This window comes from Neoarius graeffei, chromosome 7 (assembly GCF_027579695.1).
Source record: "Neoarius graeffei isolate fNeoGra1 chromosome 7, fNeoGra1.pri, whole genome shotgun sequence".
In the NCBI taxonomy this organism is placed as follows: domain Eukaryota; kingdom Metazoa; phylum Chordata; class Actinopteri; order Siluriformes; family Ariidae; genus Neoarius; species Neoarius graeffei.
Window position 1 is genome coordinate 83950756 of NC_083575.1, and position 60948 is coordinate 84011703.

At 42.4% G+C, this 60948-nt stretch overlaps 1 protein-coding gene across 1 annotated transcript; it reads right to left on the bottom strand.

Moving 5' to 3' along the window:
* Positions 1-33335: 33335 nt before the first annotated feature.
* On the bottom strand, positions 33336-51738 carry LOC132888784 (von Willebrand factor A domain-containing protein 7-like). The gene is made up of 16 exons (XM_060924876.1): positions 51684-51738; positions 51373-51578; positions 51004-51273; positions 50677-50770; positions 48310-48423; positions 47981-48161; positions 47499-47668; positions 44196-44308; positions 42297-42413; positions 41908-42123; positions 39291-39423; positions 39018-39170; positions 38794-38886; positions 38430-38698; positions 34580-34873; positions 33336-33915 (listed from the first exon to the last, which is right to left on the bottom strand). The coding sequence occupies exons 2-16, from the start codon at positions 51571-51573 to the stop codon at positions 33436-33438; spliced, it is 2898 nt and encodes a 965-aa protein (XP_060780859.1). The 5' UTR covers positions 51574-51578; positions 51684-51738; the 3' UTR covers positions 33336-33435.
* Positions 51739-60948: the final 9210 nt, after the last annotated feature.

The following is a 60948-nucleotide window of genomic DNA, read 5'->3' on the forward strand; positions in this document are numbered from 1 at the left end:
AATCAGTTTGGAATAAGGTTGTCTGTTTCCTGGTTCAGTCCAGTTACTGTAAGCAAAGAAATCCTTCAGGTCAGACTTGTAATCCAATTACTGCAAATTACATTAGGCAGAATTCTAAGTTATTTATTAAGCCCAAAATATTAAGCCTTTTGTTCTGTACTTTTCCCATTTTGCATGAAGAAGAATAAGAAGCACCTTTATTTGTCATGTGTATTGAGGAATGCTCAATTAACTGGGTGTGGGTATACTTTCGTTTCTCTGCTGGTTTGTTTGTTCTGCTCCATAACAAAGATGAACTTTCAGTTTTCATTATATGTGCTATCACAGTGAAGTTCTTTTCTTCTTCCAGCCTTTTATAAATTTGGAGTTACCGTGCAGGGTCAGCCATGATACGACACCCCTGGAGCAGAGAAGGTTAAGGGCTCAACATGGGTACTGGGCCTTGAACATAGCATTTTAAAATATGGTATTTTACCCCCAAAACAAAAAGGTAGAAATTAAAGCAACTAAAATGTATTGATTTAATCTGAATTTGATTTTAGTGTGCAAGAAATACTACATTAAAATTATAATAAGGACCTGCTAATAATAAAACCTACAGCCCCAATTCCAAAAAAATGTTGGGATACTGTGGAAAACATAAATAAAAACACAATACAATGAAATGCAAATCATGGAAACCCTATATTTTATTAAAAATAGTACAAAGACAACATATCAAATGTTGAAACTGAACTTTTTTTTGTTTGAAAAATATATGCTCATTTTGAATTTGATGCTAGCAACACATTTCAAAAAAGTTGGGACAGGGGCAACATCAGACTGGAAAAAGTTGTTAAGTTGTTATAAAAAATGAATTGGGCAAATTGGTAACAGGTACAGTTAAAATGAAAAGTTTCTCCAGGACCATGGTGCTGCATTAAACATCACAGGACTGCAAATCTACATAACATAAAGTGCAAGAGTGCAACACTGCAGACAATTAATGACAAAATAGACCAACAGTAAACGACACAAAGAACATAAGGTGCAGAGTTGAGTGTGCATATTGATGTAGTATATAAAAAGGGAATAAATAAATAAATAAATATAAACCTTGTTTGAGTGACAGTGTAAACATTGTAAGGCAATAGTGCATTATTGTCCACTGTACAAAGATTGTAGTGTGAGTGATGTGTTCAACAGTCCATGAGAATCAGTCCAGTCCCTCAGAGTTGAGGAGTCTGATGGCATGTGGGAAGAAACTGTTACAAAGCCTGTCTTTGAAGGCCTGAATGCTTTGGTACCTTTTTCCAGATGGCAGGGGGGTGAAGAGATTGTGTGAGGGGTGTGTGGGGTTGTCCACGATGCTGGTGGTTTCCAGATGCAGCATGTGATGTAAATGTCCGTGATGGAAGGAAGATAGACTCCGATGAGCTTCTGAGCTGTCCTCACTATCAGTGCAGTTCCCAAATCAGACTGAACAGAGAACAGGAGAACAGGAAAAACAGGTAAACACACCAGCAAACAAAACACCCGCATACCCCACACCCAGGTAATTTACCTGCAATATTGTTCAGTTGGATGTCTAGTTTAAATCAAATTGGAATAAAATTCTTTATTTTCAGTTCAATGTCCTTACTATGACTGTAAACTTCTTAAAGGTCAGAATAATTACAGGATAATTACTGCAGTCTAAAGGTCAGAATTCCAATATAGTTACTGCAAAAAGTTGGCCTTGTTAGTTATTTGCTGAACCCTAAACTTTAAATCTTGTGTTTTGCACCTTTCCCATCTCATACACAGGAATCAAAGATACAATATCTCTAAAACTGATCAAAACAGGTAGACTGTATTTGGTGTTAACTCACAACTGCTTATGATTTCATTTTGTTGGAGATTATGTCACCAATAATGTCATCCTGCCCCAGAAGTGAGGCCTGCATGCAAAGCTAAAGGCTTGGGCTACCTGACTGCCTCTGCCCAGCTTGTTGCTGGCTAATGTGAAGTTGGTAGTGTTGTGGAAACTCTCAAAACTTAAACTCTCCCAAGCAAAAATGAGTCAAAGTCCACGAGGTTGCAGAAAAGTTTAGACTTTTATTAAATCAATTAATAAAAGCTGAATTCAGTCTGCAGAGTGAACTGTCTCAAAATCACAAAGTTCTCACTTTATACTGTCCCAAAAAAAACCAGTGCATACAAATAATTTCACTGGTTAACATGTCACATCATACCGCTTCAACATTTTCTATTGGGCAGTACATCTCACGCTTCTCATATTTTGTATCAACCGAGGCAAATTTTCCAGTATGAATGGTCAATTCAGGAAGAATTAAAACATATGATAAAAAGTGATATGTCATGAACAACACAGCATTCAGAGCGTACAATACAGGAATCAAAATGACTGGAGACTGATACAGGCTACAGGTGCAAACGAACACAACACTCATGGCCTTGGCCAGTCTACCACACCATAGGATTAAAAAAAAGAAAATGCACATTGCAGCTTGTAACAATACCTGATTCAGAATAACTTGATAAAATGTATTACATTAGGATGCAAAACATTCCAGAATGAACAACTGCTTAATTCAACATGATCTTGGCTAACTCATTACAACATCTGATAACACTGCAGGTGCTAGTGTTAGAATAGGCCTGTGATTTAACAGAAAACAACCTTCAGTATAAACAATCTCAATGTCTTTACTGTATTTTACTGTAATTATGATCACTCATAAAGCAATTTATTATTACCTTTAATCGAATCAACTTCATTTAGTCTTTACTGAAAATCAACATGCTTGACTTTGAATTAATATATAATCATTATAAACCACATTATTGCTTATGTGATTACATCAAGGTGTGTGTGGTTACATATGAATCAAAATCCAATCATCATTAAAGCCGCTAGCGGCCTTGACGGGCCCTTGCACTTGTGGTTCTACAACCCAGGACATTCCGGCACCCAACAAAACAGTCACGTCATATATTCATCAAATGTTCAAAGGTGATGTGCATGTTGCAAATGCCATGACTGCTTGACGGATGAGAGATAGACAGACAAAGACTAAGTGTGTGTGTGTGTGTGTGTGTGTGTGTGTGTGTTTCTGTGAAAATGTACATTTATATACGTACAAAACTATTCTTGTGTCTCCTCCTTATCTCTATCTCATGCTGTAATCTTAAGTCATCTTAGCTTTCCTGTGTCTGCAGTGTGTGTGTGTGTACGTACATGCAGAGTTTTCATATGTCTGCAACAAAATGCACAATGATGGCAGGTCACTATTATTGTGTGTGTGTGTGTGTGTGTGTGTGTGTGTGTGTGTGTGTGTGTCAGAGAGAGAGAGAGAGATAAGGAGGAGACACATGTATAGTTTTGTACATATGTAGTTTGAAAGGTTTTGAATATTTTGCTTGACAGGCATCTCCTCTAGTAAGATATTATGAGGTTGCTAGGACAACTATCATGATTCATGTCATTTTTGTACTATATCTAAGGGTTCTGAGTAAGGTTCTAGCCATATGTTCTGAAGAGTTTTGTTTCAATTAGGGGGCGCTATGAAGTCCCTGGGCCATGCCCGGGGCCAAACGTCTGTGGCTGAGAAGCAGTTACAATGACTGATGTGTGTATCAAATTTCATGAGTTTTTGTGCATGGGAAATGCCTCAAAAACAGCCAAGCGTTGACAGAAAAATAATAAGAATAATAATAATCCTTCGAAAAACAATAGGGTCTTCGCACCGAACGGTGCTTGGGCCCTAATAAACCAAATTATTGTTTATATGATGACATCAAGACATGTGTGCAAGGTTACATATGTGTGTGGTTACATTCAGGGCATAAAATCACCACAATAGTAAACAAAATTGATGACCTACAGATCACCATTGCGACTCAAAGGGAATATAACGACTGCTGTTCCTTAAATTTTACAGAAACCTGGCTAACCGAGGATAAACCGGACTCAGTTATTCATCTACGAACTCATTCTGTGCACCACAGCAATTGAACATCTGAATCCGGGAAGAGAAGAGGTGGTGCTGTTTGAAAAGTTTATATTTACAAAGCTTATATTGAAAGACGTTGGATCCGACTACCAGTTTACAAACCATAAGAAAAAAAAACATTCACAATTTCGTAAATAAATAAACAAATAAATATGTTCAACACTGTATTAGGTATTGTAATAGATTTGTCCTTTAGGACTGAACCTTAGTTTGGTCTGCACCTTACTGTCCATAACCACATTTTCTGAAATTTGATTAAAATATTTCCCAGAATTTCATGCATTAGTGTAAGGTTAAGTTTCATAACCTAGGAGTATAAATGAAAACCAATTAGGGCCTATGTAGAAGGTGTGAGACTGGAGATTTTGTGTGATTTAGGTTGGAGAGATTTTTGATTGACTTTTTGATTTTTTAATGCTTTTTGTGTATGAGCTTGGACTGTTTTGAGAATCTTATTGTGTATGAACTTTGGACTGCAATATTACCACTGAGATTTGGAATCTATATTTAAACTGGAAATGGCTGAGAAATCTGAAATTTCTGGGAAGACCTCAATAAAGTATTATTTTGGTGAACCAATTCCTACAACTTCAAGTATCCACAGTGCAGTCTATAAGAATTAAGGGATATGATACCATTTGTGGATCCAACCGTGGAACTTCAAACTTAAAACGACATCTTCAGGTGAATACTTGTTGAGGACCAAGCCATTTTAAAAACAGATTTGAATTATTTACATATGAACTACACTTCTAACTTCCAACAGAAGTTAAGGATTTCATATCCATTTCAAATAATATTGATGTTTGAATAGTTCCTGTCACTGTTGAATTCCAATTCTTGTTCCATTTCCTTGTTTGAATTGGCCTCAGTTTTTATCTCCCCAGGCATTTTTACTGAAAAGTCAGATAAAGCACTCCAGGAAATATTTCTGTTCTCTCAACCGACTACGAAGCAGCTGGAAACTCCTTTGACTGACGATGACATTGTCATGAAACTCCACCTCCCCACAACACCATTACTGCACTCCTTCAGAACCAATGCCATTAACTTAAGAGTGATTGGAAATGGCACCATTATTCTCTGAACCATACCTCTCCTGCTTCATGTCAATGCCTTACACCAGAAATCCATCTCCTTCCTTGTCACAGTCACCAGTAAGCACCCAGTAATCCTTGGACTCCCCTAGAGACATCTCCATGACCCTGAAATTTGTTGGCAAAGCAAGGAAATCACAAAATTGTCTCCACTTCCCACAACTCATTGTTGCATCCACTACCATAGAGATCCCCAGTGTTGCTTTTGTGACCCAGATCTCCAAAGTGTATCATGATCTTCTGGAGGTTTTCAGCAAAACCAAGGCCAGAGGCCTATTTCCCCACAGCTCATATGACTGCACCGTCAACCTTCATCCTGGTACCCCATGCAATCCAATCTATCCCCTGTCTCTCACTGAAAAACAAGCCATGGAAGACTATGTCTGGGAAGCACTCCAGCAGGGGTATATCTGCCCATCAACCTCTCCTGCTTCAGCAGGCTTCTTTTTGTGTGGAGAAAAAAGGAGGAGGGCTCTGCCCCTACATATTCTATGGAGAATTTAACCAAATCACAACAAAGTATCCTTATTGTCTCCCAATAATTCCCTCAGCACTGGAACTGCTCCACTCACCCAAAGTAATCACAAACCTAGACCTATGCAGTGCCTCCAATTTTGTACGCATCAGGCAGGGCAATGAATGGAAGAAGGCCTTTAGTACAACCTCTGGCCACTAAGAGTACTGCATCATGCCGTGGAGGCTCTCTTGCACCCCCTCGGAATTTCAGTGTCTCATTAATGATCTGCTGAAGGAGATCTCATCTCATCTCATTATCTCTAGCCGCTTTATCCTTCTACAGGGTCGCAGGCAAGCTGGAGCCTATCCCAGCTGACTACGGGTGAAAGGCGGGGTACACCCTGGACAAGTCACCAGGTCATCACAGGGCTGACACATAGACACAGACAACCATTCACACTCACATTCACACCTACGGTCAATTTAGAGTCACCAGTTAACCTAACCTGCATGTCTTTGGACTGTGGGGGAAACCGGAGCACCCGGAGGAAACCCACGCGGACACGGGGAGAACATGCAAACTCCGCACAGAAAGGCCCTCGCCGGCCCCGGGGCTCGAACCCAGGACCTTCTTGCTGTGAGGCGACAGCGCTAACCACTACACCACCGTGCCGCCCCTGCTGAAGGAGATGTCCAACAAATTCATCATTGCCTATATTGCTGATATCCTGATCTCCTCACTTTACCTTGACAGCTATGTTACTCATGTCAGACAAGATTTGTCCTGACTCCTTCACTGCAAAAAATGGCCTTTCAAAAATAAGAAATAAAAGATTAAAACAAAGCATATTTGCTTGAATCAGGTGAAAAAAATCTGCCAATGGAACTAGTCAAATTTGACTTGGTAAGATTTCTTAAAGTAAGATGAAAAATCTAACCTGTTTTTAGATGAAATAATTCCAAAATAAGATTGGGGAACTTATTATGCAAGATCTGATTAACTCAAAATAATCAAAATAGTTCTTATAACAAGATAATACTTCTTACATTTAGCCATTCAAGTCATTTTTATTTATTTCATTTTAAGGGTATTTCACTTAAATTCATGACAAAGTCTTAGCAGTAAAAACTGAATTTAAGATAAATATACTAATATTAGGATTGTTAAATTCTACAACTAAGCATTGCTAGCTTAAAAGATTCTCCTTTTTATGACCTGTAATTAGTAAAATACTCTAGATATGAGACCAGAGACTATCTTGAATCAAGTTGACGACACGTGTAGCATTGCAACAAGTTTATTTTTTTTCCCATTTCAACATTCAAACATTAAAACATCTCTTAAGATTCCACTTCCCCAGGACCTCAGGCACCAAAAAAAAAAAAAACCCACAACGCCAAAGCTACAGTGCATTTTGGGGGCACTGACTATTCATGTGTACGAGGGGTTTACAAGATCAGGCACAAAAAAAAAAAACAACCAACCAACCAACCAACCAACCAACCAAACAAACAAAAAAACAACAACACTGAACTTAACTCACAGCATTCCAAAAAGACCTCACTAAAACGCCCTCCACTCACTCATAGCCTTTTTGAAGGCACTTGTCTGGTCTAGAGTATGTACAGCATCTAGAAGGACCTCACTCTGAATGACTGAGAAAACAGTCGCAGTAAACTTAGGATATGTAAGGTGGAGTTAAATTGTAATGAAAGATTCAAAGATTTCAGTAAAGTTCATTTATTCCCAAAACAAGCATACTTTGTTTTTTTTTTTTCTTGAAACAAGATTGTAGAGCTCTCGTAGGTGTGGGTGGAGCACAGAGGATGGCAGGACAAAGCTTCAGGGAACAACAGGCTTTTATTGCCAGACTTTTCAGTATAACAATTGTTCCTATTTGGTAAATATGCACACACACACACACACACACACACACGCTGTGTTCTTGTCCCGGGAAGAGCTCTCCTCTGCTCTCCCTCTGCCTCCTTAAATAGGGCGCGGTTAATGGGAAGACACACAAACACAGGTTAATTACCGTCAGGTGTAGTGATTCTGCCACTCACCTTCCCTGGCTCAGCTCTCCTGTCACAGACCGGCGCTTGACCACGCCCCCGCTGCCACATACCCCCACCACCCAACTCACGCCAGGCGCCCGTCCGGCCCGCAGCCGACTCCCCCCCCCTTTGACGGGAGAAGAAGTCTGCCACGACCATCTGCGCCCCCGGCCTGTGGACCACCTTGAAATTGAAGGGTTGGAGTGCCAGATACCAACGGGTGATCCACGCGTTGGCATCTTTCATGCGGTGGAGCCACTGGAGGGGTGTGTGGTCCGAACAGAGGGTGAAAGGGCGCCCCAGCAGGTAGTAACGGAGGGCGAGGACCGCCCACTTGATCGCCAGGCATTCCTTCTCAATAGTGCTGTAGCGCCCCTCACGCACCGATAGCTTCCTGCTGATGTACAGGATGGGGCGGTCCTCCCCCTCCACCTCCTGGGACAACACCGCCCCCAGCCCTCTGTCCAATGCGTCGGTCTGCAACACAAAAGGGAGAGAAAAGTCAGGGGAGTGTAATAGTGGCCCCCCACACAGTGCAGCCTTTACCTCAGGGAATGCCCGCTGGCACTGCTCCGTCCACTGGACCGGATCTGGTGCCCCCTTTTTAGTGAGGTCAGTCAGCGGGCTGGTGACGTCCAAATAATTAGGTATAAACCTACGATAGTAGCCAGCCAGCCCCAGGAACTGTCTCACCCCCTTTTTGGTCTTGGGCCTCGGGCAGGCCGCAGTCGCTGCTGTCTTATTAATTTGTGGACGCACCTGCCCGTTGCCCAAGTGGAAGCCCAGATACCGTACTTCCACCTGCCCAATCGCACACTTCTTCGGGTTGGCAGTGAGACCCGCCCGCCTCAGCGACCTAAGGACGGCCCTCAGGTGTTGCAGGTGCCGCTGCCAGTCGTTACTATAAATGATAATATCATCAAGATATGTGGCCGCATAGGTGGCGTGGGGCCGGAGGACCCTGTCCATCAGCTGCTGAAACGCAGCGGGCGCCCCAAACAGCCCAAAAGGAAGTGTGACAAATTGGTGTAAGCCAAACGGTGTGGAAAAGGCCATTTTCTCCTGGGATAATGGAGTCAAGGGGATCTGCCAATATCCCTTCGTCAAATCCAGTGTCGAGTAAAAGCGAGCCGTGCCTAGTCGATCGAGCAGCTCGTCAATACGAGGCATTGGGTACGCGTCGAATTTAGACACCGCGTTGACTTTTCTATAGTCCACACAGAACCGGACCGACCCGTCAGCCTTGGGTACCAAGACCACCGGGCTGCTCCAGTCACTGTGGGACTCCTCGACGATGCCCATTTCGAGCATGGTCTGAAGTTCTTCCCGAACCACCTTTTTTTTGTGTTCGGGTAGCCTGTAAGGGCAGCTACGCACTACCACCCCCGGGGGCGTCTCTATGTGGTGTTCTATGAGGTTAGCGCGACCGGGCAGGGGCGAGAACACATCCGAAAACTCGGCCTGCAACTGGGCGACCTCCGTGAGTTGGGTCGGGGAGAGGTGGTCTCCACAGGGGACCGGAGAGGTACGTGATGCCAATGTCCCTTTTTGAACCTCCGGCCCCAGCTCCGCCTTCTCCGGAACTACCGACACCAACGCCACGGGGACCTCCTCGTTCCAGAGTTTAAACAGATTGAGGTGGTAGATCTGTAGCGCCCCCCCGTCTGTTCGCCTCACCTCATCGTTGACGTCCCCGACTCGCCGTGTGACCTCAAAGGGTCCTTGCCACTTGGCGATTAATTTGGAGCTCGACGTGGGCAACAGTACGAGTACCTTATCTCCCGGAGTGAACTCTCTCAGGTGCGTGCCCTTGTTGTACAGGCGGGCTTGCCATTCCTGGGCCTGCCGCAAATTCTCCTGAGTTAGGTGGGTGAGCGTGTGGAGTTTTGCGCGCAGGTCCATAACGTACTGAATTTCGTTTTTACTCTGTGAAGGTCCCTCCTCCCAATTTTCTCGCAGCACATCTAAAATGCCGCGCGGCTTATGCCCATATAACAATTCAAACGGGGAGAACCCCGTGGAGGCTTGGGGGATCTCTCGCACTGCAAATAACAAGGGTTCGAGCCATTTATCCCAGTTACATGCGTCCTCACTTACGAATTTTTTAATTATATTCTTGAGGGTGCGATTGAACCGTTCAACTAAACCGTCCGTTTGTGGGTGATAAACGCTGGTGCGGATCGGCTTAATACCTAATAGCCCATACAGTTCGCTCAGTGTTCGTGACGTAAACGAGGTGCCTTGGTCAGTCAGAATCTCTTTCGGGATTCCAACTCGGGAGATGATGTGGAAGAGGGCCTCCGCAATACTGCATGCTGAGATATTGTGAAGAGGCACCGCTTCCGGGTATCGCGTTGCATAGTCCACCAGAACTAATATAAAGCGGTACCCTCGTGTTGACCGATCTAATGGCCCGACAAGATCCATCCCAATTCTTTTGAATGGGGTCTCGATTAATGGTAGGGGGCGCAAAGGCGCTTTTGGAATGGCCGCTGGATTTACTAATTGGCATTCACGGCACGCCGTACACCACCTACGAACGTCGCCGTGAATCCCCGGCCAATAGAATCGGGCCATTATTCGGGCTAGTGTCTTATCCTGCCCTAGGTGTCCAGCCATGGGATTAAAGTGAGCCGCCTGAAATACCAATTCCCGGCGGCTCTTTGGAATTAACAGCTGTGTGACTCGCTCTTTCGTCTGAGTGTCCTGCGTCACTCGGTATAATCTATCCTTCATAATAGAAAAATAGGGGAAAGATGGGGTGGCGTTCGGCTGGAGCGTTTGACCATCGATTACTCTCACTTGGTCAAACGCATGTCGCAGAGTCTCGTCTCACGATTGTTCTAATGGGAAATCCGTGAGGGATTCCCCAACAGAAAGAGGAGGAGCCAGCGGCTCCTCACTCTGTCGTGGAGATGACGTAGAAGGCTCTGCGACAGCAGCTCCAGCCAAAGCGACACCGGGACCTCCCCCTGTCAAATGGCAGGACCCACTCTTTACTAGGCGCATCATTAAACCCCCAAATCCCGGCCAATCAGTCCCCAAAATTAAAGAGTGGGTAAGGTGAGGATTAACCGCCGCCTTCACTATAGATTTTTCCCCTCTGAAAAATATGTGGACCGACACCAAAGGGTAGCTGTGAACATCCCCATTCACACACAACACCTTCACCCCCTGTGCTCCCCCCAATGCCTCGTCTTGCACCAGGCTTTGGCGGATCGAGGTCTGATTGCAACCAGAATCCACCAACACCTGATATGTAGCCCCTTGGACACTCACTGGTATGCGATACGCTCCGGCCTGATCAAGGGCAGCCTCTGGCGCATCAGGGATCCATACCACCGCGCCCACGTCCATTGCTGCGCACTGTTGTTGCAGGTGGCCCGGCTCCCCGCAGCGCCAGCAAACCGGCCCGGGCTTTCCCTCTGCACCGGTGCTCTGGGGCTCACTCACCTGAGGGGGGGGAGAGACAGACACAGAAGGGAGAAACGAGAGGGCACCACAGGTGCGGCGGGCCGGCTGGGGTGGAGCCGGCCCCCGTCTCCGTGGTGGGGGAATGGGGCGAGGATGGGACACAGAAGGGAGGGGAGAAAGAGAGAGAGAAGAGGAGAGAAGAGAAGACGTTGTCGGCTGTCCTGCCGCCGGAACAGCCACCAAATGATCCTCCGCCAGTCCTACTGCCTGATCCAGCGACGCCGGGCGGTGGCACTGGACCCATTCCGCGGTTCCGGCTGGTAAGCAGGCGATGAACTGCTCCAGCACCACCTGGTCGATGATTCCCTCGGCATCGCGATCGTCGTCCCTCAGCCACCGCCAGCAGGCGTCCCGGAACTGCTGGCCGAACGCGAACGGCCGGCCGACTTCCTCCAACCACAGCGCGCGGAAGCGCTGGCGCTGTTGTTCTGGTGTGCGCCCCACGCGCTGGACGACGGCCCGGCGAAGGTCCGCGTAGGCCAGCCGGCGGTCGGCGGGGAGCTGTAGCGCGGCCAGCTGCGCCTCTCCCGTCAGGAGGGGGAGGAGGCGCGCCGCGCGCTGCTCCATCGGCCACCCCGAGGCTTCGGCGACCTGGTCGAACAATGCGAGGAACGCCTCGGGGTCGTCCTGCGGGCCCATCTTGGTCACGGTGAGGGGAGACGGGCCCGCGGCCGGGATGTTGGTGGACCCCGCCGACGCGAGGAGATGCCGGAACGCCTCGTGATCTTCCTGCTGGGCCAGCACCAGGGCTTCGAAGCGCCACTCTTGTTCCTTTCGGAGCGTGATGAGTGCCTGGTCCTGGCTTTGCTGAGCCGTGGCGAGGGCGTGGACCAGGTCCGCGAACGGGGAGGATTCCATGGGGCTGCTGTGTTGGTGCTCCACCTTTTTCCCGGGTTTCGGCACCACTGTAGAGCTCTCTTAGGTGTGGGTGGAGCACAGAGGACGGCAGGACAAAGCTTCAGGGAACAACAGGCTTTTATTGACAGACTTTTCAGTATAACAATCGTTCCTATTTGGTAAATACACACACACACACACGCTTTGTTCTTGTCCCGGGAAGAGCTCTCCTCTGCTCTCCCTCTGCCTCCTTAAATAGGGCGTGGTTACTGGGAAGACACACAAACACAGGTTAATTACCGTCAGGTGTAGTGATTCTGCCACTCACCTTCCCTGGCTCCGCCCTCCTGTCACAGACCGGCGCTTGACCACACCCCCGCTGCCACAAAGATGAACAGCATTTGACAAATGTCCAAAATGTACGTACTTGTTTTAAAAAAAAAACCTTGTTTTATTTTCAAAGGTGCTCCAAATAAGACTTTTTCAAGACATTTTGTCTATACAAGATTGTCAAGATGGACTGTCTAAAAACTAGCCTTTCTAGCTAAATGAGGTTTTGCTTGTTGGGCAATTATGTCTTATAATAAGGGTGGCTAGATGTTTTGACTTGAAAATAGACAAATAAACTTCCTAAGATTTTTATTTTTTGCAGTGTTGAAAACCAACTTTTTGTGACAGGTGAGAAGTGTGAGTTTCATGTTTCTTTTGTCTCATTTCTGGGTTATATAATCAGTCAGGAGCGTGTAGCTATGGATGAGGCCAAGGTTGCTGCCATAACTGAGTGGCAAACTCCAAGAACATTTAAGGAACTTCAGCGCTTCCTCAGCTTCATTAACTTTTACAGGAGGTCTATTTGTGGATTCGGCTCCATTGCTGCCCCTCTCACAACCTTCCTAAAATGGGTCCCCAAATGACCATTTTGGAACTTGAGCAGCCTTCACCAAGCTCAAGACAGCATTCACCACAGCTCCTATTCTTAAGCACCCAGACCCATCCAAGTGCTTCATAATGGAGGTTGACACTACAGAGTCAGGTGTGGGAGCTCTATTGTCACAATGCTTCAGAGAGAGGCCCAAATTCCACCTGGTAGTGTTCTTCTCCAAGAAACTTTCACATGCAGAGCAGAATTGCAGTGCGGTTTTAATTCATTTTGGGTTTTCTGAAATCAACACAGGGCCAAAATTACAAATACAGGGTCAAACACTGCACACATACCCACTTTAATTTAGTGATACTGAAAGTTCCAAAATGGTTTTTAACTTGCCAAGGTCTCTTAACTTTTTTCATGATCAAGATTGTCTACAGCTGGTAGCTTCTCTGTGCCAAAATAAAAATGGTTTGTTTGACAAGTACAAATTATTGGGAGGTATAGTCACGTTGCCAAGGTCTGGAAGAAGATCCAAACTGTTACCTTCAGCTAAGAGGAAATTGGTTCAGATAGTCAGGAACAACCCAGGAACCACCAAGACACAGGCCTAACATGAACTGGAAGCTGCTGGAATGCCAGTGTCACTGTTTATAGTCAAGTGAGTTTTACATCGCCATGGACTGAGAAGCTGTTGTCTTAGAAAGAAGCCCCTGCTCCAAAATCGACACCTTCAAGCTTGACTAAAGTTTTCAGTTGACCACATGGACAAAGAAAAAGCCTTCTGGATGAATGTTTTATGATGAAATAACACAACACCAGTTCCATAAAAGTTGGCAAACTGTGTAAAACATAAGTAAAAACAGAATGCAATGATTTGCAAATACTTATCAACCTAAATTCAATTTAATACAACACAAAGTCAAGATATTTAATGTTCAAACTGATAAACTTTATTGTTTTTTGTAAATATACACTCATTCTGAATTTGATGCCTGCCTGCCCCCCCCCCCAAAATAAAATGTTGGGGGCATGTTTACTACTGTGTTACATTGTCTTGGTTTGTTTGTTTATTTATTTATTTTTTGAACAACACTCATTTGGGAACTGAGGACACTAATTGTTGAAGTTTTGAAAGTGAAATTCTTTCCCATTCTTGCTTGATATGTGTAGTGGTTTAGCACTGTCACCTCACAGCAAGAAGGTTCTAGGTTCGAGCCCAGTGGCCAATGGTGGCCTTTCTTTGTAGAGTTTGCATGTTCTCCCTGTGTCTGTGTGGGTTTCCTCTGGGTGCTCCAGTTTCCCCCACAGTCCAAAGACACGCAGTTAGGTTAACATGGGGCAATCTGAGGCTGAGGTGCCCTTGAGCAAGGCACCTAACACCCAACTGCTCCCCGGGTGCTGTAGCATAGCTGCCGACTGCTCTGGGTATGTGTGTGTGCTCATTGCTCACATGTGTGCGCATGTGTCTGTTCACTGCTTCAGATGGGTTAAATGCAGAGAGGAACCTCAGTGTGTTTAAGAGTACATGTGATGAATAATGTTTGTTGTTGTTGTTCTCTACTTTTTTCTTCTTCTTCAGTTCCTCAATAATCTGTGGTCCCCATTGTCATATTTTACACTACACAATGCGCCACACATTTTCAGTGGGAGGCTGGCAGACTGGTTTTGCACCTGCATTCTTTTACTACAAAGCTATGTTGTTGTAACACATGCAGAATGTGGCTTGGCATTGTCTTGCTGGAATAAGCAGGGATGTCCTTGAAAAGGTGTTGTCTAGATGGCAGCATATGTTGCTCCACCACCTGTACTGTATGTACCTTTCAGCAATAATGGTGCCTTCACAGATGTGCAAGTTACTCATTCCATGGGCACTAACACACCCTCATACCATCACAAATGCTGGCTTTTGAACTTTGTGCTGGTAACAATCCAGTTGATCATTTTGCTCTTTAGTCCGGAGGACACAATGTCCATGAATTCCAAAAACAGCTTGACATGTGAACTTGTCAGCCCATAGTATGCTTTTCTACTTTGCATTAGTCGATCTCAGATGAACTCAGGCCCTGAGAATCTGGTGGCATTCCTGGATGTTGTTGATATTTGGCTTTCATTTAGCATGGTAGATGCAACAACGAACTGTGTTTACCAACAACATATTTTCCTGAGCCCATGCATTAATATACTTCACATACTCGTGTTGGTTTTTAACGTTATGCCACTTGAGGGATTGAAGGTCACAGTTGTTCAGTGTTGATTTTCAGCTTTGCCCCTTATGTGCAGAGATTTCTCTGGATTCTTTGAACCTTTTGATAATGATATGTATTGTTGATGGGGAAAACTATACAGCTGCAGCTAAAAAAATAGAATATCATGAAAAAAGTAATTTTTTTGGTAATTTAATTCAAAAAGGTAAACTTTCATATCTTCCATATTCATGACACACAAAGTGAAATATTTCAAGCCTTTTTTGTTTTAATTTTGATGAGTATGGCTTATAGCTCATGAAAATCAGAAATCCAGTATCTCAAATTATTAGAATATTTCCTAAGATCAATCAAAAAGGAATTAAAATACAGAAATGTCCAACTTCTGAAAAGTATGTTCATTTATACACTCAATGCTTGGTTGGGGCTCCTTTACCATGAATTACTGCATAAATAAGGCATGGCATGGAGGTGATCAGCCTGTGGCACTGCTGAGGTGTTACTGATGCCTAGGTTGCTTTGATAGCAGCCTTCAGCTTGTCTGTATTTTTGGGTTAGGTGTTTGTCATCTTCATCTTGACAATACCCCATCGATTCTCTCCGGGGTTCAGGTCAGGCGAGTTGGCTGGCCAATCAAGCACAGTAATATCAGTCAGCAAATCATTTGGCAGTAGTTTTGGCACTGTGGGCAGGTGCTAAATCCTGCTGGGAAAGGAAATCAGCATCTCCATAAAGCTTGTTAGCAGATGGAAGCATGAAGTTGTAAGTACAACCACAGTCCGTCTAGAAACTACAAATCCCATCAACCCACTTCCGCGTTGACCTACGTCACGCCTGGGCGGGATCATCTACGTCACTTCCTCCACGACTCCATAAGGGACCCGGAAATCCGCCATACTTTCTCTTCTGTAACTACGCGGGAACAGACATAAAGAGGTACTCTCTCATCGGATTGTCTGAAATTACGACTTCTGCCTTGCAAGAAGAAAATTTAGCATGCTCTCTTTTGTTTGCCATTGCCCACGGTAGAACTACTTGAGCTGCACTCTCTTTTCTTGGCTGAATTATAAACAGTTTTATTTGTATTAGAAGTGACGTCACGACTGCCGCCCAAAGCAGTTCATTTAAAGTTAGAAGCGACCGGATTCCTTCTAACTAAAGCGCTGTGCACATTGTTTGATTAGAGACTTTTTCTTCACGAACTACGAAGCGTTCGGACCAAGAAATCCTCTGCTTTCACGGAAGCGACTCACGTGCTCCGGTGGACTCAGAAGTTTTGGAACGTCTCTATAATTTTGCATATCGGCAAAATCCTGAAGTAAGACTGGCATTTTTGGGCATAAAGACTAGTCTTAGGAATTAGTTTATTAAGGAGTGTGAATTTAAACTCAGGAATGGTTTAATTGTGTACACTGTAGACACTCGGTGTTGAATTGATTGTTCTATTTTGTTTTGATCTCTCAGTTGTTAACAGATAGGCTTTTGCATGCTCTTGCTAACCTTCCTAACACTTTAATTTCATTATTACACATATTTTGACCTCATCAAGATTTCAGTGGATTTAGTAGTGTTATAAGCTAGCTTAGATAGCAACACACGGCTAATTCTTTTGTCTCGTTAGCAAGCTAGGCTAACCTTTTGTTTAGGCCACAAGGCCTCCACCACGTGGACACACACACACACACACACACACACACACACACACATATCTTAGCTAGCAACCAAAGCTAACTCTTTTGTTCTACTTAGAAACATGTGGTCACCTCCCCCTACACTCTCACACACACACACACGCATGCACACACACACACACACACACACACACACACACACACACACACACATGCTCATCAAGTATATATCATATTTGTATATATTTCAACTGCTATTATTCAATTTTTATCATTGTTATAATAAATTCAATTATTCTATCAAACTGTGTGTTTATTTGTTGTGCCTAATATTCTTTGAAGTCATCCAATCTCAAAAGAATTCCAAGGTGCATATGAGTTATGTAATACGGTGAGTGATCATAATAATTTGGAATATACCATAATTTAGCTGTTTGGTAATTTATTATTAAACACCAAAATTAATGGTATTATTTAATGAGACTGATTCAATGAGACTGATTTAATGAGATATTTAATGAGACTGATTTAATTAGATTGATCACTTAAGACCAATTGCACCTACAAAGTGCTCTAAAATCTCCTGGTAGATGGCTGCATTGACTTTGGACTTGATGGACCAACAGTGGACCAACACCAACAGATGACATGGCTCCCCAAATCATAACAGACTGCGGAAACTTCACACTGGACTTCAAACACCTTGGATTCTGTGCCTCTCCACTATTCCCCCAGACTTTTGGACATTGATTTCTAAATAAAATGCAAAATTTACTTTCATCTCAAAAGAGGACTTTGGACCACTGGGCAATAGTCCAGTTCTTTCTCTCTTTAGCCCAGGTAAGACGCTTCTGATGTTGTCTCTGGTTCAGTAGTGGCTTAATATTAGGAATGTGACATTTATAGCACCTTTCCTGAAGGCGTCTGTGCATGGTGGCTCTTGATGTGCTGACACCAGCCTCAGTCCACTTCTTGTGAAGCTTGCCCAAGTTCTTGAATCGATTTTTCTTGACAGTTCTCTCAAGGCTGCGGTCATCCCTGTTGCTTGTGCACCTTTTCCAGCCAGCCTTTTCAGCAATGATCTTCTGTGACTTATCGTCCTTGTGTTGATGATCGTCTTCTGGACAACTGTCATGTCAGCAGTCCTCCCCATGATTGTGGTTGTGTATACTGAACTAGACAGAGAGATACAGTGTATTTCTACTCGTTGAATGGTAATTTACTCAAAATGAATATTTTGAGATTTTTAAAAAATGTTTTGTACTGTAGGTCATAACCATCAAAATTAAAATTGAAAAATGCTTGAAATGTTTTAGTTTACATGTAATGAGTCTAGAATATATTAAATTTTGGCTTTCTTAAATAATTGATGGAAAATATTGAACTTTTTCATGATATTCTAATTTTTTGAGATGCACCTATAAATGCCTTGCAGTTGTAAGTTGAGAGATATTATTCTTAAACTGTTGGACTATTTGCCCATGCAGTTTTTCACAAAGCACTGAACCTCACCCCTTCCTTGCTTGTGAACGACTGAGCCTTTCCAATTACCAGTTAACCTGTTTACCTGTAGAACTTTCTTGTTTTTTTTTCTATGAAAGATGAATGTCCTCCTTCCCCAGAAAAAGAACAGTTCTAATAAATCGATGAAAGCCCAATATTGCCATGACATTCATGTCAATGATGCGCGTACGAAAACTTCTCATCACAACTGTATATGATTAATAAATAGTTGAAAATAAATAACTAAATAACTAAATAAATAAATTCATGAACTAATTTAAAGTTAAATAAACTATACAGTGTCTTGAAAAGTATTCATTCCCCTTGGTGTTTGCCTGTTTTGTCGCATTACAAGCTTGAATTAAAAGGGATTTTTGGAGGGTTAGCACCATTTGATTTACACAACATGCCTCCCACTTTAAAGGTACAAATTGTTGTTTTATTGTGGCGCAAACAATAATTAAGATGTAAAAACAGAAATCTGGAGTGTGCATAGGTATTCACTCCCTTTCGTATGAAACCCCTAAATAAGAGCTGGTCCAACCAATTCACTTCATAAGTCACATAATTAGTTGATTAAGATCCACCTGTGTGCAATCAAAGTGTCACATGATCAGTCACATGATATCTGTATAAATCAACCTGTTCTGGAAGGACCCTGACTCTGCAACATGACTAAGCAAGCAACAGGATAACCAAGGAGCACTCCACACAGGTCAGAGACAAAGTTGTGAAGAAGTATAGATCACAGTTGGGTTTTAAAAAATATCCCAAACTTTGTATATCCCACGGAGCACCATTAAATCCATCTGTGGCAGTTCCTGATGTGGGTGGACCACAGAAGCACGGCACGCTAGTTGGTCACACACAAACTCTTTATTCCACTTTACTACTAGCTTTTCAGCTTTCATTCATTCATTCATTCATTCATTCACTCACTCTACTCACACACGTGTTGTGGTCGGGAGGGACCCCTTTTCACTGCTCTCTCCCTCCTTTTATGCTCCGTCCCTGTAACAAACACCCCCACACACACACATTAATTGACAGCAGGTGAAATGACTTAACCACTTACCTTCGTCGACCCCACCCTCCATTCACAGACTGCTGCTTGGCCACACCCCCGCTGCCACATACCCCCACCGCCCAACTCAGGCCGAGGAGCCATCCGGCCTGAAGCTGACTCCCCCCCCCCCCCGACGGGACAGGAAGTCCGCCACCACCATCTGTGCCCCCAGCCTGTGGATCACCTCAAACTTAAATGGCTGGAGGGCGAGATACCAATGGGTGATCCGTGCATTGGAATCCTTAATGCGGTGGAGCCACTGGAGGGGCATGTGGTCCAAACAGAGAGAGAAAGGGCGCCCCAGCAGATAGTATCGAAGGGCGAGGACAACCCACTTGATGGCGAGACACTCCTTCTCAATTGTGCTGTACTTGTTTTCAGGCATCGACAGTTTCTGGCTGATGTACAGCACGGGGCGCTCCTCGCCCTCCACCTCCTGGGTTTAAAACAGCCCCCAGCCCTTTGTCCAATGCATCAGTCTGCAAAATAAAGGGGAGAGAGAAGTCAGGGGAGTGTAAAAGTGGCCCCCCGCACAGTGCAGCTTTTACCTCAGAGAAGGCCTGTTGGCACTGCTCCGTCCACTGGACCAGATCTGGAGCCCCGTTTTTAGTGAGATTGGTTAGCAGGCTGGTGACGTCTGAATAATTAGATATAAACCTACTATAATAGCCAGCCAGCCCCAGGAACCGTCTCACCTCCTTTTTGGTCTTGGGCCTTGGGCAGGCCGCAATCGCTGCAGTCTTGTTAATTTGGGGACGCACCTGCCCATGACCCAAGTGGAACCCTAGATACCGTACATCCACCTGCCCAATTGCACACTTTTTTGGGTTAGCTGTGTGGCCTGCTCACCTCAGCGACTTTAGAACGGCCCTCAGGTGTTCCAAGTGCCGCAGCCAATCATGGCTGTAGATTATTATATCATCCAGATAGGCGGCCGCATAGGCAGCGTGAGGATGGAGGACCCTGTCCATAAGCTGCTGGAACATAGCGGGCGCCCCAAACAACCCAAAAGGGAGCGTGACAAATTGGTGTAAACCAAATGGTGTGGAAAAGGCCATTTTCTCTCGGGATAGAGGAGTCAAGGGGATCTGCCAATGTTTGTTAGATCCAGTGTCGAATAAAAGTGAGCAGCGCTTAACCAAGCAACACATCAATGTGAGGCATTGGGTATGCGTCAAATTTAGACACCATGTTGACCTTTCTATAGTCCACACAGAACCGTCCCGACCCGTCGGTCTTGGGAACCAGGACCACTGGACTGCTCCAGTCACTGTGGGACTCCTCGATTATGCCCATTTCGAACATGGCCTTGAATTCGGCCCAAACCACCTTTTTCTTGTGTTCAGGAAAGTGGTAAGGGCGGCTACGCACTACCACCCCTGGGGGCATTTCGATGTGGTGCTCTATGAGGTGGGTATGACCAGGAAGGGGCAAGAACACGTCAGAAAATTCCTTTTGCAACTTGGCCACCTCCGTGAGTTGGGCTGAGGAGAGGTGGTCTCCCCAAGGGACCGGAGTGGTCCGAGATGTTATCTTTTTCACCTCTGGCCCCAGCTCCACCTTTTCCGGGATTACTGATGCCAATACCATGGGGACCCCCTCATTCCAGTGTTTTAAAAGGTTGAGGTGGTAGATTTGCAATGCCCCACCCCTATCCATTCGCCTCATCTTATAGTTGATGTCCCTGATTTGCCGTGTGACCTTGAAGGGCCCTTGCCACTTGGCGACTAATTTGGAGCTCGATGTGGGCAATAATACAAGTGCTTTGTCTCCCGGCGTGAACTCTAAGGTGTGTGCCCCTGTCATACATCCAGTTTTGATGTTCTTGTGCCTGCCGCAAATTCTCCTGGGTTAGGTGCCTGAGGGTGTGGAGTTTTGCACACAGGTCAAGAACATACTGGATTTCATTTTTGTTAGGTGAAGGGTCCTCCTCCCAATTTTTCTGTAGCACATGCAGAATGCCACGCGGCTTATGCCCATATAATAATTCAAATGGAGAAAACCCTGTGGAGGCTTGCAGGACCTCTCATACTGTGAATAACAAGGGCTCGAGCCCATCCATCCATCCATCCATCCATCCATCCATCCATCCATCTTCTACCACTTATCTGGATCCGGGTTGTGGGGGTAGCAGCCTAAGCAGAGCAGCCCAGACTTCCCTCTCCCCAGCCACCTCCACCAGTGCTTCTGGGGGAATAGCGAGGCGTTCCCAGGCCAGCCGAGAGATGTAATCTCTCCAGCATGTCCTGGGTCTGCCCCAGGGTCTCCTCCCAGTGGGGTATGCCCAGAAAACCTCCCTTGGGAGGTGTCCAGGGGGCATCCTAACAAGGTGCCCAAACCACCTCAACTGACTCCTTTTGATGTGGAGGAGCAGCAGTTCTACTCTGAGTCTCTCCCAAATGACCAAGCTTCTCACCCTGTCTCTAAGGGAGAGCCCAGCCACTCTGTGGAGAAAACTCATTTCTACTGCTTGTATCCGGGATCTCATTCTTTTGGTCACTACCCATAGCTCGTGACCATAGGTGAGAGTGGGAACATAGATGGACCAGTAAATTGAGAGCTTTGCCTTTTGGCTCAGCTCTCTCTTTACCACAACAGACTGGTTTAGCGTCTGCATCACTGCTGACGCTGCCCTGATCCTCCTGTCCAACTCCCACTCCCCCTTACCCTCACTCATGAGCAAACTCTGAGATACTTAAACTCCTCCACTTTAGGTAGCAATCTCTCCCCTGACCTGGAGTAGGCACTCCACCTGTTTCCAGCTGAGCGCCATGACCACGGACTTGGAGGTGCTGATCCTCCTCCCAGCCACTTTGCACTCAGCTGCAAACCATCCCAGTGCATGCTGTAAGTCACAGATTGATGCAGCCAACAGGACTACATCTTCTGCAAAAAGCAGAGACATGATCCTGATGCCACCAAACCAGACATCCTCCACCCCTTGGCTGCACCTAGAAATTCTGTCCATAAATGTTATGAACAGAACCAGTGACAAAGGGCAGCGCTGGTGGAGTCCAACATGCACCAGGAATGAGTCCGACTTACTGCCGGCAATGTGAACCAAACTTCTGCTCCGGTCATACAGGGACTGAATAGCCTGCAGTAGTGGGCCCTGAACCCCATACTCCCGAAGCACCCCCCACAGGGCACCACGAGGGACACGGTCATAAGCCTTCTCCAGGTCCACAAAACACATGTAGGTCAATTGGGCAGACTCCCATGCGCCCTCCAGTACCCTTGCAAGGGTAAAGAGCTGGTCCAGTGTTCCACGACCAGGACGAAAACCGCATTGTTCCTCCTGAATCCGAGGTTCGACTATCGACCGGACTCCCCTCTCCAGCACCCCAGCATAGGCTTTCCCAGGGAGGCTGAGAAGTGTGATCCCCCTACAGTTGGAACACACTCTCCGGTCCCCCTTTTTAAAAAGGGGGACCACCACCCCAGTCTGCCAATCCAGAGGCACTGTCCCCGACCTCCATGCAATGTTGAAGAGGCGTGTCAGCCAAGACAGCCCAACAACATCCAGTGCCTTCAGGAACTCAGGACGAATCTCATCCACCCCCGTAGCCTGGCCACTGAGGAGCTTTTTAACTACCTCAGCAACCTCAGCCCCTGTGATAGAAGAGTCTTCCCAAGCACTCTCAGACTCTGCGTCCTCCTCGGACAACATGAAGGTGGGATTGAGGAGATCCTCAAAGTATTCCTTCCACCATTGGATGTTGTCCCCAGTTGAAGTCAACAGCACTCCATCCTCGCTGTAAACAGTAGGGACAGAGCACTGTTTTCCTTTCCTGAGCTGCTGGACGGTTTGCCAGAATCTCTTCAAGGCTGACCAAAAGTCACTTTCCATGGCCTCTCTGAACTCCTCCCACACCCAAGTTTTTGCTTCAGTGACTGCCAGAGCCGCATTCCACTTAGCCCGTTGGTATCTGTCAGCTGCCTCTGGAGACCCACAGGCTAACCAAGCCTGATAGGACTCCTTCTTCAGCTTGACAGCTCCCCTCACCACAGGTGTCCACCAGCAATTTTGGGGATTACCGCCACGACAGGCACCAACAACCTTGCAGCCACAGCTCTTCACGGCTGCCTCAGCAATGGAGGTGCGGAACATGGTCCACTCGGACCCAATGTCCCCATCCTCCCCCAGTATGCAGTTGTAGCTCTGCTGGATGTGACAGTTGAAGATCCTATGGACGGGAGCCTCCGCCAGATGTTCCCAGCATACCCTCACTACTCATTTGGGCCTGCCTGGTCTGTCCGGCCTCCTTCCCCCCCATCTGATTCAGCTTGCCACCAGGTAGTGACCAGTTGACAGCTCTGCTCCTCTCTTCACCTGAGTGTCCAAGACATATGGTCATACAGTAGATCAGATGAAACAACTACAAAGTCAATCATCGATCTGCGGCCTAGGGTGTCCTCGTGCCACATACACTTATGTTTGAACATAGTGTTCATTATGGCCAAACTGTGCATGGCACAAAAGTCCAACAACTGAACACCACTCGGGTTCAGATCCGGCAGGCCGTTCCTCCCAATCACACCCCTCCAGGTCTCACTGTCATTACCCACATGAGCATTGAAGTCCCCCAGTAAAACAATGGAGTCCCCTCGTGGTGCACTGTCTAGCGCCCCACTCAAGGACTCCAAGAAGGCCAGGTACTCTGAACTACCATTTGGCACATAAGCACAAATGATAGTCAGCGACCATTCCCCGACTCAAAGGTGCAGGGAAACGACCCTCTCATTCACTGGGGAGAACTCCGATGTTAGCGCACCAAACCAATAGCCCCACCCCTGCCCGGTGCCGCTCACCTTTGGCAACTCCAGCATAGAAGAGAGTCCAACCCCTCTCCAGGAAATTGGTTCCAGAGCCCAAGCTATGTGTTGAAGTGAGCCCAACTATATCTAGTTGTATCGCTCAACCTCACGCACAAGCTCAGGCTCCTTTCCTGCCAGAGAGGTGACATTCCATGTCCCAAAAGCCAGTTTTGTCAGCTGGGGATCAGTACGCCAGGGCCTCCGCCTTTGGCTGCCACCCAATCAAAGGGGCTCGAGCCACATATCCCAATTACATGCATCTTCATTTATAAATTTCCGGATTATGTTTTTGAGTGTTTGGTTAAATCACTCTACTAAGCCATCCGTTTGTGGGTGATAGACACTGGTGCAGATAGACTTAATCCCTAATAACCCATACAGTTCGCGCAGTGTGCGTGACATAAACGAAGTGCCTTGGTCTATCAGGATTTCTTTCGGAATCCCGACCCAGGAGATAAAGGGGAAGAGAGCTTCCACAATACTGCATGCTGAGATATTGTGGAGAGGCACTGCTTCTGGATATCGTGTTGCATAGTCCACCAGAACTAAAATAAAGCGATATCCCCATGCTGACCGATCTAATAGGCCAACGAGATCCATCCCAATTCACTCAAATGGTGTCTCGATTAGAGGAAGAGGGCACAAAGGTGCTTCTGGAGTAGCTGCGGAATTTACTAATTGGCATTCATGGCATGCCGCACACAACTGATGGACATCCATGCGAATCCCTGACCAATAGAACCAGGCCATTATTCAGGCTAGTGTTTTATCTTGCCCTAAGTGTCCAGCCATGGGATTAAAGTGAGCCGCATGGAATACGAATTCCCTACAGCTCTTTGGGATTAACAATTGGGTTATTCATTCGCTAGTTTGAGTGTCCTGCATCACTCAGAACAATCTATCTTTAATAATAGCCAAATAAGGGAAGGCTGGTGCCGCGCTTGGCTGAAGAGTTTGACCAATCGATTACTCTCACTTGGTCAAATGCATGCTGCAGAGTCTCGTCTTGAGACTGCTCTAACGGGAAATCCCCAAGGGAATCCCCGAGAGAGGGAGGAGGAGCGGGCTGCTCCTCACTCTGACGCGGTGTTGATGTAGACGGCTCTGTGACAGCTTCTCCAGTCAATGCCACACTGGGATCTTCCTGTGACCTACTAGTGCAGGACCCACTACGTGTTAAATAGTCCATCAGCTTTTTAAACCCTGGCCAATCAGTACCCAAAATCAATGAGTGGGTGAGATGAGGACTAACCGCCCCTTTTACTCTATACATTTGGCCCTGGAATAGAATACGGACGGACACTAAGGGATAATTGTGAACACCCCGTGCACGCACAACACTTTCATTGCTTGTGTTCTTGCCAGTGCCTCACCATGCACCAGGTGTTGGTGAATTGAGGTCTGATTACAACCGGAATCCACTAAAGTGTGATATCTATCCCCTTGAACACTTACCGGTATGCAATACGTTCCGGCCCGATCGGGGGCAGTTTCTGGCATGTCGGGGATCCAGATCATGGCTCCCACCTCCCTTGCGGAGCTCCGACTCTGGAGATGCTCCGACTCCCTGCCGCGCCAGCACACCGGCCCAGGCTTTCCCTCTGCACTGGTGTTACTGGTGTCACTCACCTGAGGAGGAGACAACACAGACACGGAATAGGGAGATGGGAGGACACCACAGGTGCAATGGGCCAGCTGGGGAGGAGCCGGCCGCCGCCTCCGCGGCAGGGGAATGGGGTGGGGTGGGGTGGGGAGGGGAACGAAAGATGGGGGAAAGAGACAGAGAAAAGAGAAGCGAGGGGAGATGCCTCATCTGCCTGCCATTGGAGCCGCCTCCAGATGGTCCACTGCCAGCTCGATGGCTCGTTCCAGTGATGCCGGGTGATGACACTGGACCCATTCCTCCGTTCCTTCCGGAAGTCGAGAAATGAACTGTTCCAGTGCCACCAGATCGATGATCTCATCAGTGTTGTGGTCTTCCGCCCTCAGCCACCGCTGGCAGGCGTCCCGGAGTTGCTGGCTGAATGCAAACAGCAGGCCGACCTCTTCCAATGCCAACGTCCGGAAGTGCTGGCGATGTTGTTCCGAGGAGCGGCCGACCCGCTGCAGGATGGCTTTCCTCAGGTCAGCATACACCAGTCAGCTGTCAGCAGGGAGCTGCTGTGCTGTGAGCTGCACCTCACCAGTCATGAGCAGGAGGAGGTGCGCTGCGCGCTGCTCCAACGGCCACCCCTACGCCTTGGCTGCTTGCTTGAAGAGGGCAAGGACTGCTTCTGGATCATCCTGCGGGTCCATCTTCATGGGGGTGCCAGCTGCGGTGATGGTCGACACTCCTGCTGATGCAAGCAGGTGCCGGAACGCCTGGCGATCTTCCTGCTGGGCCAGCATCAAGGCTTCAAAGCATTGCTCTTGTTCCTTTTGGAGGATGGTCAGCGCTTGATGCTGGTTCTTCTGGGCATTAGCGAGGGCAAGGATGAGCACTTCGAATGGGGAGGACTCCATGGGGTGGTTCCCTTCTGTGTGTCCCAGGTTTCGGCACCACGTTGGCAGTTCCTGATGTGGGTGGAGCACAGAAGCATGGCAGGCGATTTGATGGTCACACACAAACTCTTTATTCCACTTTACTACTTGCTTTTCAGCTTTCATTCATTCATTCATTCATTCATTCATTCATTCACTCACTCACTCACTCACTCTACACACACACATGCGTTGTGGTCAGGAGGGACCCCTTTTCTCTGCTCTCTCCCTCCTTTTATGCTCTGTCCCTGTAACAAACACCCCCCCCACACACACACATTAATTGACAGCAGGTGGAATGTCTTAACCACTTACCTTCCCCGACCCCGCCCTCCATTCACAGACTGCTGCTTGGCCACGCCCCCACTGCCACACCATTATAGCAAAATGGAAAGAATATGACACCACTACAAACCTGACAAGAGAAGGCCGCCCACCAAAACTCACAGACCAGGCAAGGAGGGCATTAATCAGAGATGCAACAAAGACACCAAAATAACACTGAAGGAGTTGCAAAGATCCACAGCAGAGATGGAAGGATCTATCCAAAGGATCACTTTAAGCCATACACTCCACAGAGCAGGGCTTTATGGAAGAGTGGCCAGAAGAAAGCCATTGCTTAAAGAAAAAAACAAGAAACCACATTTGGAGTTTGCCCAACAGCATGTGGCAGACTCCCCAAACACATGGAAGAAGATTCTCTGGTCAGATGCGACAAAAACTGAACTTTTTGCCTGTCATGGGAAATGCCATGTATGGCACAAATCCAACACTTCCCATCACCCTGAGAGCACCATTCCTATAGTGAAGCATAGTGGTGGCAGCATCATGCTGTGGGGATATTTTTCATCTGCAGGGACAGGAAAGCTGGTCAGGACTGCAGGAAAGATGGATGGCAGTAAATACAGGGCAATTCTGGAGGAAAGCCTGTTTGATTTGGCCAGAGCTTTGAGGCTGGGACAAAGGTTCACATTGCAGCAGGACAATAACCCTAAATGAACTGCTAAAGCTACAGTGGAGTGGTTTAAAGGGGAACATTTAAATGTCTTGGTGTGGCCTAATCAAACCCAGACCTCAATCCAATTGAGAATCTGTGGCATAACTTGAAGATTGCTGTACACCAACGCAACCCATCTAACTTGAAGGAGTTGGAGCAGTTTTGCCTTGAGGAATGGGCAAAATTCCCAGTGGCTAGATGTGCTCAGCTAATAGAGACATACTCCAAGAGACTTGCAGCTGTAATTGCAGAAAAAGGTGACTACAAAATATTGACTTGGGGGGGGGGGATACCTATGAACACTCCAGATTTCTGGGTTTTTTTTCATATTTATTATTGTTTGTGTCACAATAAAACAACAATTTTCACCTTTAAAGTTGTCGGCATGTTGTGTAAATCAAATGGTGGTAACCCCCAAAAAATCAGTTTTAATTCCAGCTTGTAATGTGACAAAATAGGACAAACACTTATGGGGACAAATACTTTTGCAAGACACTGTAAAAAAAGGGGGTATGGGAGAAGAACAGAACAACTTTAGTTATTACACATACACTTAAGCACAGTGAAATTCCTCTTGGCATTTAACCCATCTGAAGCAGTGAGCACACACATACCCAGAGCAGCTATGCTACAGCCCCCAGGGAGCAGTTGGGGGTTTGGTGCCTTGCTCAAGGACACATCAGCCCAAGGCCACCTCCATGTTAACCTAACCTCACACACATACCCAGAGCAGTGGGCAGCCATGCTAACAGTGCCTGGGGAGCAGTTGGGAGTTAGGTGCCTTGCTCAATGGCACCTCAGCCCAAGGCCGTCCCATATTAACCTAACCTGCATGTCTTTGGACTGTGGGGGAAACCGGAGCACCCAGAGGAAACCCATGCAGACATGGGGAGAACATACAAACTCCTTGCAGAAAGGCCCCCATCGGCTGCTGGGCTCAAACCCAGAATCTTTTTGCTGTGAGGTGACAGTGCTAACCACTACACCACCGTGCCCTGTGTCGGCGAGAGAGTGGTGACTCCTTACAGGCTGGAATTCAAAAGGAAATGAGTCTTATACCCATTTTCCATCAAATCAGTTCCAGGGCTGGTTCAGGGCCAGTGCTGGTGCTGGTTCACAACTCGTTCAACTTGCGAGCCAGCTGAGAACCAGTTTGCTTTTCCATAGCTCGGGGTGCTAAGGGGAGCCACATCATTACGTCGCTGTATACATCAGTTACGTCGTTGCGTTTGCATAAACCTTGGCGTGAACATCGAAGCAACAACAACACAGAGAAGAAGAAGCAGCAACAACAACAACAATAATGGATGACTTCGTGTTTGTACAGCTGCTGATTCTCGTCGCTTAAAAATGGCGACCTTTCGCAGTCTTGCTATTGTTGTTGGTCTTAACAACTCCCCCCCCCCCCCCCCCCCCCCGCTAACATAAGCGGTTCTTTCCTCTGGCCCAGCAAAGAGCTGGTGGTAGCCTGGAACCAGTTTTTCAAGTCAAGTTAAGTCAAGTTTATTTGTATAGCACTTTTAACAATAAACATTGTCACAAAGCAGCTTTACAGAATTTGAACAACTTAAAACATGAGCTAATTTTGTCCCTAATCTATCCCCAATGAGCAAGCCTGTGGCGATAGTGGCAAGGAAAAACTCCCTCAGATGACATGAGGAAGAAACCTCAAGAGGAACCAGACTCAAAAGGGAACCCATCCTCATTTGGGCAACAACAGACAGCATGACTATAACATTAACAGTTTTAACATGAAGACAGTTTCATTGATGTTGTAACTCTTCATTGATGGAAACTTGAGTGCAAAACTGTTCATGACAACTGCAGTCCTAAAGTTAGCAAGTCAACTGTAGTCCTCAGCCATAAAAGCATTACTGTAAGAGTCCAGAGCATCCTCCAGGTATAACCCTCAATTGTCCTCATGGGGCCGTCCTTCACAGGAGTGATGCAGTAAAACTCCGACCAGACACAGGGCACCAGGATGGATCAAGCAGGTCTGAGGGGCAGAAGAGGCCAGCATCTCAATCCCAGGACCAACATGTAACTCAGAGGGAGAGATGGGGGGGGGGAGAGAACACAGGTTGTTAGGTATGCCCTAAAAATGACAAGTATTAAATCTGTGTGGTAGACTCGCAGAGACGAGAGTCTTGACATCAGGCATAATACACAACAATGGCATGTTAATATGGTTAAATAATTTCATGACCTGCTCTGGCTGGATGCTTGATTGGGTGATGGGAGCACACTCCTCAGCAATGATGAGATGCAGATGGGACCCTTAGGGCTGGCCAAGACAATTCAGTTACATTTCACCGGGTCTGGGACATGCGACAGAATGTCTGACGGCTGATTCCCTGCAGGCTGCGATAGCCAGTCGAGGTCTCCACCCTCTCCACCAAAAGATTTCCTGTTGACTCCATGTAACTCAGAGGGACAGATTTGGGGGGGGAGGGAAAGAAAACACAGGTTGTTAGGTATGCCCAATGTCACCTGAATAAGTAGGAACAGTATACATATTGCACTGAGTACAAGCAGGGACTCCGGCAACAAACTATGACAGCATAACTAAAAGGGGAGAGCCAGAAGGTAACACAGGCATCAGGGAGCCCTGGGATATAAAGCAGCCAGCCACTACACCGTCAACAAACTCGAGTGAGCAAGCGAGTGGGGACTGACAGTATCCATACATCCCAGTTTACCAAAACACTATGTCTGAGGACCCTCTAGATCTACACCTTTACCTCATAAACACCATTAACAAAAGGCTTGACTAAACAGAGATGTTTTCAGCCTAGACTTAAATGCTGAGACTGTGTCTGATTCCCGAACATTACTTGGAAGGCTATTCCATAACTGTGGAGCTTTGTAAGAAAAGGCTCTGCCCCCTGAAGGCTGTTCCATAACTGTGGAGCTTTGTAAGAAAAGGCTCTGCCCCCTGATGTAGCCTTCACTATACGAGGTACCAGCAGATAGCCTGCACCTTTTGATCTAAGTAGGCGTGGCAGGTCATAGAGGAGCAGAAGTTCACTCAGGTACTGTGGTGTGAGACCATTTAGTGCTTTAAAGGTCAATAGTCGTATTTTATAATCAATACGAAATTTGATTGGGAGCCAATGCAGTGTGGATAAGACAGGCGTGATGTGGTCATATTTTCTAGTTCTAGTAAGGACTCTTGCTGCTGCATTCCTATGACATTCTGATTAATCCCTACTGAATCCAAGATGGACACAAACGCTGTTTTTAAAGGGTCTTCTGGGTTATCGAAGTGAATATTAAAATCTCTGACAACTAAAGCTTTGTCTAAGGAAATAACCAGATCTGAGATAAAATCTGCAAATTCAGAAAGAAATTCAGAATATGGCCCCAGGGGCCTGTAAATAATAAGCAATGGAATTAACTGGGTAGACTTATTTTTCGAGGCTACATACATTATATGAGTATGAAGAACTTCAAATGTATTAAATTTATAACCTGGTTTTTGTGTTAGACCTAGATAATCATTATAAATAACCGCAACGCCTCCTCCTCTGCCAGTTTGACAAGGCTGGTGTATATAACTGTATCCAGGAGGACTCGCTTCATTTAATGCTATATATTCATTTGGCTTAATCCATGTTTCAGTTAAACAAAGTACATTAAACTCCTGATCAGTAATGAGTTCATTAACCATTAGCGCTTTAGATGTAAGAGATCTAATATTTAATAGCCCCACCTTTAGATCAAAGGTGCTGGCAGCAGCTGTACAGTCAGTATGATCTAATTTTATATTGATTAGGTTACTGGAACAAACTCTCTGAAAATTTCTACCTTTTTGTTGAGCTCGGGGAACAGACACAGTCTCGATGTAGTGGACCCTGAGTGACGACTCTGTGCAGCTGGAAGACAGTCGGTTTAGCCTGTTCGTCTGCTCCCTGGCCTTGGCTCTGGATTGTCAGAAATTAACTAGGCCTGTTCTGAGACTATGACCTATGCTGCAGGAAATGAGAGCAGCACCTTCCCGAGTGGGATGGATACCGTCCAGCCCTAACAGGCCAGCAGTGCCCTCAAAATTAGCCCAATTATCTATAAAGCCCACACTGTTTTCAGAGCACCACCTGGACAGCCAGCAGTTCAGCGACCATAACCTGTTGTAAGCTACATCGCCACGCCGCATTGGGATGGGGCCAGAGCATACTACAGCATCGGACATCGCCTTCGCTAATTTAAACACCTCTACAAAGTTACTCTTAGTAACCTCAGACTGACGAAGGCATATATCATTAGCTCCTGCATGGATAACTATCTTTGAGAACCTGTGCTTGCCTAGGACCCTAAGATTACCTGCTATGTCCGGCACCCTGGCTCCCGGTATACACCTGACTAAAGCTGACTAAAGCTGCTGGTGCCCCTAAAGGCTGAGCTAATTTCACATGCCATATGATAGAGTCCCCTATAACCAGAGCTCTTTCAGGTTTCTCAGTGGGTGCATAACTAAGGAGAGCAAACCTGTTCGGCACGTGACGCGGAGAGGAGTGGTTTTTCTGGCCCCAGAGCCAGTTATTTTGGGCCTTTTCCACTACCCTTTTTCAGCTCACTTCAGCCCGACATGGCTCGCGTTTCGACTACCTCAGAGCAGCACGACTCAGCTCGCTTCAGCCCTGCTCAGCACCCAAAACTCGCACGGTTTTGGAGTAGGGCTGAAGCGAGCCAAACCAAGCCGAGTGGGGCTAGGGGCATGAGGAGACACTCCCCTGTGCACTGATTGGTGAGGAGGAGCGTCCTCACATGCCCACACATGCCCCGCGAGCACGCTGGGATCTGTAAACACTGTAAACCCGGAAGAAGAATAATTACGAATTACAAGAATTTCTGAAGCCTTACTGTATGCGCCTCGCCTCATGTCAGTGACAACAAGCCACAGCACCAAGACCAGCAACACTAACGACTCCATGTTTATTGTTTACTATCCGGGTCGTGAGACTACCGCTTAAAAGGTCACTGATGTCACTGTTTGCGCCGCCTAACGACATCACGTGACGTCCACCCACTTTCGCTACTCCAACAGCCCCACTCAGCTCGACTCAGCCCAACTCAGCACGGCACGGCTCAGCCCAACTCAGCCGCGTTGGTAGTGGAAAAGCGGCATTTGTCAGTGGAAACAGAAAACCTGGTTCCAAACTAAGCACTGGCCCCGAACCAGCCCTGGAACTGCTTTGGTGGAAAAGGGGCATCAGTCTCTGAGACCCTTCCACAGAGCAACAGTCTATGATAAAGTCAATAAGTATCTTTCCAGCAATACAGAATGAGTCATTCTGAGTCTAATATAATTTTTGTGCATCTCTGTTTATTTGGCTTTATCTAAACCTCTCTAAAAATACAAAACTTTTGGTCTGATTGGGGCTGTGCTGTATTCAATTATTAGACCAGGTTTAATTCAAGTTTATTGTCATTGTGCAGAGTACAGGTACAAAGCCAATGAAACGCAGTTAGCATCAAACCAGAAGTGCAAAATACAGCATTATTATTTACAGATAAGTACCGTATTGCTGTCATATGTATAATTATTACTGAACATTTAAGTATGAAATAAAACAAATGATCATGCTGTTATTGGAAAATAATCAGTTATGGCTTCTGTTACAAAAAATTCATCAATGCCTTTTGATCAAATAGATTTGAAAATTAAAAAAAAAAAATGCTGTGCTATATCCGAACTTAATTATTTCAAATGAACAAGTCTGTGTTCAAACATTTTAATTTGTCATAAGTAAAAAAAGAGGAAAAAAAACATAGAAAAGAGAGACATAAGAGAGAAAGACATAACATAGACAGTCCTATATGCATGCAATATGAATATAATTTCCCAATGTGTACTATATAACCATAAACATGTCAATATTATTTAGACTCAGATATTTTCCACTTTTTTTTCCCCTTAAAGCTGCATGAATTGGTAAAATGAGATTCCTACATTTAGCCAAAGGAAGACTGGTAAAAACAAGCAACATTCAGCGTGATTAGTAGTAGTTTGGTTGATGGGAGGAGTTGTGGATATTGTAGTTGTGGTGGTGTTGGTGGTTGTTACAGGGGGTACAGTGCTATTGTTTGGTTCTGTTTCTCGCACAGTTTTATAGCAGGTGGCAACATTTCCTGCTGCATCCACAGCAACCAATTCAAGGTCTAGGGAACAGCAAGAGGAGTTGTAGACTACCACAGTGACGTTCACGCCTGTGTCATTGAGCACAGTGGTGGTGTCCAGGCTGCCGTTTCCTTGGAGGATTCTCACATTCTGTAGGCCTGATCCATTGCCATCAGTCACGTTAGTAGTGAGGTACCATGAGGAAAGACTGCAGTTGCCTGAACAGTTAGCATTTACGCTAACTGCCTCACATACTGGAGGAGTAAAATCTGTTACCTTAAAGAAGGAGAAAACAGTTCAGTTTTAGTTTCAGTTCAGATATTTTAACATTTTTTATTATTTATACTGAAGAAAACTACATGTTTTTCTTCAATTAAAATGTATTTCCCTGTATCCCAACCACAAGTAAAGTTATCAAAGTTGGGTGAAAATGGAGAAAAGTGCATTTAAAGATTTCACTGTGGTGCAGAGAATCAAAAACATTTTGACAGTTTCCAGTATTACAAATGGAACTGATTGGGATTATGCTCATTTCATGACAGCTTATAGCAGTCCAACAACTTAATCAACATTACAGTCATTGTGTAGCTAAGAAGGTTTTAGATATCTTTAAACAGATGTATGGTTTTTACGAAAGTTCCATTCTGTTTTGGTTAAATCTATGTATGGTTTCTCAGTGTCAAAGTACTGTATAGACACAAAAACCCAAATTTTGGCCCAAACCAGATTTTTTTTTTTTTTGTCTTTTTTGGCTGTTGAGCAAAGTTCTCCCAGATCACCACAGAAACAGAAAATATCAGAGTAGCAGACGTACTGAAGTAAATTGTCATGACTGGTCACCTTTGAAATCTCCGTGTTTTTCTATTCAACAGCTGAATTTTAAGCAATGACAATTCCTTTGACAGCATCCTCAAATATTGAAAGTAATGTAAGTAATTACCGGTGCAATGACAGCAAGCCGCAGCACAGCGTAGTTGGAGTTGCTTCCATCAGGTGCTTCAGCCTGGATTGTCACAGTGACATCAATTCCAGAAGAGGTATTTTCAGGAACAATCAGCGTTACTGAATCATTCGCGCTGCCACCACTTCCAAGAGTTATGGACGTGTTAAAGTGAACGGCAAAATTGCGATCATTGCTAACTCTGATATTAAAGCTTCCTCCAGAGTCGTTGGTTGCCACTGTGAAAGGCAGAGTGAAATTTTTTCCTGGTTCTGTTGTTCCAACAGGTTGAGTCTGAGGGTAGGCAGAAAGAAAGTAAATATTTTTTTCAGTAAATATCTTTAAATGCCATTATAATCAGACTTTGCAAACATTGACTGCACATGAGCAGTTTTCATGAGCAGTAAATAATGTGAAACAAAAAGGTCCAGTATACTCTGTGCTGGAATGAACACACTGACTCTTAGGGTGAGTATCAAGAAAATACACTGTTCCTCCTCAAAATGAAAAAAAAAAAATATAAAAGCCAGTAAATATCAATTTTTGTAAACCTTGACTGAATTTGATTATGTGCTACCGGTACAACCCCAATTCCATAAATTTGGGACACTGTGTAAAACATAAATAAAAAACAGAATATGACAATTTGCAAATCATGGAAACCCTAAATTTCATCAAAAACAGTACAAAGACAACATATCAAATGTTAGAAGTGAGAAATTGTTATTGTTTTTTGAAAAATATATGCTCATTTTGAATTTGATGTCAGCAACACGTTTCAAATAAGGTCAAAAAGGAGCATGTTTACCACTGTGTTGCATCACATCTACTTTTAACAACACACTGTAAACATTTGAGAACTGAGGAGACCAATTTTTGTAGTTTTGAAAGAGAAATGTTGTCCCATTCTTGCCTGAAATACAACTTCAGTTGCTCAACAGTTCGGGGTCTGCTTTGTTGTATTTTGCGCTTTATAATGTGCCAAATGTTTGAAATGAGAGACAGATCTGGACTGCAGGCAGGCCAGTTTAGCACCCAGACTCTTTAAATACAGAGCCATGCAGTTTTAATATGTGCAGAAAGCAGTTTGACAATGTCTTACTGAAAGAAGGAAGACCTTCTCTGAAAAAGATTTTGTCTGGATGGCAGCATATTGCTCTGAAATGTGTAGCTATCATTCGATATTAATGATGCCTTCCCAGATGTACAAGCTACCCATGTCACGTGCACCAATGCACCCTCATAACATCACAGATGATGGCTTTTGAACTGTGCACTGATAACAGCCGGATGGTCCCTCTCGTCATGAGCCTGGAGGACATGGTGTCCATGATTTCTAAAAATAATTTCTACTTTTGATTCGTCAGACCTCGGGACAATTTTCCACTTCGCCTAAGTCCATCATAAAAGAGCTCAGGCCCCAATGAAGGTGGCAGTGTTTCTGGATATTGTTTATATCTGATTTTAACTTGCATTTGTGGACGCAGTAAAGAACCGTTTTCACAGACGATGGTTTTCTGAAGAGTTCCTGAGCCCATACAGTGATTTCCACTACAGACACGTGTCTGCTTTTAATGCCTGAGGGCCTGAAGATCACAGGCATCCAATGTCAGTTTTCAGCCTTGTCTCTTGCATACAGAGATTTCTCCAGATTCTCTGAATCTTTTAATGATCTTATGTACCATAAATGATGTGACCCATAAATTATTTGTAAATTTACATTGAGGAATGTTATTCTTAAATTGTTGCACTGTTTGCACACACAGTTTTCCACAGAGCGGTGAACCCCTCCCCATCTTTACTTCCAAGAGACTCCGCCTCTCTGGGATGTTCTTTTTATACCCAATCATGTTACTGACCTGTTGCCTATTAACCAAATTAGGGTTTTTATTTTATTTTATTTTTAGCATTACACAACTTTTTCAGTCTTTTGTTGCCCCTGTCCTGACTTTTTTGAAACATGTTGCAGACATCAAATTCAAAATGAGCATATATTTTTCAAAAAACAATAACATTTCTGTTTCAACATTTGATATGTTGTCTTTGTACAACCCCGATTCCAAAAAAGTTGGGACAAAGTACAAATTGTAAATAAAAACTGAATGCAATGATGTGGAAGTTTCAAAATTCCATATTTATTCAGAATAGAACATACTGTAGATGACATATCAAATGTTTAAACTGAGAAAATATATCATTTAAAGAGAAAAATTACGTGATTTTAATTTTCATGACAACAACACATCTCAAAAAAGTTGGGACAAGGTCATGTTTACCACTGTGAGACATCCCCTTTTCTCTTTACAACAGTCTGTAAACGTCTGGGGACTGAGGAGACAAGTTGCTCAAGTTTAGGGATAGGAATGCTAACCCATTCTTGTCTAATGTAGGATTCTAGTTGCTCAACTGTCTTAGGTCTTTTTTGTCGTATCTTCCGTTTTATGATGCGCCAAATGTTTTCTATGGGTGAAAGATCTGGACTGCAGGCTGGCCAGTTCAGTACCCGGACCCTTCTTCTATGCAGCCATGATTCTGTAATTGATGCAGTATGTGGTTTGGCATTGTCACGTTGGAAAATGCAAGGTCTTCCCTGAAAGAGATGTCTAGATGGGAGCATATGTTGCTCTAGAACCTGGATATACCTTTCAGCATTGATGGTGTCTTTCCAGATGTGTAAGCTGCCCATGCCACATGCACTAATGCAACCCCATACCATCAGAGATTCAGGCTTCTGAACTGAGCGCTGATAACAACTTGGGTTGCCCTTCTCCTCTTTAGTCCGAATGACACGGCGTCCCTGATTTCCATAAAGAACTTCAAATTTTGATTCGTCTGACCACAGAACAGTTTTCCACTTTGCCACAGTCCATTTTAAATGAGCCTTGGCCCAGAGAAGATGTCTGCGCTTCTGGATCATGTTTAGATACGGCTTCTTCTTTGAACTATAGAGTTTTAGCTGGCAACGGCGGATGGCACGGTGAACTGTGTTCACAGATAATGTTCTCTGGAAATATTCCTGAGCCCATTTTGTGATTTCCAATACAGAAGCATGCCTGTATGTGATGCAGTGGGGCTCGAAGATCACGGGCACCCAGTATGGTTTTCCGGCCTTGACCCTTACGTACAGAGATTCTTCCAGATTCTCTGAATCTTTTGATGATATTATGCACTGTAGATGATGATATGTTCAAACTCTTTGCAATTTTACACTGTCGAACTCCTTTCTGATATTGCTCCACCATTTGTCGGCACAGAATTAGGGGGATTGGTGATCCTCTTCCCATCTTTACTTCTGAGAGCCGCTGCCACTCCAAGATGCTCTTTTTATACCCAGTCACGTTAATGGCCTATTGCCAATTGACCTATTGAGCTGCAATTTGGTCCTCCAGCTGTTCCTTTTTTGTACCTTTAACTTTTCCAGCCTCTTATTGCCCCTGTCCCAACTTTTTTGAGATGTGTTGCTGTCATGAAATTTCAAATGAGCCAATATTTGGCATGAAATTTCAAAATGTCTCATTTTCGACATTTGATATGTTGTCTATGTTCTATTGTGAATACAATATCAGTTTTTGAGATTTGTAAGTTACTGCATTCCGTTTTTATTTACAATTTGTACTTTGTCCCAACTTTTTTGGAATTGGGGTTGTACTATTTTCAATGAAATACAGTAGTCATATTCTGTTTTTTTCTTTTGTTTTAATTTACATTTTACACAGTGTCCCAAATATATGGAATTGGGGAATTGTACATGGAAATCACTGTGTTGATCTCATAGTCTTTTGCAAATGTTGATTAATTAGCTGACATGAAGATGATTATTTGTTTAAAACATTTTTGAATATAAACTTACAGTAATGGTCACATTTGATGCTTGGAATTGAGTGGGTGATTGCCTCTGAAAGTTGTTATCTGAAGATTTAGTGGAACTGATCTGTCCAACTACACGGACAGTAAACTCTCCTGCTGGGGTGCTGTTGAAGGTCACCAAGTATTGCCCACTGGCTACCTCTTCCAGTGTCCCATTTAAAGCATTTGAACTTGAGGTTTCTACCAGAGACACCTCTGTAGGCGTCACATTGTCCCCACCGATCATAGAGACCAACAGGGTGACATTGGTTTCTGAATGAAGGGGAAAAATAGAGTAGAAACAAAATGAAAGCTTTTGAGCACAACCATCTTATTCTTATTAAGATTATGGAGACTTGTTCACTTACTTGCTGCAGGCCTGCTGTTTAATACAGCATAGCTTGGATGAAGCCCCTGTGAAAGTTCCACAAAGTCAAAGAGGAAGTCAATCTCACTTTGACCTGGATAGAAAAAAACAAACAAACAAATTACTCACACTGAACATTTTCATAAACATTAATAGACTTTTTATGACCATCTTTTATTTATTCATAGCTTAGCAGGAGAAAGCTGCAAAGAAAACTCATTTTACCAACAACTCTGATGGTGTAGGGTTGTGTTGAGTTAATACTGAAGAGCCACAGTCCAGTCTTGTCTGAGACATTTGGTTGCATTTTATGAAAGTTTCCAACTTTTTGAATAGGCCCCAATGTCCCATTCAGTTCAGCACTGCTTTGTGAGACTCCTGGGTTGAATAATAACATAATTAAAATGTTTAGTATTGTATAATATTGACCTTGCATTAGTATCTGAGTCTTGTGGTATCTTAGAATGAGGTTTTGAGTTAATAAAACAATCTACACACCTGATGGACTAGTGATATTGTAATTTGGAGAGTTGCCTGTGATGTAAAATGTCAGGTTTTGCACAGAAGAATCCACAAAGACTGAAAAGTTTTCAGCTTTCGCTGGGTTTCTTACAGCCTGAAAAAGAGTGGCCTGAAGAAGCAGAAAACTGAGTGTTACTCATTATGCATATGATACTCAGGGGAAAGCCATGGCCTAATGGTTAGAGAAGCAGCTTTTGGGACCAAAAGGCCACAGGTTCAATTCCCAGGAATGGCTGAAGTGCTCTTGAGCAAGGCATGCAACCCCCAGGCTGCTCTGGGTATACTCTGGATAAGAGTGTCTGCTAAATGCCATTAATGGAATGTAATACTCATATGACTGTGCTGAGACAGTTCCAGCATGTGTGCTTTACTGATAACATCAAAGTTCAGAAACATTATCTAAAGTTTCATCATAACTTAAAAATAAGCATTCAAGAAACAAGTGACATTGTTTATTGCAGGACTTGGCAAATACCAAAATAGGATGTTGAATAAACAGTGGTGCTTGAAAAATTGTGAATCTTTTAGAATTTTCTATATTTCTGCATAAATGATCTAAAACATCACCAGATTTTCACACAAGTCCCAAAAGTAGATAAAGAAAACCCCAATTCAAATACACTACCGTTCAAAAGTTTGGGGTCACCCAGACAATTTTGTGTTTTCCATGAAAAGTCACACTTTTATTTACCACCACAAGTTGTAAAATGAATAGAAAATATAGTCAAGATATTTTTCTGGCCATTTTGAGCATTTAATCGACCCCACAAATGTGATGCTCCAGAAACTCAATCTGCTCAAAGGAAGGTCAGTTTTATAGCTTCTCTAAAGAGCTAAACTGTTTTCAGCTGTGCTAACATGATTGTACAAGGGTTTTCTAATCATCCATTAGCCTTCTGAGGCAATGAGCAAACACATTGTACCATTAGAACACTGGAGTGAGAGTTGCTGGAAATGGGCCTCTATACACCTATGGAGATATTGCACCAAAAACCAGACATTTGCAGCTAGAATAGTCATTTACCACATTAGCAATGCATAGAGTGTATTTCCAATTAGTTTAAAAAGTGATCTTCATTGAAAAGAACAGTGCTTTTCTTTCAAAAATAAGGAAATTTCAAAGTGACCCCAAACTTTTGAACGGTAGTGTATGTAATATTTTTGTTGTCGTTATTCTCACCAAACCAGAACCTTTACAGATTTTCTCAGTTGCTTTGGCCCAATTTTTAAATGATAAATAATATTTTCCAAGCAATATGGTTAAACATCAACACCACTGGTCAGTTTTTCACAACAGATTTGAATCAATGAGAATGATTAAGCATAACTCTCTACAAGTTGAACAATTACCAAACGTATATGTGTTGCTGATCAAAACTGATGTGCTGGTTCTCAGTGAAATGGCCACTCTGTCCAAAAGATATATTAATTATTAGTTCATCTGGTTGACCAGCGATGAGCTTATGCCATCATGTGTTGTCTGTCCGGCGTCATCCACATTTTACAAAAATTGCTTCTTCTCTCTCAATTCTTCACAGATTTTTATTCTTTTTGGCAGGAAGGTAGGTCTGCCTGGGGTGCATACGGCTTCTACCCAAATTTGCATAATTGCAATTAATAACGAAGATATGGAGTAATTAAGCCCTAATGAGCAGTTTCCACACAAATCACTTCTTCTCCCTCAATTCTTCACCAATTTTGATTAATTCTGGCATGAAGGTAGGGGTACCTAGGGCGCATATAACTTCTACCCAGATTTGCTTAATTACAATTATTAATGAAGTTATGGACTAATTAAGCCTTAATGAGCAGTTCAACAAAAATCGTGCCTTCTTGGTCAATTCCTTGCCGTTTTGGATTCTTTCTGGCAAATAGGTAGATATTCCTAGGGTGTATATAGCCTCTATATATAGCTTGTATATAGCTTGCAGCATTTTTTGCACAAGGTGGCCAACTTTAGATCATTCCTTCTAGACTAGATAGGGCCGGGGTGAGCTACACCATCACTGACAGTCTCGTTTCATTGTATAATTCATTCCATGCACAATCGGCCATTCAGTTGCCAAAATCTGTCAGGCATATATTCCATAAATACAGTCAAGTGGGAATACACAATATCCATTTACTTTTCCTTTTTGGAAGACTGAGTAGGAATGAAAATTTGTTATCTATTCTGTGTTGTTTTTACCTCATACACACATGGATTTCATATGTGAATTGGGCTTTACAGTAATCACTCATCAGGTATGACTCCTGCTTAGTTTCCTGAACTGCAGCAACACCTGATGACCAGTGCCTTGTCTGATTTGTGCATGCTTTTGGATGTTTAAGCCAAAGAAAGGCCAACTACAATAACCCAAAGCACAAAACATTATCCAAACATTACAGTGATGGTAACATTCATTAATTTAGTCATCGTCAGTAACATCCTTTTCCCTAGTGACAATTGCAGTGGATATCGAGCCTAGTTAGGCAGGAATACACCCAAAATGGGATGCCAGTCCAAGTGATGTTTATAATGCAACTGAGATTTAGCTGATTGAGCTAAACAATATAAGAAAACCATATTTGTTTACATTATTTTTTCAATTACCAGTGTAGATCTGGAGAAAACTGCAATAATGTCAGTAGCCTGGTCCAGGGTTGTTTTGGTGACCTCAATAGCCTGACCCCCAGAGCTCTGAGCCAGGTCCTGGTAGACCTGATTTTGTGGGTTTGAAAGCCGAGTGGAGACATGCTGTTGGCCATCTACAGCCCTGGCACTCCGGCGACGCCGAAAACTTAAAGCGTTAGTTAGCATGAAGGTCACCTTCAGATTGGGAAAGGAAGAAGATATCAGTGTTTTGCCCACATTATCTGGTCTTTATTTATATGTGTAGATGATTAGTATAGATTAGTTCATTTAGAATGAAAAAACAAACAAACAGATATAACAGTTTCAGTAGTTGGCTTGCATGTATATGAACATTTGCATACACTCACTTTAGACTTTGTTATCTCAATCAATGCTTGCACAGTGCTCTTCAAACTTTTATCTTTTGCATCAGCATCGGTAAAAACAAAAATCTCAGTCTGCGGTGGAGATCCAGTGAGGGCGAGCTGGAACAAAAAAAAAAAAAAGATTCTTGTACTTCGTTAAGAATGTCCCAATAAAACATGTATTGAGGGACAGCTTAGAACAGGAATTTTGATTGAGGTGGGAAGCCATGGCCTAATGTTGAGAGAAGCAGCTTTGGGGCCAAAAGATTGGTGGTTCAATTCCTTGGACCAGCAGGAATGGCTGAAGTATCCTTGAGCAAGGCATCTAACCCCCAGCTGCTCCGCAGGTTGCTCTGGATAAGAGCGTCTGCGAAATGCCATTACTGTAATGTAATGACTGGGTGATTGACTTATTATCCACCTGAATGATCCTGTTTTATAGAATCCATCCATTATTTATACTGCCTATCCATCAGGATCATGGGAGAGGCTGGAGCCAATTCCAGCTGGTAGGATGCACTCAGGATACATTGCAAAAGTATTCATCCCCCTTGGTGTTTGTCCTGTTTTGTCACATTACAAGCTGGAATTATAATGGATTTTTTGAGGGTTAGCACCATTTGATTTACACAACATGCCTACCTACCACTTTAAAGGTGCAAATAATTTTTTTTATTGTAACACAAATAACAATTAAGATGAAAAAACAGAAGTGGTAGGCATGTTGTGTAAATCAAATGGTACTAGCCCCTCAAAAGTCCATTTTAATTCCAGCTTGTAATGCGATAAAACAGGACAAACACCAAGGGGGATGAATACTTTTGCCAGACACTGTAGGTCATCAATCTATCACAGACACAAACAACCATTCACACTCATACATCTGGACAATTTGGAGTAGCCAACTGATCTAATCTACATGTCTTTGGACTGTGGGAGTAAACCCACACTGGCACAGGGAGAACATGCAAAATCCACATGGAAAGGCCCAAGTTGGGCAAGGTGTGAACCCAGAACCTTCTTGGTGTCAGGCGAGACAATGCACCACCTATTACATTACAGGCATTTAGCAGACACTCTTATCCAGAGCAACATATAACATACCCAGAGCAGTCTGGGCAACAGCTGGGGGTTACTAGGTGTCTTGCTCAAGGGCACTTCAGCCATTCCTGCTAGTCCAGGGAATTAAACCGGTGACCTTTTGTATCAAAGCTGCTTCTCTAACATTAGGTCATGGCTTCCCCTGCACTGTCATCGCAACACCATTGTGCCACCCTGTTTTATAGTAAATAATCTGAATTGAATAAAATACATTTCCACAAAATTACAAAATCTAAGTGCAGACTCTGTGTGTTTCTATGATGGAGGGGACCATTTGTCTTGTCAGATACAGTACAAAGCTGTGGAGAAGGAAAGCGGGATTATGGAATTGATAATGTCCACACATCAGAAATGTGTTAAAACAAACAAACAAACAAACAAACAAACAAACAAAAAACTGTATCCCCCTTTTCCAGTGCCCAGATTTTTGGGCTAATCTAAGATTTTGGGCTGGAATTTTTTCTGAAACCTGTCAACCCTGGTTAATGATATTACATGGAACAGAGCAGAATGTACATTTTATATTTTGTCCTTTAAAAAACAAAACAAAAAACCATTAGCTGCTAGACTGTATGCAAAACTAAGAAGTCAAATGAATAATAAATGTCATCTTTAAAAACTTAAAAAGGTAGACTTTTAAAACATGAATTTTTGTTTTTAGAATCAGAAGTAGATTTTATTTATTCTGACAAATTATAAGAGAAAAAAGCAAGGAATCATTAATGACAGTAAAAGGCTTATTTCAACAAGATGACACTGAATGCACACTCAATACCAAATTACTCTATTACTGTATCGTACCTGGAGTGCCGAGAGAGACATTTCAGGAGCATCTCCTCCATCAGACGCTGTAAGCGCACCGAGTTGTTTTTTAAATATCTTAGGATCAGTTGTTCTTGTAAGTGGGCCATAATCTGAAAGAATGTGGAAAAACAGAGGAACTATTGACTGTCCTTCTTTCCTTACTGATTTCCGCTTGTCTGTCAGGGTCATGGGTGAACCAGTTGAACTAATCCACATGTGTTTGGACTGGAGGAGGAAACCCACACAGACATGTGACACCTATTTGTTTGTTTGTTGCTTGTACCATGTTTTAACCATTTTAGCCCTGCTTACATAAAAATTGAGTATCTAATGTTTTTCTTTATACCATGGACACAGAAAATACTTTCTGATTTGCAGTGAAGGGGTTTGGGACGAGATAGTTATGTTAATAAATAACAAAAATTAGTTGCCAATTTTCATTCATTTGCAAGTAAAAAAATGACAATACTGAGCATCATGCTGTTTTTCACCTTCATTATTTCCTGATATCAGAAACTCTGTGATAGGTGTTATCTCTTACATGTACTACACTCTCAGAAAATAAAGTACATTACTGTATCTTTAGGGTTCCAATGGCTTGTCACTGGATCAGTACCCTAAGGTACTTATGTGTACTCTTTATATACTGCATGGGAACATATATGTACCTTTCTGATCCTAAAAAGGTACACATAGTTACACTGAGGTCCAATAATGAGCCCCAGGGGTACTTTAGTATAGATTGTACCTTGGGGGATAGAAATGGGCTCCTACTGTACCCCTATTTCTGACAGTGTTCAGCGCTGGTTAAATTCTCAAATGTGATTGGTCAGAAGATGTAGATTTTTTTTATTTTAATCTGACTGACAGTAGTTCCGACTGCAAGGCAGATCAAAGGTTTATATTAATGTACTCATTCTAAAATGGTATCATTTTGATAGATAGAGCCAGTATATGGACAAAAGTTTGTGGACACCCGACCTTCATAACTATATGTGCTTGTTGAACATATTGTTCCAAAGTTGGTTCATTTTTGCTACTATAAGCCCCCACTCTTTTGGGAAGGCATTCCACTAGAGTTTGAAGCATGGCTGTGGGGATTTATGTTCATTCAGCCAAAAGAGCATTTGTGAGGTGAAGCAATGATGTTGGGTGAGGAAGCCTAGGGTGCAATCAGCATTCCCAGTTCATCCCAAAGGTGGGGTTGAGTGGGGATGAGGTCAGGGACCTGTGCAGGACACTTGAGTTTTTCCACTCCAACTTTGGCAAACTATGTCTTTGTTGACCTCACTTTGTGTACAGGCTCATTGTCATGCTGGAACAGGTTTTTGTTCTTTAGTTCCAATGAAGAGAAAATATAATTCTACAGCATGCAAAGACATTTCATACAATTGTGTGAAGGTCAGGTGTCTGGATACTTTTGGCCATATAGTGTAAATTAACCGATACCTACCACCACCTACCATACATGTCTAATATGCTTTTCTATAAGATATTTTAGATAAATTTATGGAAGGAAGGAAGGAAGGAAGGAAGGAAGGAAGGAAGGAAGGAAGTCTTTGGGACAGAAATCTTATTTCAGTACCTCAGTTACATGATAAGCTGCATTTTTTTTCTCATTAACTTCACAAAAGCGGGAAAAAAGGGAATGATGGTTGCTGATACAGTGTAAGTGATAACAGAACTCACTTGTTTAATGGAGGTACTAGAACATTAACTCTAACTATAAACTGATACAAAAATGGCATTCTCTAATTAACAAAAAAACAATGACTGGAAAACTGCTGTAGTATAACATCAATTAAACATGATTTGACATACAGTTGCAGTGTGCAAAGCAAGAATTTTGTCAGCACAATTGTCTATTGATGGGTTGCATCCGACGTCACATCTGCCTCATTAGATATGCAAGACATGAAGTGGTGGTCAGTGAAGCTCACTGTTCACAAAGCATTACTATCACTGGGGCGTCTTGCTAGCCGTTAAAATGCCCTACACTTGTGTTGTTTTGGGCTGCTCAAATCAAACAAACTGTGAAACTGAAAAGTTTCTTCCAGGTTCCCCATGAAGTGATAAAGGGTGAAAGAAGAAAGGATTTTACCAAAAGACAATGGGAAAGGTGGCTCTTGAATTTTTCGCTGTGATGGAAGGGAGTGGAGTCAAAGAACACTTGAGCTTGCAGTGATCACTTTGTGAAAGGTTTGTACATTCCTCTGATTTATTTCGTTTGAATTTGCAAATCACCTTTCTCGCCATTTTCTGTTATTTCGTGATGTTTTGAAGTTCAGGAGACGCTTAAGTCCTCAGATGTGTTTTTGTTTATTGTTTGATCATGTTTGCCATATTGTAAACTAACATGCATGTTTTCACTTTATTTATCAGGATGTCTTAGCAATCTTTACAAGGATGATAATGTAGATTGGGCCCCTGCACTGATCGAGATAGATAAGATAATTGAAACGATCCACGTAAACACAAAAAGCAGAGCTCACGAGTTAACACCACAAAACTGCTTTCCTGGCCATGCAGTTACAGTGAGCTGTGATAACTTCTGTCCTGTTTCATCAATACCCAGGTCTTTAAAGGGATTTCTGTGGATCTTTGTGAATGATTTACCTGGAAGAGTAGAGCAGGGAGGATTGAGAATCGAGTGGCTGTGGTTTGTTTACACCCAATACTAAAACTTGTAGCATCCTAGCAACCATCGTAAAAATGCATACAAAAAACCCAGAAAATCCTACTTACCTGGGCAAAAATGATATGGGATTTATTTGGTCATGTCTTGATCCCGAGATCTTTAACCCAGCCACATATAAAAGTTGTACTCCTCCATGCTCTTCCAGGTTTACATCTTTGTGTCCATGTAGAATGATGTCTGCAGCACCAGGTAGTTTGAGATGTCGGGGAACTCAACGGATGGATAATTTTCCAACTCACAGGAAAAATCCTTCTTTGTTAACATGCAAGGAACTATTTAATTGCAAAGAGCAACTTTCTGAAGGTATCTTAACCGTGCATTGACCTCTAAACTGCGAAAATAGTGGGAGATGGTTTCACTAGCTCTTTACATAATGGTGGCCAAATTGGTTTGCCTGACCACCACTTCATTCACTGGAAGAAACTCGCAAGCAAGTCACATGACTGAATACAACCTATTCACTGTTCATATTACATTAAAGTCTGGAATCTTATCTATGCATCCAGGATGTATGTAATCACATCCGCCATATTGTAGCAATATAGCATGCTATTTAGTGTGAATATTTTATAAACAAGCATTGTTCCAGGAATCAAACTTACCAGGGTCATTAAATGGCACGAGGATGTATTCTGAAGGTTGAGTTGCTGTGCCTGTTTTACTGTCAATGATGGATGAAGTAACTCTCCTGACCTCGGCAATGTCATCAGACATGCTGCCGGTGGTGTCAATAACAAAACACAGCACTGAAGTCTGACTGAGTCCCATCAGTCTGATAGATGAAAAAACAAAAGGTGTGATGCAAATAACTGTACTATTGATCACATAAACCTGAGTTTTTATTCTAAAGATGAGGCAGAGGAAATAACTGCAAATATGACTTTAAAATGTGTAATATCTTTAACACTCTTCTTGAGGAATCACAAAAGTATTGCTGTGAATAACGGCAAAACTGAAGCCAGAAAACTACACAAAGAGGCAAATGGAAATGGCACACCTACTTAAGGAAACAAGTACATATGAAATACGTGTGTTTTTATTTATATCATTGCTTAAATCCTGTTTTATATTATTCCTCAAACACCTAAGAAACGTAGAATCTCCAACTGTGGCTCGAATGTCTTGCAGTAGTTCTTTGGATGCAGCAGTGGCTACTGATGCTGCTATGCCATGGAGATAACCATGAGTGGAGCTTAAGTCATCTTTATTTATGCCACCGTGACCCCAACTTGATGGATCAAAAAATCCTCCATGACTGCACTTTCCTAAAAATGAAATGAAGTTTTGAACATTTAAAAGAGTTAATTTCTTTTCACTGTGGTTGAAATTACATTGTGGTTAAAACAATATCTGAATAAAGCAATTTTTGTATCTTCATCTCTTATAAATACCTTAAACTATTTACCAAATTACCTTTTGGTTTGGAAAAGCCAAAGTATCCTGATGTTAGTTTCTGCTGGTTAATGATGTCTTCCAGGATGTTTCCTCTGCAGACATCACTATTACAAGGCCTGCATGTTTCACTATCTGCCAAATCAGATGAAAAATATATGTTGTATGAAATCAGACATCTCTGTTTTAGCGGAGCTTCAAGCGGAGCACCATACCCAAGAAAAAATAGTAAACCCATCAAGTCGATTTTTGTGGTTTGTCCGTGTATGTGTACCAAGGCAAGGCAAGGCAAGTTTATTTATATAGCACATTTCATACACAGTGGCAGTTCAATGTGGTTTACAGAAGTAAAAGCAAAACAGTAAACAATAGAAAATAAAATTACATAAAATAAATGGGGAAGAAAATTAATATTAAACAATAGTAGAAATAAAATAATAAAATGAGATAAAAATTCAATTTAAAAAAACAGCAGAATAAAATAGAATAAAAGTTAAGTAAAATTTAAAACATGGAGAGACTGTAAAAGTAAAGGGTTTAAAACATGTAGAGATGGCAATATTAATAATTTAGCAGAAAGCATCTGAAAACAGCTTGGTCTTTAACCTAGATTTGAAGCTGCCAACAGCAGGAGCATTTTTGATGTCCTCTGGGAGTTGGTTCCATAGCTGTACTGCATAGTAGCTAAAAGCTGCTTCACCACACTTTGTTTTAACAACACGTTTTAACAGTAAATTTTTCTGCTGCGATCTGGTAGATCTGTTTGGGTTAGGCCGCTGCAACATATCAGAGAGGTAATTGGGCCCTGTACCATTTAGAGATTTGTACACCAGCAGCAATGCTTTAAAGTCAATTCTGTAGCTTACTGGAAGCCAGTGAAGGGACCTTAGAATTGGAGTAATGTGCTCTGTTCTTTTTGTTCGTGTGAGAACCCTAGCTGCTGCATTTTGAACCAGCTGAAGTGTTCTTTGGTAGCTGGCACCCACCAGCACATTAGCAGCAGATCTTGTAAGTCCTATAAGTTGTGTGCGTATATAATGTGTGTGTGTGTGTTTGTATTTTCACTTATACATAATGAACTTTAATTTTATATATATATATATATATATATATATATATATATATATATATATATATATATATATATACACGCCCCGCCTTTCGCCCGTAGTCTGCTGGGATAGGATCCAGCTTGCCTGTGACCCTGTAGAACAGGATAAAGCGTCTAGAGATAATGAGATTTTATATATATATATATATATATATATATATATATATATATATATATATATATATATATATAATTTGTTGTAAATTTTGTTAATTATGCCTTTGATATTATGGTAATGTGTAACTAATGTAATAATGTAATGTAATAATGTAATAATTGGTTGTAAATTAAATAGGAAGTGATTGATTCAAGTTGTGAGCTGGGACCTCCATGGATTAAACCTGTTTTTGCCCAGCCCATATCACAGATGAGCAATGAAGAGTGTTCAGAAACCGCTAACCGCTAACAGAAATTCAATTTTGAAACCACTCGCTGTTTATTCTGCATGCCTGATTCAACTATATTACAAATATGATGTGACTGAAAGCACCATCACACCTCATTATAATGACCGTCTATTTTAATTTTAGAAATAAAAAAGCCATATAATAAACTCTTTAAACTCTATAAAGCTCAGGCCTTATGGGAAAATATCTGACTTTGGTCTTTTTGTATGGACTTTGCCTCTGGCTCAGTCTGTACTGTCAAGACCTCGGTCTGATAGTTTCCCCTAAAGACCTTGCACTCAGTTAATACTAAGTAGCTAATATACTATTATGCATATATCAGTTATATATGCACACACAAACTAAAACTTGATGTGAGCTGGGGCCTCCATGGATTAAACCTGTTTTTGCCCAGCCCATATCACAGATGAGCAATGAAGAGTGTTCAGAAACCGCTAACCGCTAACAGAAATTCAATTTTGAAAATCACTCGCTGTTTATTCTGCATGCCTGATTCAACTATATTACAAATATGATGTGACTGAAAGCACCATCACACCTCATTATAATGACCGTCTATTTTAATTTTAGAAATAAAAAAGCCATATAATAAACTCTTTAAACTCTATAAAGCTCAGGCCTTATGGGAAAATATCAGACTTTGGTCTTTTTGTATGGACTTTGCCTCTGGCTCAGTCTGTACTGTCAAGACCTCGGTCTGATAGTTTCCCCTAAAGACCTCGCACTCAGTTAATACTAAGTAGCTAATATACTATTATGCATATATCAGTTATATATGCACACACAAACTAAAACTGAATGTACTGTACAATCAGCAGGAAAAATATGTTAACACACCAACAAAGAAACACCCACACAGTGTTCATTTACCTGCTATGTTGCTGATTGGGGCGTTTCGTTTAATCAGGTTGGAGTAAGGTTTTCTCTGTCCTAGTTCAATCCAGTTACTATGACTGTAAAAATCCTTAGGGAAAGACATGAAACAGGGTCAAAATTACAACACAATCACTGCAAATTCAGTTAGGCTGTGAATGTTTATGGTGCAATAAATAATTAAGTCTTGCATTCTGCTTAATACCTAGCAACTAATCTCCCTTTAAACTAGAACACCTCTTTAGCTATTATAGCATTGCAACTTTAATGCCTTTAAATTAATTTGTAAATACACATATTTTCATTTAAATTATTGTTCCATACCTGCAAGGTGTGTAGGATGCTGCCAAGTGCCTCTCTAGCAGTTACATAGCTCTGATCATTGACATTGAATTTGATAGCAGAAAGTCCATCAGTAATAAGTTGACGTCCAGACAAGAAGAGCTCATCATCAAAATGGTAACTTCCATTAGCAACATACCGAAAATCAATCCAGGCATTGGATCTGGTTATCTTCTTAATGCTTTTTTGAAACGAAGTGATTGAATCAGACTTACAAGCTTTTGCCACTGATGCTATTGTCAGTGGGCTTGGCTGTGATATGAAAGACACACACACAATCCACGATAAAAAATGTATATATTTTTTATGAGCAATAACTTTATATTTCAATAGATATCAAGTTTTGCTCACCATAACAAAATTGTTTCCCGCCTGTTGTGCTTGAAATTTACAGACATCGGCTGTTGTCTGTAAAATTGCATCAACAGTTATGTCATGATGTGTCTTGGAATTCTTCTTCCAAAGCTTAAAAGCCAGAGATGGACTTGTCATGAGGAGTAGTGTGTAGAAATATATCAATATTTGGATCTGTAGATTGGTGGTGATCATCATTAAAACTGTGAGAAAGAAAAAAAAATCAAAATGATGTCATTATTTTACATTTATTTCCATTTATATTTCTTGAAGAATTACATTAATAAAAATTTTAGTATAGCCCATACCTTAGTCTCTCGATGACTTTAGTGGACCTGCACTCTGTAGTACTGAAGATTCCTTTGTGCAGTTTTTGAGTGTCAAAAAATAAAAGCCACTCCCATGAAGAAACTTGATGAACATCACATTATAACACCTTGGCCCTTTTTGAATACATCACAGTTCCAGGGAAAAGTTTGGACACCCTTCCTCATTCATAGGATTTTCAGTATTTTGACTATTTTCTACTTCGTACAACAATACTGAAGACATAAAAATTATGAAACAACATATGGAACATCTATGGAATTGTGTGAAAAACAATGTGTTTCATATTTTTAATCGTTAATATGTTTCATATATTAGATTCTTCAAGCCAGCATTTATCTTGAGGACACTTTGCACACCATTGGCATTATCTTAACCAGCATCATGAGGTAGTCACGTGGAATGTATTTCAGTTACAGGTGTGCCTCAATGAATACAATGAATACATTTTTTTGCCATCTGGCTTACGCCTTAAAACTCCAGTGGGCTTCAAGCAGAGGTATAAAAATTATTTTATTCCCTTGTCTATTCAAATACTGAATACACAAACCAGGAAAAGATAGCTTTTTTCATTGTAGCCTTTGTCCTCACCTGTATTCTGTATGTTTTTATATATCCTCATTTATTTGTTGAATATTTTATTTTATTTTTTATTTTTTACTGATTTTATTTTATAGTGTTATGTGTTATGTGGTGGTGGTGTGTGTGTGATGTGTGTGACCCTGTTTGCAACCAAATTGCCCATTTGGGACAAAGAAATAAATTGAACTGAACTGAACTGCCTCGTCAAAAGTTCATTCATTGAATTTCTTGCATTCTTAATGTGTTTCAGATCATCAAAGAGTAAATAGCAAAGAATAAAAATACAGTAAATAGCCATATTCCACACCACAACTGTAGTTATTCATATTATGTCAAGAACCGCTCAACTAAGTAAAGAGAAATGACATCCATCATTGCTTGAAGATATGAACTGTCTTTTAATTAATACAAATAAAGAAAAGCCACTGAATTAGAAGGAGTGTCCAAACTTTTGACTGGCACTATATCTCAGAACTTGAATTACAAAAACGGCAAAATCCACACAGACAGAAACTCAAGCATGTTACAGAAGAAAAGCTAAATTACAAAGAAAGAAAAGCAGTTGTGAAATTATTAGGGTGTGCCTACTAGAAACCTACATGTTTGTCAGGATTACACATATAGATGAAGCAACTTAGAGTTTTAACTGTGAAAAAAAAGTAAATTAACTGATGCAGTTTTTCCAAAAGATTCAATTTGCATTATTACTTTAAAGTGGGGTTTACATTAGACCGTATCAGCGGATCATCAGATTAACATTTTTAAAAACGATTAGCGTGCACACAGCAACGCCAATACACGATTCGCGTGCACACAGCAACGCCAATACACGGATACGCTAATCACATGACTAATTCGGCACGTAAGTTGAAATGTGTCAGTGCGGCTCATCGCTTCCTCCTCAGCGGCTGCGCTCCAAATCACTCCGCCCTGAACAGCGAGTGCCCTCTGGAGGGTGCGCACTCCGGCCCTGCGCAGCTACAGAGCGCGCGAGTGTAGTGCATGAGCAGTGATTCGGGACTGAGCCGCTGTGCGCAAGTCACTTACCACTTGCAAGTGGAAGGATGGCAAGCCTAAAGACCATCATAACTACACAATGGGCAGTATTTGCATCAGTATTTGCAGTATTTTCATACTTTTATACTCTTTAATGAAAGGTGATACAAGGCGGAAGTCCGAGCCGTTTTTCAGCAGTCGCGTCACATGACCAACGCCAGCGAATCAGGAAGGTGGATGTCACAGTGACGTTGTCCAATGACGACGCCAGCTAGAGCTCAGCACAGCGTATCCGCGTATTCTCAATGTTTACACAGCACCGGATCAGACACGATCTGGATTTAATACGTGGACATACGTATTAAATACGTGGATGATTCATCCACGTATTCATTCATACGTGGATGAATTTCACTGTGCTTGAAGTGTGCATGTGACGAATAAAGGTTTCTTCTTCAAAAAAGTGATTAACGATCTGGCATGATAATGTTTGTGTTCACATGTTGAGTGTGCCTTCCATTTTAAATTATTAAAGATGACATTAGTAGCGTTGACACCTCATAGCTGGCTTCCTGTTTCAATCTATTGGTGGGACATGGCGATTCATTTCCGCCAGCTCGTTCATGTCGGTCAGTTCAGCAAAGAAATTCGTTCGTTCAGTTCGTTCACTTTGATGATGTCACACCAAAGCGGCACAACAATGGCTGTCGTCCGAAGTTTAGTTCATCTTGAGTGAACGAGAGGCGGCAGAGGTGCCATCCACAATAGATTTTCATACATTACAATGTGCTTGAGAAAAAGATGGAAGAAAAACATTATCCTAGCATTATCTGAAAAGGACTACATAAACAAAGCTCTGAAAGTTAATTAAATGTAGATGAGAATAAAGCTGTTTTTATATTTATTATACTTATTTTAGTAGAGCCATGGTCTGCCGGCTATGCAGTTGTTCTCTCAAACCCATAATGGTATCTCCCAGTAGGCAAGGGAAATAAAGTAAAGCCAACTACGATAGATGCAGACTGTTTCATGCAGTTGTTCAAACCCATTAAGTAACACCCATTTTGCTCATATTCAACAGCAACGCTCATTACAAAGAACAAACCACTTTATTACAAATTGCATTAACATTAAAAAAACGAACACAGTATGCCGCGATCTCCAGAGCCACGTTCTTCATTGTTTATCACAGTCATGGAAACCGTTGCTATGCGCCCAGCCCAGTATGGCAGCAGGCAGGCTGGCTGCTGGCTGTTCGTTCGTTCGCGAACTGCTGAGCTCGTTCGCTGTGAACTGAAATGTATTGCTGAGTGAGAGCTCTAAATTGTGAACTAAAGACCTAGCATGTGTCAACGCTCTGATAATAGGGCTCAGATAGCCCTTAAAAAAGTAAAGTGGCGCTGCTCTGCACAGATCAAAATGCAAGTTGGACGCCCCTCTGCTACTGAACAGATCCTGCTGATTCGCCAACGACCGAGATTCAGCGACCGCCCTGCTGCCAGCGAGCAGAGACTGCTGATTCGCGAACGACCGAGAACGAGAGGCAGCGCGAACTAGTTCTAGTCGTTCACTTCGAAGACTCGTTCAAAAAGAACGGTTCGTTCGTGAACGACACACCACTATTTCAATCTCAAGCTTGGTTTACTGTCTGTTTGGAGTTTTGCTTGTTCTCCCTGTATTTGTATGGGTTTTCACAAGGCTTGTCTCCCAATTAAAAAAAAATGCAGGTATGAGGGTTAGCTACTGCCATTCTCTAACTGGGAAGTTATTTAATTTGAGGAGATTCCCTAGCAAATAATGTGCATGAAATTGCTTGCTTCGTGCAGTCAAGCAGACAGAGGAAGTTTGTGTGCGCATGTGCAGGTTTATCTTCTTTCGGGTTTTACAGCAGCTGGCATCCAGTGTTGCATTACTGCCATTTACAGGTTTACCTTTGACCGTGCACTGACAGTTACATCATTCTTTTGTTAAACGAACAGCTGATCACACCGAGCTGCTCGCTGACCGCCGATATTTATTAGTTTGGCCCTGTGTTTCCTTTCCTTCGCAACATAACATCTTTTCTTCTCACTTTGTTACTGTAGTTGGTCTTTCACATTTCATTCACACACTCATGTCCTCCATTTTCTCTCCTGTTTCAAATTTGTATCCCACAATGCCTTGCGCAAACAGGGAAAGCCCACCACATGATGCATGACGTAGTATCTTGAATTGGGTCATGGTGAAGCAGGCAAAAATAGTGAAGAATTTAGGGCCACGTGGCCCTAAATACAGTAATTGTTCTATGGGGGGAATTCTAATAAAATTGGAAGTCTGTGATTCGAATTCAGTAGCTTCCAGTCCACTAAACAAAAATAATTCAGTGTCATGGAAAATTCTTTTTATGACCTAAACTTGAAAAATCTGAAAGGCAATTTAATATAAAAAGAAAAGATATTTATAGATTAAATCAGTCCTTTTTATTAAGGATTATCTCAGGTGGAATTATTTAACCAATGTGAGTATGATTCTAAGCTGACAAGCTGGAGAAAGCAAATGCCTCTACATTTATAACCTAGAAATGATTTTATTGACACTAAGAATACCTCAGATTCTTTTCAATGATTTCATTCATAATAGCACATAACTGAAAGTTCATCTTTGTTATGGAGCAGAACAAACAAACCAGCAGAGAAACGAAAGTATACCCACACCCAGTTAATTGTTAATTTGGGTGTGGGGCTTAATCAGTTTGGAATAAGGTTGTCTGTTTCCTGGTTCAGTCCAGTTACTGTGAGCAAAGAAATCCTTCAGGTCAGATTTGTAATCCAATTACTGCAAATTACATTAGGCAGAATTCTAAGTTATTTATTAAGCCCAAAATATGAAGCCTTTTGTTCTGTACTTTTCCCATTTTGTATGAAGAAGAATAAGAAGCGCCTTTATTTGTCATGTGTATTGAGGAATGCTCAATTAACTGGGTGTGGGAATACTTTCGTTTCTCTGGTGGTTTGTTTGTTCTGCTCCATAACAAAGATGAACTTTCAGTTTTCATTATATGTGCTATCACAGTGAAGTTCTTTTCTTCTTCCAGCCTTTTATAAATTTGGAGTTACCGTGCAGGGTCAGCCATGATACGACACCCCTGGAGCAGAGAAGGTTAAGGGCTCAACATGGGTACTGGGCCTTGAACATAGCATTTTAAAATATGGTATTTTACCCCCAAAACAAAAAGGTAGAAATTAAAGCAACTAAAATGTATTGATTTAATCTGAATTTGATTTTAGTGTGCAAGAAATACTACATTAAAATTATAATAAGGACCTGCTAATAATAAAACCTACAGCCCCAATTCCAAAAAAAATGTTGGGATACTGTGGAAAACATAAATAAAAATACAATACAATGAAATGCAAATCATGGAAACCCTATATTTTATTAAAAATAGTACAAAGACAACATATCAAATGTTGAAACTGAACTTTTGTTTTGTTTGAAAATATATGCTCATTTTGAATTTGATGCTAGCAACACATTTCAAAAAAGTTGGGACAGGGGCAACATCAGACTGGAAAAAGTTGTTAAGTTGTTATAAAAAATGAATTGGGCAAATTGGTAACAGGTACAGTTAAAATGAAAAGTTTCTCCAGGACCATGGTGCTGCATTAAACATCACAGGACTGCAAATCTACATAACATAAAGTGCAAGAGTGCAACACTGCAGACAATTAATGACAAAATAGACCAACAGTAAACGACACAAAGAACATAAGGTGCAGAGTTGAGTGTGCATATTGATGTAGTATATAAAAAGGGAATAAATAAATAAATAAATATAAACCTTGTTTGAGTGACAGTGTAAACATTGTAAGGCAATAGTGCATTATTGTCCACTGTACAAAGATTGTAGTGTGAGTGATGTGTTCAACAGTCCATGAGAATCAGTCCAGTCCCTCAGAGTTGAGGAGTCTGATGGCATGTGGGAAGAAACTGTTACAAAGCCTGTCTTTGAAGGCCTGAATGCTTTGGTACCTTTTTCCAGATGGCAGGGGGGTGAAGAGATTGTGTGAGGGGTGTGTGGGGTTGTCCACGATGCTGGTGGTTTCCAGATGCAGCATGTGATGTAAATGTCCGTGATGGAAGGAAGATAGACTCCGATGATCTTCTGAGCTGTCCTCACTATCAGTGCAGTTCCCAAATCAGACTGAACAGAGAACAGGAGAACAGGAAAAACAGGTAAACACACCAGCAAACAAAACACCCGCATACCCCACACCCAGGTAATTTACCTGCAATATTGTTCAGTTGGATGTCTAGTTTAAATCAAATTGGAATAAAATTCTTTATTTTCAGTTCAATGTCCTTACTATGACTGTAAACTTCTTAAAGGTCAGAATAATTACAGGATAATTACTGCAGTCTAAAGGTCAGAATTCCAATATAGTTACTGCAAAAAGTTGGCCTTGTTAGTTATTTGCTGAACCCTAAACTTTAAATCTTGTGTTTTGCACCTTTCCCATCTCATACACAGGAATCAAAGATACAATATCTCTAAAACTGATCAAAACAGGTAGACTGTATTTGGTGTTAACTCACAACTGCTTATGATTTCATTTTGTTGGAGATTATGTCACCAATAATGTCATCCTGCCCCAGAAGTGAGGCCTGCATGCAAAGCTAAAGGCTTGGGCTACCTGACTGCCTCTGCCCAGCTTGTTGCTGGCTAATGTGAAGTTGGTAGTGTTGTGGAAACTCTCAAAACTTAAACTCTCCCAAGCAAAAATGAGTCAAAGTCCACGAGGTTGCAGAAAAGTTTAGACTTTTATTAAATCAATTAATAAAAGCTGAATTCGGTCTGCAGAGTGAGCTGTCTCAAAATCACAAAGTTCTCACTTTATACTCATCTCATCTCATTATCTCTAGCCGCTTTATCCTTCTACAGGGTCGCAGGCAAGCTGGAGCCTATCCCAGCTTACTACGGGCGAAAGGCGGGGTACACCCTGGACAAGTCGCCAGGTCATCACAGGGCTGACACATAGACACAGACAACCATTCACACTCACATTCACACCTACGGTCAATTTAGAGTCACCAGTTAACCTAACCTGCATGTCTTTGGACTGTGGGGGAAACCGGAGCACCCGGAGGAAACCCACGCGGACACGGGGAGAACATGCAAACTCCACACAGAAAGGCCCTCGCCGGCCCCGGGGCTCGAACCCAGGACCTTCTTGCTGTGAGACGACAGCGCTAACCACTACACCACCGTGCCGCCCTCACTTTATACTGTCCCCAAAAAAAACCAGTGTATACAAATAATTTCACTGGTTAACATGTCACATCATACCGCTTCAACATTTTCTATTGGGTAGTACATCTCACGCTTCTCATATTTTGTATCAACCGAGGCAAATTTTCCAGTATGAATGGTCAATTCAGGAAGAATTAAAACATATGATAAAAAGTGATATGTCATGAACAACACAGCATTCAGAGCGTACAATACAGGAATCAAAATGACTGGAGACTGATACAGGCTACAGGTGCAAACGAACACAACACTCATGGCCTTGGCCAGTCTACCACACCATAGGATTAAAAAAAAGAAAATGCACATTGCAGCTTGTAACAATACCTGATTCAGAATAACTTGATAAAATGTATTACATTAGGATGCAAAACATTCCAGAATGAACAACTGCTTAATTCAACATGATCTTGGCTAACTCATTACAACATCTGATAACACTGCAGGTGCTAGTGTTAGAATAGGCCTGTGATTTAACAGAAAACAACCTTCAGTATAAACAATCTCAATGTCTTTACTGTATTTTACTGTAATTATGATCACTCAAATCAATTTATTATTACCTTTAATCGAATCAACTTCATTTAGTCTTTACTGAAAATCAACATGCTTGACTTTGAATTAATATATAATCATTATAAACCACATTACTGCTTATGTGATTACATCAAGGTGTGTGTGGTTACATATGAATCAAAATCCAATCATCATTAAAGCCGCTAGCGGCCTTGACGGGCCCTTGCACTTGTGGTTCTACAACCCAGGACATTCCGGCACCCAACAAAACAGTCACGTCATATATTCATCAAATGTTCAAAGGTGATGTGCATGTTGCAAATGCCATGACTGCTTGATGGATGAGAGATAGACAGACAAAGACTGTAAGTGTGTGTGTGTGTGTGTGTGTGTGTGTGTTTCTGTGAAAATGTACATTTATATACGTACAAAACTATTCTTGTGTCTCCTCCTTATCTCTATCTCATGCTGTAATCTTAAGTCATCTTAGCTTTCCTGTGTCTGCAGTGTGTGTGTGTGTGTGTGTGTGTGTACGTACGGTATCTACAGGTTGACATTTCAAGTTCATAGTTACTTTTGGTCGTAGTTAATTGTTACATTGCAGTTGTTCAAAACAAAAAGGCTTTGCTGAGTGAAGTGCATGAGTGAAGTCCTCTTGTAAAAGTCTCTGTCACTTTCCCTCACCTCCAAGTAGAACTTTGACAATATTTCCGCTATTGCTCTCTTTTTCAGTTTTTTGATGTCCGTTGGTATGTTTTTCTCTTGTAAATATGTGTGAATAATATCCAGTGAAGTTTTGGTAACCTTTCGGGTGTTCAGCGCGTCTGTCTCTTTAAATCTTTGGCTTTTAATGAAGCAAACCTCGCCGCCATGTTTGTGAACAAACTGTCAGTCACTCGCTAGCGCGGAAGTTTTACATCTCTGATGTCTCTTTTCCAGTTTTTCGATGTCCGTTGGTGTGTTTTTCTCTTGTAAATATGCATGAAGAATATAAATTGAAATTTTGGTAGCCTTTTGGGTGTTCAGCACGTATTTAGTTTCAGTTTATTTATTTATTGCTTAAACCAAGCATTGAATTAACCCTGACTTTGTCTCGGCCAACAAAGAAATGATTGTGCATATGCGCAACAGAAAGGTTTTGTCATTGGATTGTCACGTGTGACATCGTGTTGTCTTGACCTGGACCTCCCATCACACATCTCTAATGTATAACCTCTATCACTACAAAATCTCTCACTGGTGTTCAATTTGGTTGCATTTCAGCATGTATCTTACTTAAATGAGCCAAAGTAACTTGCAAATTAACAAAAAACAAAAGAGATGGTTGTTAACTTCAGAAAAACATGGAGTGATTGATTGATTGATTGATTGATTGATTGATTGATTGATTGATTGATTGATTGATTGAGTTTATTTGCAACAAAGAGATAGACAAACTAAAAATTTACAAGTGCATAATGCATAAAAACAACAAAAATACAAATGAAAATTAATAGAATGTCATTGATATTTTGAAATATAGTTGCAGGATAAAAACGCAATGAAGAGAAAACAGTCTCTTATTTCCATTGCGGTCCTATGTATTGTTATAGTCACTAGATGTGATTTGTTGATGACAGAATTAAAATAATATTTTAAATCACAGAATCATCAAAATATTATAATTGATTAAACTGAGTATAATGAATATATAAAAGTTGCAAAAATTATAAGATGACATAACTCAATCAATATTATTTAAAAATTAAAAATAAATTTAAGGTGTGTCAAACAGTAGAAAAAATATGAACAGGAAAGTCAGAAATAAAACATATTAAGAACATAAGCATATAAACTGAATATAATTACAACTAAAAAGTAAAAAC

Bases quoted from the DNA above. Each gene is read 5' to 3' on its own strand.
- LOC132888784 (XM_060924876.1), bottom strand. From the start codon at position 51,573: ATGATGATCACCACCAATCTACAGATCCAAATATTGATATATTTCTAC. The intron at 47,669-47,980 runs GTGTTTGAGGAA...TTCATCTATCAG, and splicing joins GGAGATTCTACGTTTCTTAG to ACTGATGGGACTCAGTCAGA. The intron at 44,309-47,498 runs GTAAGTTTGATT...ACATTCTTTCAG, and splicing joins CGTGCCATTTAATGACCCTG to ATTATGGCCCACTTACAAGA.